The sequence below is a fragment of the Emydura macquarii genome, unplaced genomic scaffold (genome assembly GCF_026122565.2).
Source record: "Emydura macquarii macquarii isolate MOO-44397 ecotype Brisbane River unplaced genomic scaffold, CSIRO-AGI_Emac_v2 contig_3636, whole genome shotgun sequence".
In the NCBI taxonomy this organism is placed as follows: Eukaryota; Metazoa; Chordata; order Testudines; family Chelidae; genus Emydura; species Emydura macquarii.
In genome coordinates this window covers 52,333-124,421 of record NW_027133773.1, presented here as the reverse complement: position 1 = coordinate 124,421, position 72,089 = coordinate 52,333, and the positions used below count along the sequence as shown (strand labels likewise).

General features: G+C 42.2%; 1 long non-coding RNA gene across 1 annotated transcript; it reads right to left on the bottom strand.

Moving 5' to 3' along the window:
* Positions 1-24,301: 24,301 nt before the first annotated feature.
* LOC137145780 (uncharacterized) lies at positions 24,302-39,151 on the bottom strand. The gene is made up of 3 exons (XR_010917754.1): positions 39,060-39,151; positions 29,085-29,192; positions 24,302-24,394 (listed from the first exon to the last, which is right to left on the bottom strand). It is a non-coding gene; the product is annotated as an uncharacterized lncRNA (long non-coding RNA).
* Positions 39,152-72,089: the final 32,938 nt, after the last annotated feature.

The following is a 72,089-nucleotide window of genomic DNA, read 5'->3' as shown; positions in this document are numbered from 1 at the left end:
AACAGCATGTTATGGGATGTTTCTAGTTTGGTTGCTGTATTGACACGATTTCTTCATCCTGAGAGAAAACTGTTTTCTGTTACCTTCTTGATTGCGAGCCTTTCTCCATTCTGAAATCAGAGTGAGAAATAACAGACATTCAATTAGAAGAGGCCCCTGTTAAAGATTTTCCTGCCTCTGGCAGCAGGATGTTACAGGCTGAGGAAGCAATAAAGGGTTATTTAATTGTGCAGCAGAAAGTAATGTATATTCATATGCACAAAGAAGTCCCTTGATTGCACACGCAGACAGATGCAATACACCTTACCAAGAGATGGGCTTTTCTGAACTCCCGTGATTAGAAACCTGAGTGGGGGTTCTTGGTTTTCCTAAGAACTGCTTTGTCTTGCACCTCAAGCCAATGCCTCATCTCATTGTATAACCTGCTTTTTTTTTCTGAGCATTGTGTGATTTCAGCTTTTTCTTACAGAAACCAAACTCCTTCACACTTCCCTCTCATTCATGTACACACTGTGTCAGACCACCAGAGACTCTATAAACAACAATTCAGGCCCCACTATTGTTTATTTCAGTATTCTGGCCTTAGCAATGTGCCCCAGATGAGATAGGGACTTGGGTGTTATACGCAGCTTTGCAGCATGTTAATTTTAGGCACCGAGCCCCCAAGTGGAATTCACAAGGCCTGAGCTAGGTGCCCCGGCTCCCTATTCACCACGTGGTATAGCTTGTAATTAATAAATTAATCTATTATAAGAGCTGGATATGGGACACTAATATTTGACTGGCAATGAATTAAAATAATAGCTTAAGGTTTTAATGCTGAAATGCAAGAAACCTACAGGTTTAGGCCTGTAAAATATTTAGCTTAAGCAAATTAGGCTTTAGGACTTAGGATAAATTAACGATATTATAAAGCTAACTTACTTCTGCTACCTTACTAATGAATCTGCTGAGCTTGTGTCTATATTTGTATGCAGATGTTTTGAAAACTAGCTGCTGAGTAGATAAAAATGTCTATAATGAGTAGAAACTACAAGATGATCCCACTGGTTATCAGGATGAAATGTTAGAGTCTTCCTTAAGGTATCTGCATGTTACTCTGGTGATAAGGTGATGTAAATGCTAACCAATTAAAAGAAGGACTGTGCAAGTGGACTATCAGGTGAAGAGTTCCCCCGATAATATCGGGGTGCTCCCAGAGATGAACATGCATATCAATGAGCTTTGCTGGGCATATGCATAACTTATTATAGATAGGGCCTGACAGATGGCTGGAAGTCATTGCTTCCTGGATGTCACCATTTTTTGACCCTTAACAGGAGCCAAACATCTCCACTTGTCTTAAGGATTCCATATGGATATGCAAGTAGGAAAGAATTGGAAATACTGGTGCTGGACATTTTATTTTTCTAGCCATTGCAATTTATGCAACAGTTATATGAATTGGGGTTTTCTGTGTTAAAAGACATTTTAATAAAGGCACAGCTGATGTAATGTGATCTTGTTTCTCACATGGTCCTCAAGTCTCCAACAATGATGCTAGTCCCCATGGTGGAACGACAGGCATCTAACAGTGGGCTCCATAAAAGCCGAGCACACTAGGCAGCGTGCCATCTGATTGACCCAACGGGAGATGCTAAGCCATGCCACCTCAGGGAGTTCGGCACCTCAGTGTGAGCTGGAGGGAGGTGCCTAACTCTGCTTGGGATCCTCACCCATGAAGTGTCTCCTGGAGTCAGAGCCCTAAGTTGTATCTTACGTGAAAAGCAGCAGTGTGTGCCTAACTCCATGCCAAATGGATGGGGAGGAAGACAACCTCCTTTGTAACCATTAGCCCAGTGGTTACAGCACTCAACCAGGATGCGGAAGTTCCACTTTTCACCCTTTGTCTGAGGTGGGTCAAAGATTTCAACTTGGATTTCCTACCTCTCACCTGAACACCCTAATCACTGTGTTGAATGGTACAAAGGGGTCCGGAGCTGTGACTGAAGAACACTCAGTGGAGAAAGGGGTGGGGGTGGGGAGGTGGAGTACTAAAAGGTTCCGTTTTCATCATGTGCTCCAATTCCGAGCTAGCTCTGTAGTGGGACGTTCCCACTGTGCAGAATAAAACAGCCTGAAGGATGCTCTAAACTGTTCTTGTTACCAACAGATCCAATATCTATTGAAGGTAGGCAGTATGGATGCCAAAGCATGCTCCCTTATTGCTAGCCATGCCCTTGTGTTGGGCCAGAAGAAGGGTGATAAGGGATCATGCTTAGTGGCTGAGAATATGAAACGAAACATTTCTTTAAACTCAGAGTTACAGTTCCATAGCAGTGCACAACAACATGTAAAATAGATATTTTTATCTTCACGAAAGGATTTCCCCAAATACTAACACAAACCATACCGTAGAAGATATTGCATCATGAGAATGTAAACACCATAAATATCTTATGCTAACCTCCTGTGTCCATATAGGAAAAATGGACAGAGGAGGCACAGTATTATTGAATCTCTATACTGTAAAGTGACACTAAAAATCAGTCCTACAATTTCAGGCCACACAGAAAATAAATACAAATATTCTAAAGTAAGGAACCAACTTGCTGAAAGAGAAAGTCATCAACAGTTCTGTTACGGGATTTTAAAGAAAACTGGGTTCAATCGGTTAAATGCTAAACTGAAAAATCAAAATAAACCTACCATACTCTTCCGCAAGCTTCTCTGAAAAACAAATATAAAAATTATTTCAAAATAATGCAAGTCTCTCAATACGCAAAACAGTAGCCCAGTTAAAAGTTATAGACAAATTCCCTGCCCAGCTCCACTTCCTTTGGGACACTCAGGATATGTCTACCCAGAAGCTGGGAAACGTGATTCCCAGTTTGGGTGGATGTTCACTAAACAGCTCTCCTCGAGTTTGTGCCTGAAAATAGCAGTGTGTTGGCAGCAGTCAGTAGTGAGAGCTTTAGGCTGTCTGTCCAAGTGCCTACCCAGGGTGCAGGGCGAAGCTGGACTTGGGTGACTCAAGTCGCTGTCTTCACCACCGCATGCACACTGCTCCTTTTAGTTATGACTGGAAGGCAAATGCGCATGCCTGAAAGTTGGTGGTTGGGAGTGGAATAGAATCACATCCCCCTCCAGGAAGGTAACTGTAATAAATGAGTATACCTCAAGGTGACGGACAAATCTGGTAACACATTAGTGTTTCTCTGTTTTAGACAGAGCATGATTCTGTGTGAGTGAAATTGTTTCACAAACCAATGCTAATTTTCTCAATTTCTCCGCTGCAGCCCTATGAAATCCAACAGTAAGGCAAGTGTTTACAACTATCTAGCTATTTCAGCTACCTTCATCCTATATTTTCACAGATGCCTTAACGACAATGGCTTGAACCCTGAGTCTGCTGAAGGAACTATTGCGATACCAACAAAAGACAAGTAATTTGCACTCAGTCAGATTAACACTAAACTCAAAAATCACAGTAAACCTACCGTTCTCTTGTGCAAGTCTCTCTGAAAAACGTAAAAAAGAAAAATTATTTCAAAATTATACCGCTCATTCAATCAGCAAAACAAAAGCCAAATTTCATGGAAGGGAGAGATTTCCCTGCTCCGCCTCGCTCCACTTCCTTTGTGACACTCAGGGTATGTCCCCGCAGCAGCTGGGAAGTGCGATTCCCAGTTTCGGTGGATGTTCACTAAAGAGCTCTGCTCGAGTTTGTGCCTGAGAATACCAGTGTGTTGGCAGCGGTCAGTAGCAAGAGCTTAGGCTGTCTGCCCAAGTGCCTACCCAGGGCGTAGGGCGAAGTTGGTCTTGGGTGATTCAAATCGCTGTCTCTGCTGCTACATCCAAAAGCAGAGAGGTAGTTCATGCATGAACCAACCCTGCTCTTCCAGGAACAATGGATTAGCCTAAGCATCCATAAGGGGATATTCATTGATTCAACTAGAGGAAGCCATGCCGGACATTGTTACCTGACCCTGAAAGGGACAGAGTGGGGAGACACCAGAGGGGGTTGAAGGGACATGTTGAAAAGGGGGGACATTTTGCTGTTAGCTCTCTCTCTCCCATTCCAACTACGAACAACATCAAGCAACTGAAGCATTGACCACAGTGGAGGGCCTGGCTGGAGGCGGACAAGCCAACCTGTGATGACAAAATTATCTAAGACAAAAAGGTTGCTGAAAGTGTAAAGCTTAGCTCAGAAGGCGATTAACCTTTTACCTACTTTTAATCAAATTTGACCTGCTTTCCCTGGTTTATAATCACTTAAAAACTTTCTATACTTTATAAATGTATTTGTTTGTTTTATCTAAAGCAGTGCATGTGGTTTAGCATCTGTTAAAGAATTAATTTAAAGTGACAGCTGGTGCATATCAATTTCTTCGATAAATTGAGGAAACAATGTGCTTCCAGCGGGCAGTGGGCAGCACTGAACATTGAAAGATGGCAGTTCCTAAGGTTGCACCTAGGACTGGGGGTGTTTGCTGGGGTCATTCAATGTCATAATCCCATGACTGGCTGCCCTGAAGCACTCGCTCACTGAGTTGAAGCCTCTTTGCCTGCGCGAAGTTGTGCATTGGCTGACCCAGGAGTGGAGGTTCACACAGCAATGCAGGTGGAAGACAGGCTCCAGGAGTGTGGGACTGGGGTGACACAGGTCTACACCAGCCCAGATTGCAGGGGAGGAACGTCACATGAGGAAAGCCAGTGAAATGGAAAAACAGCAGTTTTTGTTTAAGAACGTTTATCTGACGAGTAGTAGCAGCTGAGAAAACAAAGAGAACTTACGGTTTTCCTTCTTGAATTGGTCTTCAAAAAGAAGAGTAGGATTTCAATTAGATATGGGTGAACACATCTAACCTTAAGTCATTCAAAGAGATCCCCTGGCAGTCCTTCCCAGTCAACAGCTGCCAGTTTTCTGATTATTCCCCTTTCCTACGCACCATACCTGATCTGTCACCCATATCTAGTACAAACTCAGAATCTTGCATTCCAGAACTAAACAAAGCAAAGGCCCTGGGCATGCACAAAACTGAAGATCCAGCTCACACCCCACTGACTCCTGGTTATAAATGTTCATCTCCCAGCCTTCCATTTCCACAGACATAGTCTGTTGAATGAACTACTGTGATACCAAACTAAATACAAGTAATTTGAGTTCGGTCCAGTTAACAGTACACTCAAAAATCACAGTAAACCTACAATACTTTTCCACTAGCTTCTCTGAAAAACGTAAAAATAATAATTTCAAAATGATACAAATCTTTCAGTCAGCAAAACAAAAACCAAATGTAATGGAAGAGTCAGATTTCCCCACTCCCCTTCACTCCTCTTCCTTTGTGACACCCAGGGTATGTCTTCACAGCAGTTGGGAGTGTGATTTCCAGCTTGGGTGGACGTACACTCAGCAGCTCTGCTTCCAGAACTCAACAAAGCAAAGGTATTGTGCTCGGGCAAAAGTGACTCTTGGATAGAAAGGTCCAACTCCAACCCACCCATTACCACAGATGCCTTCTCGACAATGGCTTGTACCCCAAAGTGTTCCTTGAAGGAACTATTGCGATACTAACCAAAGACAAATAGATCGCACTCAGTCAGATTAACACTGCACTCAAAAATCACAGTAAACAGTGCTTTGCTCCACTTCCTTTATGATATTCAATGTATGTGTACCCAGCAGCTGGAAAGTGTGATTCCAAGTTTGGGTGGATGCACACTCAGGAGCTGTCCTCGAGCTAGTGCCTAAAATTAGCAGTGTGTTGGCAGTGGTGAGTGAAGTGAGCTTAGGTTGTCTGCCCAAGTGCCTACCTAGGGTGTAGGGCGAAGATGGACTTGGGTGACTCGAGTCGCTGTCTCTGCCACCGCATGCACACTGCTCCTTTTAGTGCACTGTCTCAAGCAAGAAAAATAACTGTATCCATGAATCACGTGCCTGGCTTGTTTGAGCTGTCTGACTAAAGGCCGGATATTTTCAGGGATGTGAGATGAACACATTGGTGGCTCTCTGTTTCAGACAGAGCATGTTTCTGTGGGAGTGAAATTGTTTCACAAACTAATCCTAATTTTCTCAGTTTCTCCGCTGCAGCCCTATGAAATCCAACAGTAAGGCAAGTGTTTACAACTATCTAGCTATTTCAGCTACCTTCATCCTATATTTTCACAGATGCCTTAACGACAATGGCTTGAACCCTGAGTCTGCTGAAGGAACTATTGCGATACCAACAAAAGACAAGTAATTTGCACTCAGTCAGATTAACACTAAACTCAAAAATCACAGTAAACCTACCGTTCTCTTGTGCAAGTCTCTCTGAAAAACGTAAAAAAGAAAAATTATTTCAAAATTATACCGCTCTTTCAATCAGCAAAACAAAAGCCAAATTTCATGGAAGGGAGAGATTTCCCTGCTCCGCCTCGCTCCACTTCCTTTGTGACACTCAGGTATGTCCCCGCAGCAGCTGGGAAGTGCGATTCCCAGTTTGGGTGGATGTTCACTAAAGAGCTCTGCTCGAGTTTGTGCCTGAGAATACCAGTGTGTTGGCAGCGGTCAGTAGCAAGAGCTTAGGCTGTCTGCCCAAGTGCCTACCCAGGGCGTAGGGCGAAGTTGGTCTTGGGTGATTCAAATCGCTGTCTCTGCTGCTACATCCAAAAGCAGAGAGGTAGTTCATGCATGAACCAACCCTGCTCTTCCAGGAACAATGGATTAGCCTAAGCATCCATAAGGGGATATTCATTGATTCAACTAGAGGAAGCCATGCCGGACATTGTTACCTGACCCTGAAAGGGACAGAGTGGGGAGACACCAGAGGGGGTTGAAGGGACATGTTGAAAAGGGGGGACATTTTGCTGTTAGCTCTCTCTCTCCCATTCCAACTACGAACAACATCAAGCAACTGAAGCATTGACCACAGTGGAGGGCCTGGCTGGAGGCGGACAAGCCAACCTGTGATGACAAAATTATCTAAGACAAAAAGGTTGCTGAAAGTGTAAAGCTTAGCTCAGAAGGCGATTAACCTTTTACCTACTTTTAATCAAATTTGACCTGCTTTCCCTGGTTTATAATCACTTAAAAACTTTCTATACTTTATAAATGTATTTGTTTGTTTTATCTAAAGCAGTGCATGTGGTTTAGCATCTGTTAAAGAATTAATTTAAAGTGACAGCTGGTGCATATCAATTTCTTCGATAAATTGAGGAAACAATGTGCTTCCAGCGGGCAGTGGGCAGCACTGAACATTGAAAGATGGCAGTTCCTAAGGTTGCACCTAGGACTGGGGGTGTTTGCTGGGGTCATTCAATGTCATAATCCCATGACTGGCTGCCCTGAAGCACTCGCTCACTGAGTTGAAGCCTCTTTGCCTGCGCGAAGTTGTGCATTGGCTGACCCAGGAGTGGAGGTTCACACAGCAATGCAGGTGGAAGACAGGCTCCAGGAGTGTGGGACTGGGGTGACACAGGTCTACACCAGCCCAGATTGCAGGGGAGGAACGTCACATGAGGAAAGCCAGTGAAATGGAAAAACAGCAGTTTTTGTTTAAGAACGTTTATCTGACGAGTAGTAGCAGCTGAGAAAACAAAGAGAACTTACGGTTTTCCTTCTTGAATTGGTCTTCAAAAAGAAGAGTAGGATTTCAATTAGATATGGGTGAACACATCTAACCTTAAGTCATTCAAAGAGATCCCCTGGCAGTCCTTCCCAGTCAACAGCTGCCAGTTTTCTGATTATTCCCCTTTCCTACGCACCATACCTGATCTGTCACCCATATCTAGTACAAACTCAGAATCTTGCATTCCAGAACTAAACAAAGCAAAGGCCCTGGGCATGCACAAAACTGAAGATCCAGCTCACACCCCACTGACTCCTGGTTATAAATGTTCATCTCCCAGCCTTCCATTTCCACAGACATAGTCTGTTGAATGAACTACTGTGATACCAAACTAAATACAAGTAATTTGAGTTCGGTCCAGTTAACAGTACACTCAAAAATCACAGTAAACCTACAATACTTTTCCACTAGCTTCTCTGAAAAACGTAAAAATAATAATTTCAAAATGATACAAATCTTTCAGTCAGCAAAACAAAAACCAAATGTAATGGAAGAGTCAGATTTCCCCACTCCCCTTCACTCCTCTTCCTTTGTGACACCCAGGGTATGTCTTCACAGCAGTTGGGAGTGTGATTTCCAGCTTGGGTGGACGTACACTCAGCAGCTCTGCTTCCGGAACTCAACAAAGCAAAGGTATTGTGCTCGGGCAAAAGTGACTCTTGGATAGAAAGGTCCAACTCCAACCCACCCATTACCACAGATGCCTTCTCGACAATGGCTTGTACCCCAAAGTGTTCCTTGAAGGAACTATTGCGATACTAACCAAAGACAAATAGATCGCACTCAGTCAGATTAACACTGCACTCAAAAATCACAGTAAACAGTGCTTTGCTCCACTTCCTTTATGATATTCAATGTATGTGTACCCAGCAGCAGGGAAGTGTGATTCCCAGTTTGGGTGGATGCACACTCAGGAGCTGTCCTCGAGCTAGTGCCTAAAATTAGCAGTGTGTTGGCAGTGGTGAGTGAAGGGAGCTTAGGCTGTCTGCCCAAGTGCCTACCCAGGGCGTAGGGCGAAGATGGACTTGGGTGACTCGAGTCGCTGTCTCTGCCACCGCATGCACACTGCTCCTTTTAGTGCACTGTCTCAAGCAAGAAAAATAACTGTATCCATGAACCCCCGTGCCTGGCTTGTGTGAGCTGTCTGACTAAAGGCCGGATATTTTCAGGGCTGTGAGATGAACACATTGGTGGCTCTCTGTTTCAGACAGAGCATGTTTCTGTGGGAGTGAAATTGTTTCACAAACTAATCCTAATTTTCTCAGTTTCTCCGCTGCAGCCCTATGAAATCCAACAGTAAGGCAAGTGTTTACAACTATCTAGCTATTTCAGCTACATTCATCCTATATTTTCACAGATGCCTTAACGACAATGGCTTGAACCCTGAGTCTGCTAAAGGAACTATTGCGATACCAAGAAAAGACAAGTACTTTGGTGACGAGTCCGAGCCTCATCTGCCACTGTGTCCACAATGCTATTCTTGGTGCACTGATTCAAGCAAGAAAAGTAATTCGATACACGAATCCCCATACTGACCTGTGTGGGCTTTTCTTCAACATATTTTAATGAAGGTGAGTACTGAAATATCCTTGGATTAAGGGAAGCCAGTGAAATGGAGAAATAGCTGTTTCCATTTAAAAGCTTAGAAATCTGAGAAAACTTACCTTTGTCATTCCTGAGCTGGCCTGCAAAAAGAAGGGTAAGATTTCTATCAGAAATTGAATGAAGCCCTATTACCTTACCTCACTGAAGGAGAACTCTCTGCAGACCTTCCCAGACCTCACAGCTGCCACTTTTCTCATTCACCCCGTTTCTTACACACTACACCTGATCCATCACCCAGATCTAGTAACAATTCAGATCGTTTCATTTCACAATTTAACAAAACAAAGGCCCTTGGTGTGCAAAAAAACTAGCATCCAGCCCACATCCCACTGACTCCCGGCTATAAATGTCCATCTCTTAGAAACCCATAACAGACCCCTTATCAACAATGGTTTGAACCCTGAGCGTATTGAAGTAACTTCTGTGATAGGAACTCAATACAAATAATTGGCGCTCAGTCAGATTGACACTAAACTCAAAAATCACAGTAAACCTACCTTTCTCTTCCGCAAGTCTCTCTGAAAAACGTAAAAGAGAAAAATTATTTAAAAATGATGCAAGTCTTTCAATCAGCAAAACAGAAGCCAAATTTAATGGAAGGGAGAGATTTCCCTGCTCCCCCTCATTCCATTTCCTTTGTGACACTCCGGGTATGTCTGCACAGCAGTTGGGAAATACGATTTCCATCTTGGGTGGACGTACAGTTTCAGTAGTCATTGGCGGAGGCTTGGTGGAATACCTGCCCTAGTACATACGCAGGAGTCCGACGGCACTGTAATTGACTGGCTTGCCCGAGCCCCCAAATCTGCCACCTTGTCCACAATCCTATTCTTATCACACTGATTCAAGGAAGGAAAGTAATTCTATCCATGAATCCCCATACTTGGTTGTGTGGTGTTTCCTTCCAGACATTTAAAGTAAGGTGAGTAATGAACTGTCCTTGGATTGAGGTGTGACACACTGCACCCTATGTACACCTTTATGGTGTGACTGTGTATTGTTCATGTTCACCCTTGTGGAGTAATTGTGTATTGTTTAATGAAAAGTTGTCATGGAAGGTGTTGTTGAATGCTCATGACATACTGAACATTATTGTTATAGCAGAATGTTTGCGTTCAGGCAGATTAATACTAAATTCAGAAATCACAGTGAACCTACCATTCTCTTTCTCAAGCTTCTCTGAAAAATGTAAAAGAAAAAAATATTTCAAAATGATACAAGTCTATCAACCAACAAAAGAAGAGCCAAATTTAATGGAAGGGACATATTTCCCCATCCCCGATTCGCTCCACTTATTTGTGACAGGAAGGGTATGTCCAAACAGCAGCTGGAAGGTGTTTTTACCAATTGGTTCGATGTATGTTCAACAGCTCTGCTTGAGTTTGTGACTAAGATTAGCAGTAAGGTACAGCAGTCATTGGCAGAGGCTAGGTCTACTTCCCCAATTACCTACTTAGGGGTTGAGAAGCACTGTATTTGGGTGGCTAGCCAAGCCACAGCATCCGCCACTGTGCCCGCACTGCAATTCCTAGCGCACTGATTCAAGCAAGAAAAATAATTTGGTCCATGAATCCCCATACTGGATTTTGTGGGCTTTTCTTCCACACATTGACAATGAGGTGGGAAGTGAATTCTCCTAATAGTTAGGAAAGCTATTGAAATGGAGAAAGAGGTTTTTCATTTCAGAACATTTCTCTGAAGGGTAATTGCATCTGGGATGTCAAAGAGAACTTACTCTTTTCCTTCTTGAGTTCTTCTACAATAAGAAGGGTGTGATTTTAGTGAGAAATAGGTGAACACGTCTTACCATTCTTCATTCAAAGAGACCCTTCCTCTGTCCTCCCCAGGTGTCAGTTTACCAGTTTTCCCATTCATCCTCTTTCCAACAGACCACATCTGATCCATTCACCCAGATCAAGTAACAGCTCAGAATCTTGCTTCCTTTGTGACAGGCGGGGTATGTCTCCACAGCAGCTGGGAGGTTTGATTCTCTGCTTGGGTGCATGTACACGCTACAGCTCTCCTCGAGCAGGTGACTAAATATAGCAGTGTAGTTGCAGCAGTCACCGGCAGAGGCTGGGGCTACCTCCCCAAGTACATAATCCGGGGTTGGACAGCACTGTACTTTGGTGGCTAGTCCGATCCTCATCTGCCACTGTGTCCACACTGCTATTCTTACTGCACTGATTCAAGCAAGAAAAATCATTCCATATATGAATCCCCATACTGCCTTGTGTGGGCTTTGCTTCCACATATTTTAAGTAAGGTGAGTACTGAAATATCCTTGGATTGAGGAAAGCCAGTGAAATGGAGAAATAGCTGTTTCCGTTTTAAAACATTTTCTGAAGGACAGTAACAGCTTAGAAATATCAGAAAACTTACCTTTGTCATTCTTCAGCTGGCCTACAAAAGAAGGGTAAGATTTCTATCAGAAATTGGGTGAAGCCCTATTACCTTACCTCATCGAAGGAGATCTCCCTTCAGACCTCCCCAGACCTCACAGATGCCAATTTGATCATTCATCCCCTTTCCTACACACCACCCCTAGTAAATCACCAGATTTACTAACAATTCAGACCATTTCGTTCCACAGTTTAACAAGGCAAAGGCCCTGGGTGTGCACAAAAACTAGATATCCAGCCCACACCCCACTGACTCCTGGCTATACATGCCCATCTCTCAGAAACCCATTACCACAGACGCCTTATCAACAATACTCTGAGACTATTGAAGAAACTTCTGTGATACGAACTAAACACAAATACTTTGTGCTCAGGCAGATTAATACTAAATTCAGAAATCACAGTGAACCTACCATTCTCTTTCTCAAACTTCTCTGAAAAATGTAAAAGAAAAAAATATTTCAAAATGATACAGGTCTATCCATCAACAAAACAAGAGCCAAATTTAATGGAAGGGACATATTTCCCCGTCCCCGATTCGCTCCGCTTCCTTTGTGACAGGCAGGGTATGTCCCAACAGCAGCTGGAAGGTGTTTTTACCAATTGGTTGGATGTACGTGCAAGAGCTCTGCTTGAGTTTGTGACTAAGATTAGCAGTAAGTTACAGCAGTCACTGGCAGAGGCTAGGTCTACTTCCCCAATTACCTACTCAGGGGTTGAGAAGCACTGTATTTGGCTGGCTAGCTAAGCCACAGCATCCGCCACCGTGCCCACACTGCTATTTCTAGCACACAGATTCAAGCAAGGAAAAATAATTTGGTCCATGAATCCCCATACTGGATTTTTTGGGCTTTTCTTCCACACATTGACAATGAGGTGGGAAGTGAATTCTCCTAATAGTTAGGAAAGCCACTGAAATGGAGAAAGAGCTGTTTTCATTTCAGAACATTTCTCTGAAGAGTAGTTGCATCTGAGATGTCAAAGAGAACTTACCCTTTTCCTTCTTGAGTTCTTCTACAATAAGAAGGGTGTGATTTTAGTGAGAAATGGGTGAACACGTCTTACCTTTCTTCATTCAAAGAGACCCTCCCGCTTTCCTGTCAGCTAACCAGTTTTCCCATTCATCCTCTTTCCATCAGACCCCATCTGATCCATCACCCAGATCAAGTAACAGCTCAGAATCTTGCTTCCTTTGTGACAGGCGGGTATGTCTCCACAGCAGCTGGGAGGTTTGATTCTCTGCTTGGGTGCATGTACACGCTACAGCTCTCCTCGAGCAGGTGACTAAATATAGCAGTGTAGTTGCAGCAGTCACCGGCAGAGGCTGGGGCTACCTCCCCAAGTACATAATCCGGGGTTGGACAGCACTGTACTTTGGTGGCTAGTCCGATCCTCATCTGCCACTGTGTCCACACTGCTATTCTTACTGCACTGATTCAAGCAAGAAAAATCATTCCATATATGAATCCCCATACTGCCTTGTGTGGGCTTTGCTTCCACATATTTTAAGTAAGGTGAGTACTGAAATATCCTTGGATTGAGGAAAGCCAGTGAAATGGAGAAATAGCTGTTTCCGTTTTAAAACATTTTCTGAAGGACAGTAACAGCTTAGAAATATCAGAAAACTTACCTTTGTCATTCTTCAGCTGGCCTACAAAAGAAGGGTAAGATTTCTGTCAAAAATTGGGTGAAGCCCTATTACCTTACCTCATCGAAGGAGATCTCCCTTCAGACCTCCCCAGACCTCACAGATGCCAATTTGATCATTCATCGCCTTTCCTACACACCACCCCTAGTAAATCACCAGATTTACTAACAATTCAGACCATTTCGTTCCACAGTTTAACAAGGCAAAGGCCCTGGGTGTGCACAAAAACTAGATATCCAGCCCACACCCCACTGACTCCTGGCTATACATGCCCATCTCTCAGAAACCCATTACCACAGACGCCTTATCAACAATACTCTGAGACTATTGAAGAAACTTCTGTGATACGAACTAAACACAAATACTTTGCGCTCAGGCAGATTAATACAAAAATCAGAAATCACAGTGAACCTACCTTTCTCTTTCTCAAGCTTCTCTGAAAAATGTAAAAGAAATAAAATATTTCAAAATGATACAAGTCTATCCATCAACAAAGCAAGAGCCAAATTCAATGGAAGGGACATATTTCCCCGTCCCCGATTCGCTCCGCTTCCTTTGTGACAGGCAGGGAATGTCTCAACAGCAGCTGGGAGGTGTTTTTACCAATTGGTTCGATGTATGTTCAGCAGCTCTGCTTGAGTTTGTGACTAAGATTAGCAGTAAGGTACAGCAGTCACTGGCAGAGGCTAGGTCTACTTCCCCAATTACCTACTCAGCAGTTGAGAAGCACTGTATTTGGCTGGCTAGCTAAGCCACAGCATCCGCCACTGTGCCCACTGATTGAAGCAAGAAAAATAATTTGGTCCATGAATCCCCATACTGGATTTTTTGGGCTTTCCTTCCACACATTGACAATGAAGTGGGAAGTGAATTCTCCTAATATTGAGGAAAGCCACTGAAATGGAGAAAGAGCTGTTTTCATTTCAGAACATTTCTCTGAAGGGTAATTGCATCTGGGATGTCAAAGAGAACTTACCCTTTTCCTTCTTGAGTTCTTCTACAATAAGAAGGATGTGATTTTAGTGAGAAATGTGTGAACACGTCTTACCATTCTTCATTCAAAGAGACCCTCCCACTGTCCTCCCCAGGTGTCAGCTAACCAGTTTTCCCATTCATCCTCTTTCCAACAGACCACATCTGATCCATTCACCCAGATCAATTAACAGCGCAGAATCTTGCTTCCTTTGTGACAGGCGGGGTATGTCTCCACAGCAGCTGGGAGGTTTGATTCTCTGCTTGGGTGCATGTACACGCTACAGCTCTCCTCAAGCAGGTGACTAAATATAGCAGTGTAGTTGCAGCCGTCACCGGCAGAGGCTGGGGCTACCTCCCCAAATACATAATCCGGGGTTGGACAGCACTGTACTTCGGTGGCTAGTCCGAGCCTCATCTGCCACTGTGTCCATACTGCTATTCTTGCTGCACTGATTCAAACAAGAAAAATAATTCAATATATGAATCCCCATACTGCCTGTGTGGGCTTTTCTTGAGTTAGTGACTAAAATTGGCAGTGTAGTTGCAGCAATCACTGGCAGAGACTTGGGCTTTTTCCTCACTTACCTACTCATGGGTTGGGCAGAATTGTAGTTGGGTGGCTAGACAAGCAACAGCATCTGCCACCATGTCCATATTTCTATCCTTAGCGCATTTACACAAGGAAGAAAAATAATTTGATACATGAATCCCTATACTGGATTTTGTGTGGGTTTCTTCCACACATTGACAATGAGGTGGGAAGTGAATTCTCCTAATAGTTAGGAAAGCCATTGAAATGGAGAAAGAGCAGTTTTCATTTCAGAATATTTCTATGAAGGGTAGTTGCACCTGGGATATGAAAGAGAACTTACCTTTTTCTGTCTCAAGTTGATCAACTATAAGAAGAGTGAGATTTCAGTTAGCAATGCGTGAGCACATCTTACTTTTCTGCATTTGTCCACATCCTTTCTATAGTTGTGGCGCAAAACTGGACACAAAACTCCAAATGAGGCCTAACCAAGTGCTAAATAGAGGGGAATAATTACTTCCCTCAATTTGCTGGAAATCCTCCTACTAATACAGTGCAATATACCATTGGTCTTTTTGGTAATAAGAGCAAACTGTTGAATCATATCCAGCTCCTTGTCCAGTGTTACTCCCAGGTCCTTTTCTGCCAAACTGCTGCCTAGCCAGTCGCTCTCCAGTCTGTATAAGTGAATGGGATTCTTCCATCCTAAGAACAGGACTGTGCACTTGTCCTTGTTGAACCTCATCAGATTTTTTTTTAGCCCCATCCTCTAATTTGTCTAAATCACTCTGTATCCTATCACTGCCCCCAAGCGTATCTACCACTCCCCCCATCTTATTGTCATCTGCAAACTTGCTGAGTGTGCTATCCAGCCCATCCTCCAGATCATTACTGAAGATATTCAACAAAACCAGCCCCCGCACCAGCCTCCACTCCACTTGTGACCGGCTGCCAACTACACATGAAGCCATTGATCACTACCAGTTGAGCCCAATGATCTAGCCAGCTTTCTATCCATCTTATAGTCCATTCATCCAAACCATACTTCTTTAGCTTGCTGATAAGAATACTGTGGGAGATTGTGTCAAAAGCTTTACTAAAGTCAAGATATATCATGTCCACCGATTTCCCCACATCCACAGAGCCAGTCATCTCATCACAGAAGGCAATCAGGTTGGTCAGACAAGACTTGTCCTTGATGAATCTATGCTGACTGTTCCTGATCACCTTCCTCACTTACAAGTGCCTGAAAATGGATTCTTTGAGGATCTGCTCCATGATTTTTCCTGGGGTTGAGCTGAGTCTGCCCAGTCTCTAGTACCCCAGATCCTCCTCCTTCCCTTTTTTGAAGATGGGCACTATATTTGTCTTTTTCCAATCATCTGGGACCTCCCCCAATCGTCACGAGTTTTCAAAAATAATAGCCAATGGCTCTGCAATCACATCAGCCAACTCCCTCAGCATCCTTAGATGCATTGCATCCAGCCCCATGGACGTTTGCATGTTCAGCCTTTCTAAATGGTCCTGAACCTGTTCTTTCAGCACTCATGGCGGGGAAGGGGTTTAGGATATAGGGAGAAAGCCCCTGGCTCAACCTTTGCCTCACCTTCCAACCCACTCCCTGATGCTCTGGTGGACTTGCTGGGATCTGTTTTCCAGGAAAACACCAATAAGCTTTTTATGCATGCCCTCTGGGAGATGTTTGTCCCAGCCTTAAGATATGCAGATGCTGTAGATACACATCTAGTTAATTAGTCCTCTAGTGAACTTAGGTTTAGCTTTTGAAACTTTTCCCCCTTCTTTTTTAACATGTTTTTGTCTACTAGCAAGGATAATGGAGAGGGAGAGGCCTGGACTTTTTGGGATCTCTTTTTGAACACAGTTTCTGGATCTTCCTATGACAGCTGGAAGATCAGGCCTGTCAGTTAGCTGTCGTTGTTTCAACTCGAAAACCACCCCAAACTTTGGTAATTATTGAGGGTCGGAGTGTTTTACTAACCTGTTGCAGACATGTATAAGTACTGGAGCCTAAGTAAAGTATAGCTTTAAAATAAGAGCACTCTTGTGTTATACTGTTTCAATCAGTCCATCTATCCATTGAACAGCGGTGTCTTCATTTGGCTTAGTTCCTGACATCTCCTCGCACAAAGTAAAGATACCATGTGCTTTGGGTTGGCAAAACACTGGATAAAACATTCATTGGTGGTGGCTTGGGTTACCTCCAAAGTACATACTGTGATATATCAAGAGCAGAGGGCAGTAGGAGAGTGCAACTATTTGAGTGCCAGCCCACCGCTAAAGGCCCCACCCCCAGCCTAAGGGGAGGAGCCACCGAACTTCAATATTGGTTCTTGATTCAGGTGTTGTTTTAAAGCTTCCTATGATTCCTCCTGCAGACCTCAACACCATTCATTTTTGTCCTCTTGGAGTTATCTCAACAGCACTGCTTTGGCAGAAAGATTGGGTATGAATTTTCCAAGATAATTAACTATTATCAGGAATGGTTGGACATCTTTCTTTGACTGGGGACGGGGCATCATTTCAATGGCAGAAATCTTCCTTCTATCAGGTTTTACACCTTCATGGGAAATAGTGTCCCCTACAAAAGTCAGTTCTCTAACTCCCAAGACACATTTGTCCCTAGTTCGTTTGAGGTTTGCAGCTCTAGTTGCATCCAGGACTTGCCAAAGTTAATGTTCACGCTCCTCTTTTGTTGATCCTCAGATGATGATGTCATCCATGGAGGTGTCCACACCACTAATATATTCGTAGATCATGTGTATGGTTTTGTGGTACATCTCTGTTGCTGAAACTATACCGAAGGATTAGCATAAAAATCTGTATCTTCCAAATGGAGTATTAAATGTGCATAATTTTGAGTTTTCCACCATTAATTTTAGCTGACAAAACTCTGACGATGGATCCAATGGGTCCATATGGACCATGGACTTCAGAAAAGCAGACTTTGACTCCCTCAGGGAACTGATGGGTAGGATTCCCTGGGAGGCTAATATGAGGGGGAAAGGAACCCAAGAGAGCTGGCTGTTTTTTAAAGAGACCTTATTGAGGGCACAAGAGCAAACCATCCTGATGTGCAGAAAGAATAGCAAATATGGTAGGCGTCCAGCTTGGCTTAACAAAGATGTCCTTGGCGAACTTAAACGCAAAAAAGAAGCTTACAAGAAGTGGAAGCTTGGTCAGATGACTAGGGAGGATTATATAAACACTGCTCGAACATGCAGGAATGAAATAAGGAAGGCCAAAGCGCAACTGGAGTTGCAGCTAGCAAGGGACGTGAAGGGGAACAAGAAGGGTTTCTACAGGCATGTTGCCAACAAGAGGAAGATTAGAGAAAGTGTGGGCCCCTTAGAGAATGAGGGGGGCGACCTAGTGACGGAGGATATGGAGAAAGCTGAGGTACTCAATGCCTTTTTTGCCTCTGTCTTCACAGACAAGATCAGCTCTCAGACTGCTGCACTGGGTGGCACAGAATGGGAAGGAGGCGAACATCCCGCAGTGCTGAAGGAACGGGTCCAAGACTATTTAGAAAGATTGGACATTCACAAGTCCATGGGGCCGGATGCAATGCACCTGAGGGTGCTGAGGGAGTTGGCTGAGGTGATTTCAGAGCCATTGGCTATTATCTTTGAAAGCTCGTGGCAACAGGGGGAGATCCCTGAGGACTGGAAAAAAGCAAATATAGTGCCCATCTTCAAAAAAGGGAGGAAAGAGGATCCGGGGAACTACAGACCGGTCAGCCTCACCTCAATCCCTGGAAAAATCATGGAGCAGGTCCTTAAGGAATCCATTTTAAGGCACTTGGAAGAGAGGAAGGTGATCAGGAACAGTCAACACGGATTCCCAAGGGAAAGTCATGCCTGACCAACCTGATTGCTTTCTATGATGAGGTGACTGGCTCTGTGGATGTAGGGAAGGCGGTGGATGTGATATACCTTGACTTTAGCAAAGCTTTTGATACTGTCTCACACATTATTCTTATCAGCAAGTTAAAGAAGTATGGGTTGGATGAATGGACTATAAAATGGATAGAGAACTGGCTAGAGCATAGGGCTCAACGAGTAGTGATCAATGGCTCCGTGTCTAGCTGGCAACCAGTCACAAGCGGAGTTCCCCAGGGGTCGGTCCTGGGGCCGGTTTTGTTCAACATCTTTATTAATGATCTGGAGGATGGGGTAGATTGCACCCTCAGCAAGTTTGCGGATGACACTAAGCTGGGGGGAGTGGTAGATACCCTGGAGGGTAGGGATAGGATACAGAGTGACCTAGACAAACTGGAGGATTGGGCCAAAAGAAATCTAATGAGGTTCAACAAGGACAAGTGCAGAGTCCTCCACTTAGGAAGGAAGAATCCCATGCACAGCTATAGACTGGGGACCGACGAGCTGGGCAGCAGCTCTGCAGAAAAGGACCTGGGGGTAACGGTGGATAAAAAGCTGGATATGAGTCAGCAGTGTGCCCTGGTTGTCAAGAAGGCTAATGGCATATTGGGCTGCATTAGGAGGGGCATTGCCAGCAGGTCATGGGAAGTGATTATTCCCCTCTATTCGGCATTGGTGAGGCCACATTTAGAATATTGTGTCCAGTTTTGGGCCCCCCACTACAAAAAGGATGTGGAGAAGTTGGAGAGAGTGCAGCGGAAGGCAACCAAAATGATTAGGGGGCTGGAGCACAGGACTTACGAGGAGAGGCTGAGGGAACTGGGCTTGTTTAGTCTGCAAAAGAGAAGAGTGAGGGGGGATTTGATAGCGGCCTTTAACTACCTGAAAGGGGGTTCCAGGGAGGAGGGGGCTAGGCTGTTCTCGGTGGTGGCAGATGACAGAACAAGGAGCAACGGTCTCAAGTTGCAGGGCGGGAGGTCTAGGTTGGAAATTAGGAAAAAGTTTTTTACTAGGAGGGTGGTGAAGCACTGGAATGGGTTACCTAGGGAGGTGGTGGAATCTCCATCCTTAGAGGTTTTTAAGCTGAGGCTTGACAAAGCCCTAGTTGGGATGATATAGCTGAGGTTAGTCCTGCTTTGAGCAGGGGATTGGACTAGATGACCTCCTGAGGTCCCTTCCAACTCTAATATTCTATGATTCTATGATTCTAATTTACTGAAATAATGAGCATTTACAACTGAGCCGTAATCTCTTCTCTGATTGGTAGTTTGAAATGCTCTCTCTGTACAGCCTTGTGGAGCTCTGTCGAATTTAAGCATATGCGTAGCTGGCCAGGTGCTTTTTTCCACAATGAGTAGGGAGCTCATCCATTCTGTTGGCTCCTCTACTTTTTGTATTGCATAGCTTCCATCCTTGCAAGTGCGAACTTGAGTTTATCACAGAGTGCAAATGGCACCTTTCTTCACGGATGAATAACTGGAGGGACCTACTTGTTTATCCAGATTGTATGTTCACCCTGCAAGCAACCCAATCCCTGGAACAAATCCTGATGTTCCTGAAAGAGTGTCTCATGGTCAAGTTCAGTATAATCTTGTGGTGGGAGAACCCTTTTTACCAGATTGAGTTACTCACATGCAGCCAGGCCCAAAATTGGTGTCACCTCCCGTGGCACTACAATGAAAGAGAGTCTGTATATTGTGTTTTTATGGTTAACGCTAGTGAAGCATCACCCCTGCGCTCGTATATTTGTTCCAGAATACCCAATTACTTTTAGATTTGTTGGTCCCAGCTTGGGTTTTATTTTCAACATCTCATAATCTCATGAAGATAGAATATTAATCTGAGCTCCTGTGTTCAGTTTCAGTGGAATGATTGTTCCATTCACTGTCAGAGGCAGTATCCAGTCCTTCTCATTAGGCTTGCTTGATCCAAGTACAACTACAAAAACACTCCTCAGTCACATTGTCAGTAACTAAATGCACTTGACTTTGCTGCCTTTGGGATCTTCAGCAGTTTGCAAAATGATTAAGTTTCCCACAGTTATGACAGAGTTTCCCATAGGCAAGTCACTGGTTGGGGCCATGCCATGATCCACACTTGCCATATAACCATCTGGACTCAGTCTTCCCTTTTGCAGGGGTTGGTTCCACATTGTGATTTGAGCCACTGTGGTTCTATCCTGCTTTCCTTAGTGTGTGGAAGACTCTTCTGATGAATTCAGTTGCTTTACTTGTGTTTGTTCTGTTTCTGTGGCCCTGCATATGTGAAGAGCTTTGTTCAAAGATAATTCCTCCTCTCTCAGCAGTCTCTCTCTTAACACATTGTCTGCAATGCCACAAATGAGTCTGTCTGTGATCAGAGACTCTGTCAAACCACTAACGTTACAGGTTTTACTGAGTTTTCTTAATTCTGTGACATTGCTCTACGGTGTCATCTGGTTTTTGCATGCATGTAAAAAATCTATACCTTTCAAAAGTCACATTCTTTTTAGGCATGAAATATTCCTCAAATTTAGTCAGTATTATATTTAATTTTGTGCTTTCACCTTCCTCAAACTCAAAGTTATTATAAACATCCAGTGCCTCCTCCCCAGCAACACGTAAAAATATAGATAATTTTAGGATTTCATCTTTGTTCTTTGCCCCAATGGCAGACAAATACAACAGAAATCACTGCTTAAATTCTATCCAATTCTATGCAACATTGCCTGACATTTGCAGAGTGGAAGGAGGTTGTAAAATATCCATTCTTAGAGCTTTCACTTACTTGCTGAAGGCTTTCTTTGTCTTTGTTTTCAGAGATTCCCTGTGTTTGTCTGTGTTTTCAGTTGCAAACGCAGGAGTTTTCCTTCAAATCCTCAGAGTTTCTGAACTCATTCACCACTTCTGACATCATGTAAGGATGTTGAGGGTTCATTAAAGATCACATCATTGAATGAGTAAGGAATCGAACTTTAATAACACAGACAGAAGTAATTCCCAGGTGTGCAGCTGGGAGCAGCCTATCTGATGTAGGGCACATCTCCCAATTCACACAACACTGTCCCTTGCTAGGAATCATCTCTAAATCACAATCTTCTACAAGCATATCTCTACAGCTTTGTTTGAACTTCTGCCTAAAAATAGCAGTACAGCTATGGAGGCACAGGGGATGCTTTGGCTAGCTGCCCAAACATGTACCAAGGGAGTCGGGTGGCACTGAACCTTTGTGGATAATCAGAGCTGACGCCTCTGCCACTGTATTGACAATTATATTTTTAGCTCGTTAACTCAAGCAAAAAAAAAAAAAAACTGGATAAGTGAATCCGCATCCTGGACTATGAGAGTTTTTCTTCCATAAATTTAAAGAACACCATCAAAATAAAAGATGATTTTCTGAAGGACAATGAAATGAATATATTGATAGTTCTCAGTTTTAGCCCAGAGCCTGCTTCTTTGTGAGTGAAATTTTTCACAAGTCAACTCTAATTTACTCATTTTCTCCAAGGACCTATAGTGAAACCCAAAAACAACAGGTAATTTGTGCTCAATCTGATTAACACCGAACTCCTTGTTCCCACCAATTTTGAACTGACTCTTCAGTAAGATATTTCCATCTTGCCAGACACAGCAGGTTGAACAATGCTATAGACTGTTCCCATTACCATCAGATCCCATGGGTATTGCAGAAGACAGGTAGTATGAATGCTGAGTCGTTCTCCCTTCATCTTTTCCTGTAGTCTTCTCTCATTGTAAAACTTGCCATCAGTCTGGTATCTTATGTCAATTCCATTGTCACTGTCCCAAAAAGCATCTGTAAGCATGGCAGAAAACATCATACTGAAGAGGGCTGGGGCCACCATACAGCCCTGCTTGACTCCAGTGGTGATTAGGGATGGTTCAGATGACTCACTGTCATCCATAACGCGAGCAAACATGCCATCATTGAGTTGATACATTTCTCCATGTAACCAATTTTTGTCATGATCTTCCAAAGGCCCTTACGACTGACTGTATCAACTGCTTTTGTCAGTTCAATGACTCAATATACAGGTTGGAATTCTGTTCCAGATATTTCTCATAGGGTTGAAGAGTTACAAAGATCATGTTTATGGTTCTGTTCTGTAACATCCTAATTTCTAGTAATTTGGAAGACATAGCACATGTCCACTCAGGAGCTGGGAGTTCTGATTCCGAGCTTTGCTGGATGTACACGCAATAGCTCTATGCAAATTACTTCCTAAAATAGCAGCATAGCTATGGCAGCACAGGGGATGGATTCACTACCTGCCCAAATAACAAGCAACAAGCAATATGTACTGTAGCACCCCATTTTCCAAGCAGGGGTCAGCTAATGAAAATAATAGGCAGCAGCTTTAAAACAAACAAAAGGAAGTTTCTACACATAACAAAGTCAACCTGTGGAATTTGTTCCTAGAAGATATTGTGAAGGTCAAACTTGTAACATGGTTCAAAAAAGAACTATATAAATTCATGAGGTTAGGTCCATCAGTGGCTATTGGCAAACAAGGTCAGTGATTTAATGCCACGTTTGAGTGTCCCTAGCCTCTGTTTCCCAGAAGTAGGGAGTGGATGACAGAGGTTGGGTCACTTGATGACTGCCTGTTCTGTTCACTCCCTCTGAAGCACCGAGAATTAACCACTGTCAGAAGACAGGACACTGGGCTGGATGGACCATTGGTCTGACTCAGTATGGCTGTTCTTATGTTCCTTGTGTAATTAGCCCCATGCACCAGGCTGCAATACTACACATTCAGATTTAGCCTGGCAGGTGGAGGGGTGGCTGGGCCAACCCTGAGTGGTACTGTGATTCTGAGTGCCCAATAACAATGCCAATCAGTTTGGGGTCTCCTGTGAAATGGCCAGCTAAAGGCAAAATGCCTCTTTTGCTCTCCCCCCATTGGCCTTAACTGCTGGCCCCTATTATTACACTTTAGCTGGGGAAGCATTATACTATCTTTGTGAGAAAAACACAGGATGCAGTGACACGCAGTTGTGTTTCAGGCCTGTCTGCTATATGGACACTGTGTAATGTGTGTGTGAGAGGTTCCTTTTAGGTGAGTCATACCTTTGATTCTGCTGTGATTTGGTAGCTATGCACACACACTTTGCACAAGTGTACATGTCAACACAAGGTTTCGGGCAATGGAGAATCAGCTCTACAATGCCGACCTCCGAAACATCTTTGCCAGTCCTGTCACTGGCTACATGGCTGGCTGATATGTCTAACTGATGTTACCTGCTCTCCCCTCCTGTGCCCGCTCATCCCCGCTGCTGGTCTTTGGAAGTCTTGGAGGGAATATTAATATAATAAATGTCTGCACTGAAACACACAGCAAGATACTCAATAAATTTCAGCCATTGTTCTTGTGAAGAAACCTGACTCTGTCCCCTGCACAAAATGGCCATGGACCCCAGATTGCGAAGAGCTGAGGGTTTGTTTTTCTGTAGTGAGGAGATGCTACAATATACACTCCCATCACCACTTTTGTTCACTGATGTCTTCTTGTCCTATATCTATGGCTTTGCACCATTTTCTGCCTTAAAGTGGGACAGAGCACAAGGACCCAATTCTCTATTTATTTAAATTTCACATTAAATCAGTCAATGGAACAGTAATAAAATACAGATGAACTTTGAACCTCTTACCTTTTGCATTCAAACAATAATAAAGCAGAGGGAGGCCAAAGGTGTCAATGGCAACGTCAGCGAATATATCCATCCAGGGTTGATTTACAAAATCTGTAAATGTTTGAAATGTTCAGTTATATTTACTCTTCCTTTAGAAAATGACTTCCATTTTCAATAAAGAATATAAGTCTAGATGCTTCTTCTGCTTAAAAAAATAAGATTGTTTTTGCTTTCTTGATACTGGGGGACTGAACTGGGGAGGGAACATTACAATTGGTTTAGATATTGTACTTTGGGGGAGGGATGTACAATAAAAGAACATGTGGAAATGGCAGAAGTGTTAAATTACTTTTTTGTTTCAGTTTTCACTGAAAAGGTTAGTAGTGATTGGGCGTCTAACAGAGTGAATACCAGTGAAAATGAGGAAGGATATGAGGCTAAAATAGGGAAAGAAGAAGTTAAAAATTACTTAGACAAGTTAAATATCTTCAAGTCACCAGCACCTGATGATATACACCCTACAGTACTCAAGGAGCTGATTTAGGAGATGTATGAACCTTTAGTGATTATCTTTGAAAAGTAATGGAAGACGAGAGATTCCAGAGGACTGGAAAAGGGCAAATATAAAACGGGGAATAAGGACAACCCGGGGAATTACAGACAAGTCAGTTTAACTTCAGTACCCAGAAAGATAATGGAGCAAATAGTGAAGCAATCAATTTGCAAACACGTAGAAGATAATGAGGTGATAAGTAATAGTCAGCAGGGATTTGTCCAGAACAAATCTTATCAATCCTGTCAAAACAACATAATAGCTTTCTTTGACAGAGTAACAAGCCTTGTGGATAGAAGGAAGCGGTAGATGTGGTATACCTTGATTTAGTAAGGTTTTTGATACTGCCTCGCATGACCTTCTTATTAACAAACTAGGGAAATACAATCTAGATGGAGCTACTATAAGGTGGGTGCATAACCGGTTGGAAAACCATTCCCAGAGAGTAGTTATCAGTGATTCAGAGTCAAGCTGGAAGGGCATATTGTGGGGTCCTGCAGTGACCAATTCTGGGTCCGGTTCTGTTCAATATCTTCATCAATGATTTAGATAATGGCATAGAGAGTACACTTATGAAGTTTGCAGATAACACCAAGCTGGGAGGGGTTGCAAGTGCGTGGAGGATAGGATTGAAATTCAAAATGATCTGGACAAACTGGAGAAATGGTCTGAAGAAAATAAAATGAAATTCAATCAGGAGAAATGAAAAGCACTACACTTAGAAAGGGAGAATCAGTTGCACACAGAGAAAATGGGAAGTGAAAGCCTAGGAAGGAGTACTGCAGAAAGCAGTAACAGTAAACATAGACCACGGCTTCTGAAACAGCAGCACCAAAACTGTTGGCAGGAGGCACACGTGTGTCTGCAACACTGTTGCCTGAAAGCACAGCTGTGAATAAGCTGGCATTAGGGGCTTTAACCCTGGAACTAACAGCTCTCAGTTGCATCGAAGCTGAAGGAGATGGATCTGAGGAGAACACTGATGCTGCTGAGGGAAGCCCTCTGCTTTGTGACAGAATTGAACACCAGCAACCTCAAGATTTTACGGGATCTCTCACTGTGAGACTGAGAGAGACCTGAGGTAACAGAGGAGCAGATATCTTTGAAGAGCAAGAAAGGGGTGGCATCTCCATCTTCCTTTTTGGATCTGTTATTGTAGGAGACCAATCCCTATGCTCCTTCTGGGAACTGCTTTTACTGTCATTTGCCTAAGCAGAGGCTGAGGTAACAGGGACCCCTGAGACTGAGGAGACAGAAGGGTAGCTTGGATGACAGTTCTCCTGCACTGGGAGGATATCTCCTCCTTCCTGATCTGAAGCAGGCATCATTGATATCTCTGACAGAGAAAGATTTAGCCTTTTCCACCTCAATCTAGCAGCCATTCTGGCATGTGACTTACAATGCTTAGCTTTTTCCCTAACATGTCCCTCACCCAGGCTATAAAGACACATAGAGTTAGAGTCATTAAGGGGCATAGCAACCCCACATGACTAACAACATATGAAACTTGAGGTGCTTGTAGCAGCCATGAGAAAATGTCCCTACACTGGAAAAAACAGTAAAAACAACCAAACAAAACCCCACTATTAAAATAAAAATGTATCAGATAAATTACAATATCCCCTAACTGCCACAAATTGAACTATTTACAGACAATCTAACATGGGTGTGGATGAGATGGGTACTTCCAGTTGGCCTCGCCTCACAGCCTCACAGCCAGGAACTGAGGGTCAATTGGTCATTCTCACCCCTTTTATATGCTAAAGATGGGAAGGCTTGAGGCTATAGAGGGGATATGCAACACGTTGGCCAAAGTGCCAAGTGCCACCCCACAGAGAAGAGAACTTCAAGGGCATGCTCCTTTGCATCCTTCAGTTGGTGCCTTGCTGGTCCTACTCAGCAATGATAGGACGTGTGGGGCCTGGACAAGATATTGTGGTGTACACCTGGGGTTGCATGGGAGCAGGAATCAGGAAGGATCCCATTGTTTCAGTGTGTGGCAACAGGCAGAAGGAGCCACTGGCTGTAGCAAGGGACTCTTGGGGATCCCCAGAACCTCTGGATGCGGCCTCTTCAAGTGGGACCAGAGGGCACTGTTCCCAGACTCCCTTTCCCTATGAACATGTAGGGCATGCCTTTCACAGTGGGGGCTGGCAAGCACATTTGGGTGCCCAGCCACCACTGAATAGTGCTTCCAAAAGTTGAAGCAGCAGCAGCACCTAGAGTGGCAAGAAGAAATTTTTTCTGAAACCTCAACATTTTCCTCAGGATGGAAATTCCATTTTCCAGCCAGCTGTGATGATTATCTCATGTGACCTCCTGCAAAACAAGGTCACTAAATCCAACCCAAACACCTCACCCAACATGTGACATCAAAGCTTTAGTTAAATGTCGAGTCAGAACAGGGCATTCCCCTTCCAAAGTCACTGGCATCACTCAACAATGCTTGTTTAGGTCATCTTTATGCAAATGAAAAACCTCCCCATTCCAGCAATTTCTGAGTTGAAAGTCAATGGAATTAGATATATTTCTCTATAGTCAGTAGTGTGACATAGTGGCATATGTCTATATCAGACTGTGAATTCCAGTTTGTATTCTAGGGAGGGCCTATCCAGAAAACATGCCTGACAGTCCTTCAGTGGGGCATCATTGAAAGCCACAGGATAGCTATTAGAGCCTCTCAACTTTGATATCTAGATGACATCCCAATTTCTAGTAATTTGTGAGACTTAGCACATGTCCACTCAGGAGCTGGGTGGTCTGATTCTGAGGTTCACTGGATGTACACGCAATAACACTGTACAAATTTCTTCCTGAAATAGCAGCATGGCTGCGGCAGCACAGGGGATGGATTCACTCTCTGCCCAAATAACAAGCAATAAGCAATATGTACTGTTGCACCCCATTTTCCAAGCAGGGGTCAGCTAATGAAAATAATGGGCAGCAGCTTTCAAACAAACAAAAGGAAGTTTCTTCACATAACACAGTCAACCTGTGGAATTCGTTCCTTAAAGATATTGTGAAGGCCAAACCTGTAACAGGGTTCACAAAAAAAACTAGATAAATTCGTGGAGGTTAGCTCCATCAATGGCTATATACCAGCAAGGTCAGGGATTTAATGCCATGCTTTGAGTGTCCCTAGCCTCTGTTTGTCAGAAGCAGGGACTGTACAACAGGGGTGGGTTTACTTGATGACTGCCTGTTCTGTTCACTCCCTCTGAAGCACCGGGAAATAGCCACTGTCAGAAGACAGTCCATTGGGGTGGATGGACCAATAGTCTGACCGAGTATGACAGCTCTTATGTTCCTTGTGTAATTTAACCCCATGCACCTGGTTGCAATGCTATGCATTCAGATTTGGCCTGGCGGATGGAGGGGTGGCTGGGCCAAACCTGAGTGGTACTGTGATCCCGGGTGAAAAGTTACAATTTCACTCAGTTTGGGGTCACCTCTCAAACAGCTAGCAAGGGGCAAAATGCCCCAAATGCCCTCCCCCAGGTGGCTCTGACTGCTGGCCCCTGTTGTAGCACTTCAGCTGGGGAAGCATTAAACTATCTTTGTGAGAAAAAACACAAGATGCAGTGATACGCAGTTGTGTTTCAGGCCTGTCTGTCATATGGACACTGTGTAGTGTGTGTGTGAGAGGTTCCTTTTAGGTGACTCAAACCTTTGATTCTGCTGTGATTTGGTAGCTATGCACACACACTTTGCACAAGTGTACACAACAATACAAGGTGTCAGGGAATGGAGAATCAACTCCACAATGCCGACCTTCCACACCTCTCTGCCAGTCCTGTCACTGACCACATGTCTGGCTGATATGTCCAAGTGATGTTACCTGCTCTCACCTCTTGTGCCTGCCAATCCCCACTGCTGGTATTTGGAATTTTTGGAGGGAATATTAATATAATAAATATCTGCACTTAAATACACAGCAAGCTACTCAATAAATCTCATCCATCGTTCTTGTGAAGAAGCCTGACTCTGTTCCCTGCATGAGATGGTCATGTGCCCCAGATTACAGAGAGCTGAGGGTTTGTTTTTCTGTAGTGAGGAGATGCTACAACATAGACTCCCACCATCACTTTTAATCTCGAATGTCTTCTTGTCCTAAATCTATGCCTTTGTGCCATTCTCTGCCTACAGAGGGACAGAGCACAAGGCCCCAATTCATTATTTTTTTCAAATTTCACATTAAATCAATCAATCGATCAATAATGAAATACCATTGAACTTTGAACCTCTTACCTTTTGATTTCAAACTCCGACAATGCAGAAGGAAAAAGGTGTCATTGCCAATGCCAATGCTAATGCCAATGTCAGTGAATATTTCCCTCCAGGGTTGATTTACAGAACCTGTAAATGTTTGAAATGTTCAGTTATATTTACTTTTCCTACAGAAAATTATTTCCATTTTCAACAAAGGATATAAATCTAAATGCTTCTTCTGCTTAAAATATACCCATGTCTGCAACACTGTTGCCCAAAAGCACAGCTCTGAATGAGCTGGCACCAGGGGCTTTAACCCTGGAACTAACAGCTCTCAGTTGCATTGAAAGTGAAGGCGATGGAGCTGAGGAGAACACTGATGCTGGTGAGGGAACCTCCCCCCCCCCCCCCCCCCCCCGCTGACAGAGAATTGGACACCAGCAGCCTTGATATTTTACGGGACCTTTCATTATGAGACTGAGCAAGATCTGAGGTAATGTGAGGAGCTGATATCTTTGAAGAGCAAGAAAGTGGTGGCATCAATATCTTCCTTTTTGAACAGTTATGGTAAGGGAAAAATCCCTATGCTTCTATTGGGAACTGCTTTTCTTGCCGTCTGCCTAAGCAGAGGCTGAGGTAACAAGTACTCCTGAGACTGAGGAGACAGAAGGGTAGCTTGGATGACAGTTCTCCTGCACTGGGAGGATATCTCCTCCTTCCTGGTCTGAAGCAGGCATCATTGATATCTCTGACAGAGAAAGATTTAGCCTTTTCCACCTCAATCTAACAGCCATTCTGGCATGTGACCTCCAATGCTTAGCTTTTTCCCTAACATGTCCCTCACCCAGGCTATAAAGACACATAGAGTTAGTGTCATTAAGGGGTATAGTGGCCCCACATGACAAACAACATATGAAACTTGAGGTGCTTGAAGCAGCCATGAGAAATGTCCCTACACTGGAAAAAACAGTAAAAACAACCAAACAAAACCCTACTATTAAAATAAAAACGTATCAGATAAACTACAATATCCCCTAACTGCCACAAATTGAACTATTTACAGACAATCTAACATGGGTGTGGATGACATGGGCACTGCCAGTAGTCCCCGCCTCACAGAATAAAGAAGTGAAAGGAACTGAGGGTCAGTTGGTCACTCTAATCCCTTTTATATACTCAAGGGGGAGGATCTGAGGCTATAGTAGGGATATGCTACACCCTGGCCCAAGTGTTGAGTGCCACCCCACAGAGAAGAGCACTTCAAGGGCTTGCTCCTCTGCATCCTTCAAGTGGCGCCTTGCTAGTCCTACTTAGCAATGATTGGACATGTGGGACCTGGACAGATATTGTGGTGTGCGCCTGGGATTATCTAGGTACTCCCTGTGCTTGCAGCTTTTATCCTAACAGGGGTTTATGTATATTATTATACTGGCAGAGGGATTTACTAAAACTTAGTATATTTTTAGCTTAGTAACAGTTTATTTTTTAATTAGGTGAAATATTTTTATGTAGTAATAGTTCAAATTGGTTTTCTTATAAATTAGACCGATTTTGACACTATAACAGTATGTTACTTTGGGGTTTTTTTAATTTAATTTGTGTAAATAAATTAAATGATTTGGACCGGCTTTTTATGGGGGGGATACTTATTTTGGTGACATTAATTGTGAGTTGCCCCTCAAAACTGCAGAAAGCTATTATTTTAAGCTTTAAAGCATTTTTTTTTAGCTACACAGTAGTGGGCAAGGGTACTATTTTGCAACATATGTTTTTTTATATTAGCATAGCACAGCAAATACACAAAGTAAAACTAACAGCAAGAACATTATAAAACATTTTTTATATTGCATGTTTTGATTTTCTGCTTCTATGTGCTGATATGGTTTTGTGTGATAACTATTTATAAAAAAACACAAAATAAAAGCGGGGTTTATAGACTTTATTAGTATTAATTATTTACAATATATATTTAAAATTTATATTTGTTGGTATTTGTTAGTATTTAGCGGCCTGCAAAATTAATAGTGTGACGGGGCTAGCCCTGACGGCTACAGGAGGGTGCTGGAAGGCATATATATCAGCCCCAGGCTTAGCAAATCTTTGTTCCCTGGGTGATCCAGCTGTGGCCACTCCAGGGCAATTAGGCCAATTAGGCCAATCAGGCCAGTTGGGGCCAATCAAGGAACTTGCCCCAGCAGTTAAAAGCCTCCCAGTCAGGCAGATGGGGGCAGCTGAGAGGGAGTTGAGTAGAGCTGCTACAAGGTGTGGAGCGGAGTGGCTGTAACGTGTGGAAACCGGAGGAGAGCCTGAAGGAGAGCCACAAGCTGGGGGGCTACAGAAGAGTGACCCAGGGAAGGTAGTGGCCCCTTGGATTAAGCTGTTTGAGTCTACTCCTCGCAGGGTCCCTGGGTCGGGGCCTGGGGTAGAGGGTGGGACTGGGCCCCCCCCCCCCCCCGCTCCCACCCAGCTGCACCACCGGCATAGCTGTAAGGAGCGCAGACCCACGGGGCAAAACAGGCCCACCTTGCCACAATAGGCATGATGGAGGAATTGTACTGTGGTATTTTGTCATTTTTTTGCTTATAAATTTTATTGGTTTTGCTGAGGACTATGTAAATTGGCCATTATTACATTTAATTTGCTATTTAGATATACAGCAGTCACTTCGCAAGTGGTTAAATCGAAGTGGGCTGCCAAAAGGTTTGGTATGTTAAAATAATGGGTTTCTTAAATTTAGGGTGATTGTTTATGGCATGACTAACAACATGATTGAAAAGTGTCAATAACAGGTGCTTTAAGCAATGCATTATGGGGCATGGGCTTTGTTATTTTTGCATATAGTTTAGGTTTTTAAGCTTTGAATTGTGAAGAATGAAACTAATATAATGGTTTGGGTTTTTTAAAATTTTTACTGATATACAGTGATGCTGGCTTTATTTACTATGAACATGGGTTTTATTTATTGTGGGTGTAAAGCATGTGCAAGATTTTTTGTGATTTTGTACACCTCTTGATTTTTAATTTGCTATTTTTGGGGTTTTAAGTATGGGGCCAAAATGCTGATTTTTTTTTTAAAAAAATATTTGAATTAAGTGCATTGGCTATTTGCTGATGTATGCACGTAATGTTTTGTAGCAGCTGCAACACATACTGATTAACTAACAATTTGGGGTGGAGCTTATTTGGAGGACTATTTGTTTAGCACTGCTTCAGGGATTTTATTTTGCATTTTGTTGCATTTTTAGGTTACAGTTTGTTATAACTTTAAAGGGGGAGTAGTCATGGGCTGCTTTTGTTATTTTTAGAGCTATGAGTATTAAGGGCAATTTAGTATTAATTTTTGTTTTGAGCATTGATTATTTTTTAAAGCTAATTTTAAAGTTCAATTAATGCGTTTTACTGCTTTTGAACTTTGAGGATGATATGGTATATGCCATTTTATGCTTAAGGCTTTACCGGTGTATTTTAAAATTTTACTAATAAAGTGAGGACTATTATTACTGTTATTTTTTGGGGGGGTGCTTTTATTGGAGAAGACATAATTTACTAGTATTTTAGCTATGGTATGAACAGTTGTTTTGAGTGGGAAAGCCTGGACTTATTTGATAAACTGATTAATAATTAATTACTAAATAGTAATGATGGCCTTTTATACTGGTGGGTAACTTAAGGTAATTTATTTGGAGGTGATTTTAGGGTATTAAGCTTTTGGTGGCCTAATGGGCTTTTTTTTTTTATAGAAACATTTGAGTTGTTTATTGCAAGGGCTAGGTAATTTTTTACTTAGCATTTTACATTTTGTTTTATTTTGGGCAATTATTTTATTGTTTTTAGTTGGTTTAGAGTGTTTTTATATTAAAATGGCCATTTTTATGTACTGCTTATATTAAATTAGTTGTTTTGTTGGAACAATTTATACTGGTATTTTTTATTTTTTTTGGTTTGGTTATAAGCAAACTATTTGAAACTGTTTAATATAGATATATATTTGCAGCTGTTCTATGCTAGCATTACTTTTTTGCAAGGCTGCTAAATTTGTAATGGATACAGATTTTTGCAGGGGGTTTTGAGCCGCTGCTATTGGGATGATTGGCGCCTGCCATTTTGGACTTGTTTGTGCTTTTTTTTTGGTTGCTTTGTTTGCTTTGTTTTATGATGTTACTATTTTTAATTTTTTTTATGGGAGGGTACTTTTAGCAGCCAGATTGGAGCTTGGTGTTGCAGTTCAGCTTTTTATAGTGTCTTAAATTTTTAACACAAATAGGTTTGCTATTTAAGCTATGCATGTTTGGTTTTTTTTAATATGGGCACTTAATTTAAGCATGCTTGTATAGCCCAGTCTGAGGCTATAACTACGGGAGTATTAGTCCTGGCACCCATTAATGCTCATGCACAACAACAAGCTTGGCCACTGTTGCGGAGTGTGGGGTGCAGCTTTTTGCAGTAAGGGTTTTATCTGGGTAGCAAATTTCTGCATCCCCTGATTTGGGAGATTGTTGTATTATGTAGGAGGATTTATTTACAAACTAAACTTTTGGCTTTTTAGGTTGGGTTTTTATGGCTTTTCATCCACTTACAGGCTGAAAACGATTAGGAAGGGCTGGCTCTATCAGAGGGAGAGGGCAATTATGCTTAGCACCCTTGATTATTAGGGCATATGGGGGCTGGTTGGAATCCATAGGTGTTTGGACTTTTACATTTTTATTTATTAAAGCTATGGTTTATTTAGCTAATTTAGGGCTGGACACATGCCTTTTTTGATTTCTTTGGACACTGTGTACTTAAGCAGGGGATGGGCCATTCGCAAAATAATTGGGGCAGAACCAGTAAGGTATTATTGCCAGTGCTCCAAGGCCCATACCAATGCCAACACTTTTCTGTAGGGGGTAAAGGTAGTTTTTGGCCCTGTTAGTACTTGGGAAGCAAACGCTACTGACCTTTGACCAGAGGGCCCCTTTTGGCTTAAAATCACTCCTATTTTTGGTGGGGAGTGAGCTACCTGAAACACGAATGGTTTAGTGTTATTTGGATATACTAGTGCAGGATCGGAGGTTTGTTTTAATAGGGCCTGATCCTGTTCATGGCGCCACTTTTAGGGTTTGTTTTTTTCAGTAGCTGGTACAGTGGCTGTGCCTTTAAGGCAAAATTTTATACATAGTTGCCGAGCTATTCTGTGAGTCCTAAAAAGAATTGCAATGCAGAGACATCAGTGGGTGCCGGCAGTTTACAAATTAGTTCCAATTTTTTGCTGATCATGGGTAATTTTTTCTTGTTTTAACATTGAACCCAGGTATCGGACCTCTTGCTGACACAACTGGGCTTTTTAAAAATTAATTCGGAAGCCTGCTGGCTCCATCAGGGAAATTACTTTATTGAGCAAAATCAGCTGGGCTTTTTGGGTTACAGTTTAAATAAGAAGGTCATTTCCATAAGAGATAATATTTATTGGTGCTGTGCATCTATTTTATAATTTAATACCACAAGTGTGGCAAATTATGGGGATCAGTGTAACTCCTGTGGAATCTGTGAAAATGTGAGTTGATGGTCCCTGTAGGTAAAAGCAAATTTATACCAGCAGACAGGATGCAGTGGAATAGCAAAGAATGCATTTGATCATTTTTATACTGAAAACTATTTAGCTCCTATACTTATTGCAGCCATTACTTCTGGTAACTTGGCCACTACAGGGGCTATTTTAGATGTACATTTATTTAAAGCCCTGTAATTTACTGTAGGTCACTTGGGTTTTTTTTATGGGGGAATTGTTTATGCTGTTGATTTCTACTAACACTTTCTACTAACACTTTTACTAACACCTTTTGCTGTAAGAAAGCAGTAATTGTGAGTAACAATTCTTTCTTAGCTTTTTTGGGGTATCTATACTTCTTTTGGGGTGGGGGATCAGGTCCTACAATGAGAACACAGGCATCCACCTGACCACAATTTAATTTATTTTTGGCTTGTGGGTGTGACTGTACTATGTTGGCAATGTTCATGGGACACCACTCTGATGTAACTGAGAGTAGCTCAGATGCTTTAAGAGCTGCCACCCTGTGCGCAATTGCAACAACTCTAGGAATTCCCAATTTAATTTACAACACCTAATTAGCTAAATTAACAACAGCCTGCATTTTAAGCATAGAACTTATGCCCCAAATAGCTGCTTTTCCAGCACGTGCCAAACTAAAAATTCCTGTCCAGGTTTTTTTACAATTGTGTGAGTAAGGGGCTGAGAGAGAGGCATATCTACACTGGAACTTTTAAACCCCTCTAATCTCTGCCAGAGATTTTCTTTTAACAAAACTGTTGCAGGTACTAAGGAGTTATTAATTAATGATGTAGTGGCACCAGTATCTACAAGCATATGCTGTCTGAAACCCCCCTGTTTAAAATCCACCCAGATAGTGAGTTGTCCCAATTTATTAGATGTTTAAGGTGCCGCATGGATTAGGGGACTCCGGGATGCCCGGCTCCCCTATGCCTCCGAGGGCTTCCCCTCAGGAGATGGGGTTGGCCACTGACCTGCATTAGCACATTTCTCTGGAGTGTGGGACTTTTTTTTTTTTTTTTTTTTTTTTTTTGACAAATTAGGTTAGCCAGCTGCTTATTTGATTTGCTATTAATTAGAGCTTTAGGGGCATATTGGAGGGCTTGATTTCACAGTACCCAGCACAGGGGATTGATTCTCCCATGGCTTTGCCCTCGGCCGCGTCCTTTGTTAATTCCCTCAGGGATACAATTAATTTTCTTACCTTTTTGATTTTGAAAGGTGATTTGAGCCGCCACTCTTTTTTTTCATTTGTGCAGCATTTTTCCTTTGTGTGTATTAGGGAACTCTTGGCTCACTAGTAAATGAGCTTGCCAAACTCTCTGTAACAGTGCTCCCACGTCATAGTGGGTACATTCAGAGTACCCAAAGCAACTTTTACTTGCAGATGCAGCCCAGTTGGAAAGTCTGTGTCCATAAGGTCTTGACCTTTCTTCTTATGCCCCATAGCTTGCCATAGGATTTTTTTACATTGTAAATAAACATCAGGGCATTCCCCTAGGACTTGCTGCTCCAGATGAGAGTGCACCTTAATGTGCTTACCAGGATCTACTACCTCAAAGACATCCCTCATAAGGGTATCCCTTTATGCTTTTTTCTTTTTTTTTGTATATTTACAGGAAGTTTTAAGAAGGTGTCTAATGGGTGAAATTCCCTTACAAGCAAAGCATAATTACAATAATTTAACTGAGGCACTGTGATAAGCTGTGCAACCAGGCAACCACATTATCAAGGGTAATATTCCCTAAAGCCTTTTTCAGTGCCTGCACTTGCTCAGGTCTCAATATTTTGTTCACTGCAGTGGTAGTGTGAGTCGTGCGTTCCTCCTCCCCCTCTTCAACAGTCTTTGTCTTTGGCTCCACAAGCACAGAAACCATGGGTGCAGTATCTCGCTGCGTAAGCTCCCCGCCATCTGCTTCACTATTTGCCAGAGGGGAGCATAGGGAGAAGGACATCCCACATCCTGATCTGACTGGTTTTTATCTCATATAGCCTCTGCACAACAGTGAGCTGACAGATCAAAGTCCTGCATACAAACACTCTCTGCACCATCACAACCTCAGTCTGCCTGCATGGCAGCAATAATTCCCTGAGCAGCAGCCAATTGCTTTGTACAATAAGACAACTGTCGCCAACAAACTGCATGGGATTGGCCCTCACTTTCACTAAGGTCCGCAGCTTGTACATCCTTACATTTCGCTTCCCAGATATGAGCTGCCTCCTCCCACTGTCTAACTTTCTCTTTGTACCCCTTTGCATCATGCTGAAAGTTAGAGAGCAACATAGCCTGAGTGAGACATTGGAGATTCATACTCTGTTTTTAGTTTCTGTATTTGACCTTGGCATGCTATTAATTGTACATGTAGTTCCTTGTTCTCTTTGGCTAGCTTTCTTAATTTCTTATTAAGGGTTTTAGACACTAATAGGAGCCCATGTAAAGTGGCTAAGCATTTTTTCTTACGATTGGGCTTTGTCTCTATAAATTGCTGCCACTGGAGCATCAAGTCTGCACATACTGTTTTACCTTTAAAAGCTTCTCCAGACCATGGGTTTTTTCCAGGTCATTCCCAAAAGCTTCCATATCTGAGATTGGTTCTAGCAAAAGGAGAGATGGAGTGGCAACCCCTCAACCGCCTGACTCACAACACATTCCTGTAGAAGACATAATACCCTCCTCCTGAAGCCAAATACAAATACAACTTTACGGAGAACTGTGCCAGGTAGGTTGCTACCCTGATGATATGCAGTGAGATAAACCCTTGCACTGCACACCTCAAAGATCATTTCACCCACAGCTGAACAGGGATGCCAGATGTTGATACTGGACACTTAGTGATCAGTGTGAATACCAGTGAGACATGGTACGCCCAATTTGCAGATCAATAAGGTTTAATGTGCAAGGTTTTTTATAGATATACTAGTTAAATACAAAGACTAAAATTAACTACAATATATTATACTCATTAAGCCTGGAGAGCTAAGCAGTCACTTAGAAGGCTGCATACAGGAACTGCTTTCTTCAGGGGCCCTGCCAGGGAGTCAGTGGTCTCTGGTCCAACTAGCATCACCTTCTGCGGAATCAGGCATTGATGGAGTGCTCCCCTTTGTTTGCTGGTGAATTCTTATACTTTTTTATATGCAGCCTTTACCTAATTGCTTTTTTACTAATTATTATATATGCTAATTACTTATATTGGGTTTTTACCCTTGACTAAATTTTATTTTTACTATAATAATTGGGGTCGTTAAAACAATATCTGGTGATAGGAGGGGCAGTGGGAAAATATGCCCCTTGGCAGTGAGAAAGTGTACACCCAGATGTTCAAGGATAATTTGTTGTTCCCACCACTGTTATTTAAGTGCAGCTGCAAGCATACAAGTTGTGCATTCCATTTTGTTATGTGCCATAGTATGCAAAAACTGACATCTGCAAGGTTACTTAATAGTCCTATTTATTTCTGCCAACCAAAAAATGTCATGCTACAGGGGTCAAAATAGCCAAGCAAGTGACTGAAGTTTTGCTAGAACAGTGGTCAGGCAACACAAGTTGCACTGGGCCTCCAACATTGGCCAATGTAGTAAGACAGGATATTGGGCTGGATGGACCAAACCTGAGTCGTACTGTGATCTTGGGTGCCAAGTCACAATGCCATTCAGTTTGGGGCCACCTCTGAAACAGGGAGTGAGGGGCAAAATGCCTTTTTCCACCTCTCCCCAGCTGACCCTGACTACCGGCCCCTATTATAGCACTTTACCTGGGAGAGCATTATATTATCTTTTTGAGGAAGACACACGATGAAGTGAAACTCAGATGGGTTTTAGGTCTGTCTGTCATATGAACACTGTGTAATCTGTGTGTGAGAGGCTCCTTTTAGATGAGTCAAACCTTTGATTCTAGTCTGATTTGGTTGCTATCCAAACACACTTTGAAACAGTGTACATGACAACACCAGGTGTCAGGCAGTGGAGAATCAGCTCCACAGTGCTCACCTCCCACACCTCTCTGCCTTTCCGTCACTGGCCACATGAGTGTCTGATACGTCCAAGTGAATTTACTTGCTCTCACCTATTGTGCCCGCCCATCCCCTCTGCTCGTCTTTGGAAGTCTTGGAGGGAACATTAACATAGTAAATGCATACAGTGAAATACACAGCAAGCTATTCAATCAACATCATCCATTGTTTTTGTGAAGAAGTTGGACTCTCTCCCCTGCATAAGACAGCCATGGGCCCCAGATGGCAGAGAGCTGAGGGTTTGTTTTTCCATAGTGAGGAGATGCTGCAATATACACTCCCACCATCACTTTTGTTCTCTAATGTCTCCTTGTCACATATCTACACCTTTGCTCCATTCTCTGCTCTACAGTGGGACAGAGCACAAGACCCCAGTTCATTATTTCTTCAAATTTCACACTAAATCAGTCAATGGAACACTAATGAAATACCATTGAACTTTGAACCTCTTACCTTTCGCTTTCCATCTACGATAATTCAGGAGGAAGCCAAGAGTGACAATGCCAATGTGAATGGAAATGGAAATGGCAATGCCATTGTCAGTGTCAGTGAATGTATCCATCCAGAGTTGATTTACAGAACCTGTGAATGTATACAATTTTCAGTTATATTTACTCTTCTTACCTTTTTCCCTAACATATCCCTCATCCTGGCAATAAAGACAAATAGAGTGAGTCTCATTAAGGAGCATAACAGCCCTACATGACTAACAACAAATGAAACCTGAGGCATTTGGAGCAGCCATGAGGAAATATCCCTACACTGGAAAAAACAGTAAAAACAACCAAACAAAACCCCACTATTAAACTAAAAACATGTCAGATAAACTACAGTACCCCCAACTGCCACTGACTGAACTATTTGCAGACAAACTAACATGGGTGTGGATGACATGGACACTACCAGCAGGCCCCACCTCACAGCCAAAAACGGTGACAAGAACTGAGGGTCAGTTGGTCACTCTGACTCCTTTTATATGCTCAAGGGGGGAGGGCTTGAGGCTATAGAGGTGATATGCAACACCCTGGCCCAAGTGTTGCGTGCCACCCCACAGAGAAGAGAACTTCAAGGGCTTGCTCCCTTGCATCCTTCAGGTGGTGCCTTGCTAGTCCTACTTAGCAACGATGGGATGTGTGGGAGCTGAACAAGATGTTGCAGTTTTCGCTTGGGGTTGCATGGGAGCAGGGATTGAGGAAGCAGCCTGTCATTGCAGTGTGTGGCAACAGGCAGAAGGAGCCACTGGCTGTAGCAAGGGGCTCTTGGGGATCCCCAGAACCTCTGGATGTGGCCTCTTCAGGTGGGACCAGAGGGCACTGTTCCCAGACTCCCTTTCCCTATGAACATGTAGGGCACGCCCTTCACAGTGGGGGCTGGCAAGCACATTTGGGTGCCCAGCCACCACTGAATAGTGCTTCCGAATGTTGAAGCAGCAGCAGCACCTACAGTGGCAAGAAGAAATTTTTTCTGAAACCTCAACATTTTCCTCAGGATGGAAATTCCATTTTCCAGCCAGCTGTGATGTTTATCTCATGTGATCTCCTGCAAAACAAGGTCACTAAATCCAACCCAAACACCTCACCCAACATGTGACATCACAACTTTAGTTAAATGTCGAATCAGAATAGGGCATCCCCCTTCTGAAGTCACTGGCATCACTCAAAAATGTTTGTTTAGGTCACATATAAGAAAATGAAAAACCTCCCCATTCCAGCAATTTCTGAGTTGAAAGTCCATGGAATTAGATATATCTCTCTATAGTAAGTAGTGTGACATAGTGGGATATGTCTGTATCAGACTGTGAATTCCATTTTGTATTCTAGAGAAGGTCTATCCAGAAAACATGCCTGAAAGGCCTTTAGTGGGGCATCATTGAAAGCCACAGGATAGCTATTAGAGCCTCTCAACTTTGATATCTAGTTGACATCCCAATTTCTAGTAATTTGTGAGACTTAGCACATGTCCACTCCTGAGCTGGGAGGTCTGATTCTGAGGTTCTGTGGAGCTACACACAGTAGTTCTCTGGTTGCAATGCTATGCATTCAGATTTGAACCGGCGGATGGAGGGGTGGCTGGGCCAAACCTGAGTGGTACTGTGATCCCGGGTGAAAAGTTACAATTTCACTCAGTTTGGGGTCACCTCTCAAACAGCTAGCAAGGGGCAAAATGCCCCAAATGCCCTCCCCCAGGTGACTCTGACTGCTGGCCCCTATTGTTGCACTTCAGCTGGGGAAGCATTAAACTATTTTTGTGAGAAAAACACAAGATGCAGTGATACGCAGTTGTGTTTCAGGCCTGTCTGTCATATGGACACTGTAATGTGTGTGTGAGAGGTTCCTTTTAGGTGAGTCAAACCTTTGATTCTGCTGTGATTTGGTAGCTATGCACACACACTTTGCACAAGTGTACACAACAGTACAAGGTGTCAGGGAATGGAGAATCAGCTCCACAATGCCGACCTCCCACACCTCTCTGCCAGTCCTGTCACTGACCACATGGCTGGCTGATATGTCCAAGTGATGTTACCTGCTCTCACCTCCTGTGCCTGCCCATCCCCACTGCTGCTATTTGTAATTTTTGAAGGGAATATTAATATAATAAGTATCTGCACTTAAATACACAGCAAGCTACTCAATAAATCTCATCCATCGTTCTTGTGAAGAAGCCTGACTCTGTTCCCTGCATGAGATGGTCATGTGCCCCAGATTACAGAGAGCTGAGGATCTCTTTTCCCGTAGTGAGGAGATGCTACAATATACACTCCCACCGCCGCTTTAGTTAATTAATGTCTTCTTGTCCTACATCTATGCCTTTGCTCCATTCTATGCCCTACAGTGGGACAGAGCACAAAGCCCCAATTCATTATTTATTCATATTTCACTTTAAATTAGTCAATGGATCACTAATGAAATACCATTAAACTTTGAACCTCTTACCTTTTACGCTCAAACTATGATACAGAAGGAAGCCATAGGTTCCAATGCCAATGCCGTTGAGTATATTCGTATAGTGTTGATATAAAAAATCTGTAAACATTTGAAATTTTCGGTTATATTTACTGTTCCTTAAGAAAATTACTTCCATTTTAAACAAAGAAGATAAATCTAGATGCTCTTCTGCTTAAAAAATAAAATTGTTTTTACTTTCTAAATATAGGGAGACAGAACTGGGGAGGGAACATTACAATTGGTTTAGATACTGTACTTTGGGGCGGAGGGATGTACAATAAAAGAACATGTGGAAATGGCAGAAGTGTTAAATGACTTTTTTGTTTCAGTTTTCACTGGAAAGGTTAGTAGTGATTGGGCGTCTAACATAGGGAAGTCAGTGAAAATGAGGTTGGTTCTGAGGCTAAAACAGGGAAAGAACAAGATAAAAACTACTTAGACAAGTTAGATATCTTCTAGTCACCAGCAGCTGATGGTATACACCCTACAGTACTCAAGGAGCTGACTTAGGAGATGTATGAGCCTTTAGTGATTATCTTTGAAAAGTAATGGAAGAGAAGAGAGATTCCAGAGCACTGGAAAAGGGCAAATATAAAAAGGGGAATAAGGACAATCCGGGGAATTACAGAAAAGTCAGTTTAACTTCTGTACCCGGAAAGATAAAGGAGTAAATTATTAAGCAATCAATTTGCAAACACCTAGAAGATAATAAAGTGATAAGTAACAGTCGGCATGGATTTGTCAAGAACAAATCTTTTACAATCTTGTCAAAACAACCTTATAGCTTTCTCTGACAGGGTAACATGCCTTGTGGATAGGGGGAAGTGGTAGATGTTGTAATGTGTTCTTGTCCTATATCTATTCTCTGTTCTACAACGGACAGAGCACAAGGGTCTAGTTCATTATTTATTCAGATTTCACATTAAATCTGTCAATGAATTGCTAATGTAATGCCGTTGAACTTTGAACCACTTACCTTGTGTTTTCAAACTACAACAAATCAGAAGGAAGACAAAGGTGCGAATGGAAATAACAATGACAAGGCCAGTGTCAATGTCAGTGAATATATCCATCCAGGATTGATTTACAGAACCTGTAAATGTTTGAAATGTTCAGTTATATTTACGCTTCTTTTAGAAAATTACTTCCATTTTAAACAAAGAAGATAAATCTAGATGCTTCTTCTGCTTAAAAAATAAGATTGTTTTTGCTTTCTAGATATTGTGGGACAGAACAGGGGAGGGAACATTACAATAGGTGTATATATTGTATTCAATGAGGGGGAGGAGTGGACAATAAAAGAATGTGGAAATGGCAGAAGTGTTAAATGACTTTTTTGTTTCAGTTTTCACTGGAAAGGTTAGTAGTGATTGGGCATCTGACATAGGGAAGCCAGTGAAAATGAGGTTGAATATGAGGCTAAAATAGGGAAAGAACAAGGTAAAAATTACTTAGACAAGTTAGATATCTTCAAGTCACCAGCACCTGATGAAATACACCCTAGAGTACGCAAGGAGCTGATTTAGGAGATGTCTGAGACTTTACTGATTATCTTTGAAAAGTAATGGAAGAGAAGAGAGATTTCAAAGGACTGGAAAAGGGCAAATATAAAAACGGGCAAAAAGGACAACCCGGGAGTTACAGACAAGTCAGTTTAACTTCAGTACCCAGAAATATAATGGAGCAAATAATGAAGCCATCAATTTGCAAACACCTAGAAGATGATGAGGTGATAAGTAACAGTCGGCAGGGATTTGTCCAGAACAAATCTTATCAATCCTGTCAAAACAACCTAATAGCTTTCTTTGACAGTGTAACAAGCCTTGTGGATAGAAGGAAGCGGTAGATGTGGTATACCTTGATTTAGTAAGGCTTTTGATACTGCCTCACATGATCTTCTTATTAACAAACTAGAGAAATACAATCTAGACGGAGCTACTATAAGGTGGGTGCATAACTGGTTGGAAAACCATTCCCAGAGAGCAGTTATCAGTGGTTCACAGTCAAGCTGGAAGGGCATATTTTGGGGTCCTGCAGTGACCAATTCTGGGTCCGGTTCAGTTCAATATCTTCATCAATGATTAGATAATAGCATAGAGAGTACACTCATGAAATTTGCAGATAACACCAAGCTGGGAGAGGTTGCAAGTACGTGGAGGATAGGATTGAAATTCAAAATGATCTGAACAAACTGGAGAAATGGTCTGAAGAAAATAGGATGAAATTAAATCAGGAGAAAAGAAAAGTACTCCACTTAGGAAGGAACAATCAGTGGCACACATACAAAATGGGAAATGACTGCTTAGGAAGGCGTACCACAGAAAGGGATCTGAGGATCACAAGAAACCTAGACCACAACTTCTGAAACTCCAGCACCAAAGCTTTTGGCACCAAGGACACTAATTTGTGCAACACTGTTGTCTGAAAGCACAGCTATGAATGAGCTGGCACCAGGGGCTTTAACCCTGGAACTAACAGCTCTCAGTTGCATTGATGCCACTGAGGGAAGTCCTCTATTTGGTGACAGAGAATTGGACACCAGCAGCCCCAAGATTTTACGGAATCTCTCATTGTGAGACAGAGAGACCCAAGGTAACCTGGGGAGCAAATCCTGGGGTGGCATCTCCATTTTCCTTTTTGGAGATGTTTTAGTAGGAGACCTATCCGTATGCTCCTTCTGGGAACTGCATTTACTGCCATCTGCCCGAGCAGAGGCTGAGGTAACAGGTACCCCAGAGGCTGAGGACACAGAAGGGTCATTTCTGGCTGACAGTTCTCCTGGACTGGGAGGACCCTATGTCTTTTCAAGGTGTGAAGCAGGCCTCATTGATATCTCTAACAGAGAAAGTTGTAGCCTTTTCCCCCTTGATCTAGCAGCCATTCTGACAAGGGACTTACAATACTTACGTTTTCCCCTAACATGTCCCTCACCCTGGCAATAAAGGCAAATAGAGTAAGTGTCATTCAGTGGCATAGCGGCCCCACATGACAAACAAAATATAAAATTTGAGGCTTTTTGAGCCACCATGAGGAAATGTCCCTATACTGGAAAAAAGAAAATAAAAAAACAAACAAAACCCCAGTATTAAAATAAAAACTTGTTAGGTAAACTATAATACCCCCTAACTGCCACTAACTGAACTATTTACAGACAATCTAACATGGGTGTGGATGACATGGGCACTACCAGCAGGCCCCGCCTCACAGCCAAGAATGGTGACAGGAACTGAAGGTCAGTTGGTCACTCTGACCCCTTTTATATGCTCAAGGGGGGAGGGCTTGAGGCTATAGAGGGGATATGCAACACCCTGGCCCAAGTGTCGAGTGCCAGCCCACAGAGAAGAGAACTTCAAGGGCTTGTTCCTTTGCATCCTTCAGGTGAGGCCTTGCTGGACCTACTTAGCAATGATGGGACGTCTGGGGCCTGGATAAGATATTGCGGTATGTACCTGGGGTTGCATGGGAGCAGGGATTGAGGAAGCAGCCCATTGTTTCAGTGTGTGGCAACTGGTAGAAGGTGCCACTGGCTATGGCAGGGGGCTCTTTCGGATCCCCAGAACTTCTGTATGCTGCTTCCTCAGGCACTGTTCCCAGACATGTAGGGCACGCCTTTCACAGTGGGGGCTGGCAAGCACATTTGGGTGCCCAGCCACCACTGAATAGTGCTTCTGAATGTTGAAGCAGCAGCAGAAGCACCTGGAGTGGCGAGGAACAATTTTCTCTAGCTTTTCCTCTCTAATTCCCTTCTGATTTTTCTCCCTCTAGTCACTCGTCGTCAGCAGGTTTTTGGGTTTTTTGAAAGTACATCAGAGTTTCCTTCACCCAGCAACACTCCAACCTTCCTCTCCCTTTTCTCTCCTCTAACTAAAGGATGCACTGAGAAAGTCACACCAATTTGTAAAATTGACAAGGGTCTTATGAAAATGCAATTGTCAAGAGCCTCCTGGGTGGTAGCCACCTCGCTGAAAATTTGGTTATCCCCAAAACAGAATTTTTTAAGAATTTCTGCTGCACACAATTTTGTTAGGTTTTTAACTTTTTGTCCTGAATGCAGGACAATTTTTTCTGAAACCTCAAAATTTTCCTCAGAATATAAATTCCTTTTTCCAGCTAGCTGTAATGATTATCTCATCTGACCTCCTCCAAAACAAAGACCATTAAATCCAACCCAAAAACCTCACCCAATATATGACCTTACACCTTCAGTTAAATGGTGAATCAGAATAGGGCATTCCCCTTCTGAAGTCACTGGCGTCACTCAAAGATGCTTGTTTAGGTCATCTTTATGAAAATGAAAACCCTCCCCGTTCCAGAAATTTTTAAGTTGAAAGTCCATGGAATTAGATATATCTCTCTATAGTCAGCAGTATGACATAGTGGGATATATCTATATCAGATTGTGAATTCCATTTTGTATTCTAGAGAGGGCCTATCCGGAAAGATGCCTGACAGTCCTTCAGCGGGGCATTATTGAGAGCTACAGGATAGATATCAGGGCCTATCAACTTTGATATCGCTCAACTGCTGGCCCAGCTCCATGAGACAATGTTTTTTCTACAGAAAGTTTCTGCATTGGACAAGTCTGACGGGGGAGGAGACTGGATCCTTCAGCTGAGCACATGGCTAAAGGAGACAGAGACTGTACATAAGAAGGGGTGCTGATCTAAGCAGGGGAACCGTCCATCACCACGTTAGGTGGACTTGCAAGGGAGTGAGGGTACAGACTGACAACACTGACAGACAGACTCAGAAGGGGTGAGATCATACCTCAGGAGAGTGCATCTCAGGGGTTCTACTATTTCTCAAAGATCTGTAACTCTTGAGTCCTTTTCCTGGTAAAGCAACTGTGGTTAAGGAATTCCCTTCCTAAGCCTGTGTTTCTTGCTTTCCAGCCACAATGTCTCTGAAAGGGTTAAAGATGAAATCCAGAGTGCCCACAGTATCAGTGGAATTCTGGAGGAGTGAGTGTAAGTGACTGGGGAGCTTGAGAGGTCCAAGGCTTTAATTTCAGGGTCTAGTACTTCTGGATTTCAGGGTCCCAAATCCCTAGGAAGAATGAAATTCAATTGGAGCCTTGGAATAAAATTCACATGTGAACTTTGAACACGCTAAAATTTGAGAGTGTCTGTACCTAGAGATTTAGCGGTTCCCATTACAGAAATAGGAGTGAAACCATAGAATCATAGAAATGTCAGGCTGGAATGTACCAAGTAATCAAGTCCAACCCCCTGTGCTGAGACAGGCTCAAGTAAACCTAGACTATCCCTGACTAGAGTTTGTCCAACATCTTAAAAACCTCCAGTGATGGGGATAGAAAGTTTTTCCTACTGTCTAACCTAAATATCCCTTGTTGCAGATTAAGCCAATAGCTTCTTGACCTACCTTCAGTGGATTTGAACAACAATTGATCACAGTCCTCATTATAATATCCCTTAACATAGTTACAGATTGTTATCAAGTTCCCGCTCAGTCATCTTTTCTTAAGAGTAAACAGCCACAGTTTTTTTAACCTTTCCTCAAAGGCCAGGTTTTCTAAACCTTTTCTCATTTTTGTTGCTCTCCTCTGGACTATCTCCAATTCATGCAGATCTTTCCTGAAGTGAGACACCCAGAATTGGACACAGTACTCCAGTTGAAGCCTCACCAGTGACAAGTAGAGTGGGACAATTACATCCCTTTTCTTACATGCAGCAGTCCTGTTAATGCACCCAAGAATGATATTTCCCTTTTTTCACCTGCATCACATTGTTGACTCATGCTCAGTTTGTGATCCACTATAACCCCCAGATCCTTCTAAAGCAGCACTACCACCTAGGTCATTTTGTAGTTGTGCATTTGATTTTTCCTTCCTAAGTGAATTAATTTGCACTAATTGAATCCAGACCAATTCTCCAATTTGTCAAGATCATTTTGAATTCTAACCCTGTCTTCCAAAGTGCTTGCAACCCCTCCCAGCTTAGTGTTATCTGAAAATTTTATAAACATTCTCTCCACTCTATTATCCAAGTCATTAATGAATATATTGAATAATTACAGGCCCAGGACTATCTAAACCCTCCCAGTTTGACAGTAAACCATTGATAACTACTTTTTGAATTTGGTCTTTCAACCCTTTGTGCACACACCTTACAGTAATTTCATCTAGTCCACATTTCCCTGTTTTGATTATGAGAATGTCACGTGACACCGTCTCAAAAACCTTACTAAAATCAAGATATATCATGTCTACTGCTTTCCTTCATCCATTAGGTCAATAACCCTGTCAAAGAAGGAAATGCAAGATGTAGATCTGGATCGGAGTTCAGATTTTCAGAAGTTTCAATAAAAAATTGTAAGAATTTGTCTGAAACATTTTTCATAAAGAATTTTTGCATTGTTCAACCAGCCCTAGTTTTATGTAAAAAGCTCCCATTTTACAAGACCTATGTGCTTGCTTAATTATACACTGTACATAATCTCGTTCACTTCAGCGGGATTATTTCAACTATAATTAAAACGGTTAATTTTAATATACTTTAATTGACTTCAGTGGAACGACTTGTGTATAAAATTGATGGGTAGATGGAGTCTAGGGTTTTTTATGCATTGTTGTTTCTCACATTTTAGGGTTTTTTTTATTATTATAAGAGGGGAATCAACATGTTTTAGTACAGTATTTTGGAAATGTTCATTTTTAAATTGTGGGGAAATGACCACCCTCGCTCAATTTTTGAAATTTTTTTCTCCAAAAAAAAAAAAAAAAGGTGGGGGAGGGAAATAAGAAATAATTTAAACTGAGAGAAAATAACACTTTCATATTTTAAAGCATTACTTTTTTTTGAGTAACATTTTCTGATGTTTAAAAACGAAAATGTTATTTTTTTCTCTGATACTTTTAAGACTGATATTTATTTTCAAAGAGAAAGTAACACTTTCACGTTTTAAAAGTAAGGGCTAGATTCACAACAGGAACGTTATGAGGCTAGATTAACAAGGGTTTTGGACAGATTAGTGTTTCACTTTTATGTGTGTAATGATTCCAGAGGGCATGCTCATTGGAGTATTATGAAAAAGCACATAATAAAATAAGTCTTCGTTATAGCACTGATGCCCTGCTATGCTCTAGTGTAACACTTCTCACTCAATGAGCAAAGATACTGTCCGTTTTGAATTTTTCCAAACCGAATGCATCTGTTTGACAATCAAATGCAGATAAACTCTTATGTAACATATATTGAACTCTTTGAGAGAACTTACCTAGTGAATCCATGTTTTTGTATTATGCAGTCTGATCTGAAAAACATGGGATAAAACTATGGTCAGAAAATTCTTTATGCATAATTTAGTAACTCTTCATGGTCACAGTTGAATGAAGATATATTACTGCAATATTAAGGTTAAGAACAGAATGGAATCAAAGGCAAGAGATACAGAGTTGAGGTTCCTATAACATTTTAATGTGGTGCCTTTGTTCTTATGTATTAAGAAATATTTCATGACCACTTCACTCAACATAGACAAAAGAATATGTAATGCTGTATATGTGAATCTGAAGTTATAGAAAAAGGTGCACTTTTAAATAAATTAAGGGCATGGAAGAATCTAGCTATAACACAGGATGCGGTGGGGACTAAGGATTCAGACCTGCAAGTGACTTGGTGAGGATGGACCTCTGAGTCAGCAAGGGATCAGAGCTCTGCCCTTATTGAGTCAATTGCATGATCAGGATTTGAACATTTTTCCCTACTCTCATCCCCAGCTCCAAAAGCTGGGAGGAGGAGGGCAAGATAGTTAGCCCCTGAACAAAGGGACTTCTTCTGAGGATGCACACGGTGCCTATGCGTGGGTTAGGAAAGTCAGAGAGCAGTCAGAGCCATGGGGAGGAGTGTATTGCACCCATTAAACCTAAACTTTTACCAGGCACTAGAGAGCTCTGGGCAAGAGTGTTGTGCTCTACCACCCCTTACCATAGGTACCCTTTATGCTATCAGCTCTATGTGTTGTACTTGAATGTATGGAGAAAAACTGTAATTTACAATCTGTATCCCCTGTAACACAAACGGATACTTGTTGATTTGGACTGCAGTAAAAAATTTGCCTCACAAAATAATCTTTTCTGGCAGAATTGCTGCACTGGCAGCAGCTTACTGTTGAGTATGTTTTGTCAGAGTTTTCTGCCAAATTCAGACTCTGTGTCTGCAGCTGGAGTTATTATCTATCTGCCTAATTCAGTTTCACTTATTTTCCGTATATACTTTTTCACTTGGGAGGATTTTGGGAAGGTTCCATGTTCAGTTCTTCAGTGTTCTGTGCTCTGTTTATGCAGAAAATTGTGTTTTAACATTCCTAGATTTTTTTTATATTTTGATATGTTAAAATTATCACAAAGACCTTTGCTAATTTTATGTATTTATTCTTACATCTTGGGTAAGTATGCTAACCCCCGGACTTAACACAGCACAAGCGTCTCCAGCCAGCTCTTGTCAATTAGGAATTCTCAGCATACATCAACCGGACTGGGCCCCACAGATGAGCTAGCCTGGGACACGTCTAGTTTGTGAATCCTGCCAGAATTTAGGCATGAGCTAGGCACTGAACAGCTCAATTTAGGTGACAGTGTGCATGTCCATCAGCAGATTTTTAGGTGTCTGTAGCCAGTGGTTACGATACTCACCTGGGATATGGGAGATCCCCAGTTCAAGTTCCCTTTGCCTCAGGAGGAGAAAGGGTTTGGACAAAGCTCTATTATGGTTTAAATGTCTTGGGGGTCATGTTGTAGCATATAATCCACAGCCTCTTCACATAGAGTTCTACAGTGCTGTTGCACTTTACTTAATCACACAAGAAATACACAAATTCATTCAAAAGAAAAAAATAACTACGTGCACACTAGGACTGCTGTATACCAACAACATATATTATTTCATCATTTCAGGATTCAAGTTTAAGACCTACTGTCCATCTTTGTAGGGCTAAAGTCACTTAACTCTTGTATTTTATGTAAGGTACATGTCTAAAAGCTATCTATCTTGTGGTTCAATCAGCATTAGAAATTCAGTTTCTGCTGTTTTCTTGTTTAATTAAAAAACCGTTGGGTTTTATTGCTTTAATCTGCAAGACCTTTAGATTAGCAAACAGTTAAAGTTGGGAGCCTGCACACCTAGTCATACCCTTATGGAAAATGCTACGTGTTTTTTTCTTTTATTGCTTCCTGTAAATGTGTATATACACAGGTACACACACACACACACACACATATATATATTCCAAAATGATGGAGACATTTTAATAAACAGCTATTGAGTATTTAAAAAATGTATTTCCAAAATACATTTCACTGGAACACAATGGTGAGTGCCATAGAACCTGTATTTTAAATTCTAGTTGTCGGATATATTAGAGTTTTGCCATGTCTGTGTGTTGCCAACTAGGTTTTCAAAAGTGACTAGTGACTTTTGGTGCTTCAGTTTTTGGGCACCCAATCTGAGACACTAAAAAGAGGCATGAGCTTGAGAAAGTGTTGATCACTCACCATCTGAAAACTAAGCACCTCTACAGCGTCTCATATTAGACACTGAAAATCACTAGTAACTTCTAGAAATTTAAGCCTTTATATCAATGAAGGAATTAGATGTTCCCTAACTGAATCTGTTACAATGGTCACAAAAAAATCTTTGAGTTTGAATGACTAAGTTGTCTTTTCAGAAGGAAAAAATTAATAAATATGTTAATAAAATGGTAGATGTCACTTTTTAACTTTTAAATGCCTCCTTAAATCTATCTGCCCAGCAGGGTTATACTGTAAAAAGTTTCAGGTTAGCAACTATCAAGCCATCTAGATGGACATGGACAGGACATGTATAAGTTAATGACAGCTTAATATAATAATAAGTAACAAGTACTGTAAAAAACTGGGACATTCATGTAACAAGGATCTTTAAAAATGACCTTCTACATAATTCAGAAATACCAAGAAGAGGGAAGCCTTTGCTAGGATGAATGTACCGCAGACAGAAAATGGTCAGACCAAAAGGCAGAAATGAAAGTAAAACCCTTGTAAAATATTTCTTAAGAGTTAATGCGATTCTCAGGTAGAAAATACATAGAACATTAAAATGAAAAAATAATATTTTTGTTGAGACTTACGTTTGCAGTTAGGATGTTTTAGGATCCCACGTTGTGTTTTGGAATCAACGAACCTTCTCTACCTTGACTGTCTTTCTTTCACAGAAAATTGCTTTCAGGTTTCCTACCATGCCTAGTGAATAATTAACTATGGGCTGGATAAGAGAAACTAGGTGGATGGGGTAATAGCAGAGTTGTGAATTAGCATGGGTCGAAGCAGCAGAGGCATGACTGAGCAGTGCTGACTACATAACCAAGGGTTTCAGGCAAGTTTGTACCGGGCATGGCTGAACCATGCCTTCACTGTCGCTACCTGTGCAGCTACATTGCTATTTATGCTTGTGCTAACTTCATAGTCAAAGAAAAGTGCAAAATGGGTAATTTCTTAACTCTTCACTTTTCTCTCTGCATTTTTCATCAAACCTCTATAACAAATTCAAACAGTGCTGCTAAAAGTTTATATTCTGTTGCTTTTTGCCAGTTCTATGTGATTTTTACAAAATTGAGGTTTAAAACTCCTGTTAAACTGAAAATGTCTGACTTGCTTAACTCTGGAGTTGTGATCAGCATGCCCTACTACTGGAAATGAAGGTACACATTTCACTACCAACAAAAGATGTAAGTAAATGGTCATCAGAGCCATAATCCAGGTATAGATAATAATAGGTTATTTATTGGATCCTGCTTTTCAAGTAAAAATTCACATTTGAGCTAAAAACCGATAAAAACCTCATCATATTTGGACTGATGTTTAGATGAACGCTGGTTAAGTAGTCTGGTGATGGCAGGCCCTGATTTATTTCTGAAATTAAAATTAGACTCTTCCAAGTACAAATACATAACCAATGCATTACTGCTATTCTCTGGGAAAGTGATATTTCTTTGAACAGTTTATGCAGTAGGACAGGGAGCGGCAGTGGAGGTATGTTTCAGCCATGGTGAGTACAAACCTCCCTAAAACTGGTGGGTAGGTAGTCAGCATGGCTCAGCCATGCCTCCACTGCCACTACCCATGTTATCGCAGCTACACAGCTATTTACACTAGCATTAGCTCAATAAGATGTTAGCAAGAGTATGTGTACACAAGCAGAGGAATCAACCCCTAGTTCATAAGTGTAGACATAGGCTTTGTGACCCTAGGCAGGAAAATTTGCCTTATTCAAGCCTCAGGAATAAGGCACTATTCCTTGCTTGCCTCCTTTTTACTCCTGGGGGTAGCAATTGGCTACTCACCTCCTCACTCCACCGCACCTGTGCTTGCCAGGACCCACTCTCCACCCACGTGCTCTAAGGAGAGTAGTAGGTGCACAACACCGAATAATCCCAGTTTACCTGACCTGGGGATCAGAGAATCTATGCAAGAGCATAAGGTGGAGAGTCTCATTCCCTGAAATGTCTCTGCAAAGGAAGACAGACAAAGTCCAACATACAATCTCTAGCCCATAGGTTTTAGGCAGTTTTATTGCAGTCATCAGCCCCAGGATATTAGAGAAACAAGGTGGATGACAAAATACCTTTTATTTTAATAACTTTTGTTAGTGAAAGAGACAAGCTTTCGAGCTTACACAGAGCCAGCTCATCTTCAGGTCTGGGAAACAGTGTGTCATAGCTAAATACAAGGTGGAACAGACTGTTTAGCATAAGTAGCTAACACATATTTCAAGAGACCATGCAAGGCAAAGTGGCCTGTTAACACCACCCCAGTCATAGAAGAGAAAAGGAAGGCAGCTGGGGGTCATAGATTGTTATGAGCCAGTATCTCTGTTCAGTCCATGATTTTTAGGGTCTAGCAAAAGTTATGCATTTAAGCTCCCAGGATCATCTTTTGAAAGTGTTGTACAGGTTTCCTTTGAGGATGAGGTCAATTTTCACCCACAGGTGACAGGATGCTTTTGTCTTTTACCATTTTCCTTTGTGAGTTAATTTGAGAGCAGAGTGCTTGTCTGGTTTCACCCACATAATTGTTATTAGGGCATTTTCCTGCTTTGAGCAGGGGGTTGGATTAGGTGACCTTCTGAGGTCCCTACCAACCCTAATCTTCTATGACTCTGTTATTTAGTGCACTGGGTGAGGTACATCACATGTTGTGATAGGCATGTGTAAGACCCATGGATCTTGAATGGTGTGTTGTGGGGGCTGTTGATCATTGTAGCAGTGGAGATATATCTGCAGGTTTTGCATATGTTGTTCTGGCAGTGTCTGGTGCCACATTGGTTTGGTGTATCCTGGTCTGTGGAGATTTTTTTTTTTTTACTATTATAATGGCTTTCTTACTTTGTGTCTTTTTCAACGCCACCACCCCATTTTATCTAAAAACACATGTTCTATTACTAATATTTAGTGTCTGTATTTTTAAAAAAATGTGTCAAACACATTTTTCAGACTTTATTTCAAAACATCACAAATACATACTATTATTTATCTAAAAATCTGTCATTCAGAATTTATTCTAAAAAGGTATAATTTTTTCTCTTGAAAGGCCTAATAATATATTTATGTGTTTAAACTTTATTGCTCTATTTTTTTAACTTTATCTGAAAGGCCCTGACTGTGTAAAAAGGCTATTTGTTTCTGAAAAAAAAAAAGTTTTTACTTCTATTCTTAAGACATTTCAAATGGCTTTAAAATGTTGGGGGGGAAACCCACACAAGCAGTCTGAATGTTACCCATTAAAAAAATGGCCACTATGCCAGAAGTCTACACGTCCAAAAAATGAGACTGGAGGGCGGGACATAAAGCAAAAAGAGAGCATGGAAAATCCAAAGAGGTTCGATTTGACTGTCTGTGTGTTGGGCTCTGAAGGATTCTCCTCTGGAAAGCACTACTGGGAGGTGGATGTTCAGTACAGCACTGACTGGGACCTGGGAGTGGCCAGAAAATCCATAGAGAGAAAAGGAAAACTTTCTCTGTCCCCTAAAGAGGGATTCTGGGTTCTGGGTCTGAGTGGGAGTGATTATTGGGCAAGAACAGATCCATGGACCCGGGTTATGGTGAAGAAGATGCCCAAGAAAATTGGAGTTTACCTTAGTTACAATGACAGGCAGGTAACCTTTTACAATGTAACTGACATGTCTGTGTTGTTCACATTTAACGATTGTTCATTCCCAGGAGAGGTTTATCCATTCTTTAAGAATTCCCACAAAGAAATATCAATGAGAATTTGTTCCATAAGAGAAGATGAATGAGCTTAAAGTGGCACTGCCACTCATTGATTGCACTGTATCTTTGAAATCAAATTTCTCACCAATGAATTAGAATTTCATTTGTCTGCATGTCACCGTTGGGGCCATCTCTAACACAGCACTGTTACTCGTTTTATGGCTATGAACCTATGTAGTTTTTACTGTGTACTTTGTGCACTGCCATCTTAATTACATGCCTTCATCAATTAACGATGTTGTTCATTACTGCTGACAAACACTGTTACTGGACTGGGCTTATTTTCAAGAGAAATCAGCTCCTACAATTAGGCTTTCAAGATTTCAAGATTGTCAAGAGCTCAGCTGCCATTTACCCAGCATGAAGTGCTCTTTAGAAAATCTGACAGGAACTGTCACAGTGGAAGCTGCTGGTGGATATTAATGGGGAAAATTAAATCCTTCCAACCCACCACAAGTTCATTTTTATCTTAGAGACACAACACCACCAAACTGATAACTAAGTTAGGGCTTTTGACTTGCCTGTGTAGACACATCCCCCACCCCCACATCCTTCTACACAGCCACGCAAGTTTTACTGCCATAGTTACCAGGCAGCTGCACCTCTGACCCCTTTCTAGTCCCTCTGAGAGCATCCATCTTGAGGCCTCTTGACCTTACCTGTCTCAGGGTGGAATCTTACAAGTCTTCAGCTCTTAGACAGGATCTGACTATAGTAACCCAGTGATACCATCCACTTATCAACCTGCCTGATCCCCCTTTCAGGAAACTGTGACCAGTGATACTGACCAAAAGCCTTTTAAAACAACAGGTGCTAAACTCTGTGTTATGAAGGGAGAGTGTCTGTATTATTGGTGAAGAACAAGAGAGAGATTCAGCTGGACTGGCAAAGAATAAAATACCTGCAGGTTAAGATAGATTCTGGCACAGAACTCACATGAGCTGAACTTTTGGAGAAGCAGGAGCACGGGCCCCTCCAATAACCATCTCCACCACCTCCCCAAGCTTCCACCCTGGCCCTCTGCCCTTGGATTCCATCCCCCGAGCCCGTCTTCCCCAGTTTCTGCCAGGCTGGCAGTAGGGCTGAGTGCGCTCCCGCTGAGCTCCACTAGATGGTGCCTGAAGCAGGGAAGCTGGGATGGCAGCACAGCTCTCTGCCAGAGGGGAGCGGGGAACGCTGTTTAGTCACATCCCTTCCTGACCTGCCACCTCCAGTAACTGTGTGGAGCCTGCCTGGGTGTGTAGAAGGGAGCTCAGGACAATGGGGGACGGAGGCAGCTGGGGCCAAATGGTGGTGCAGGCAGGAGGCCTAAGGGCACTAGGTGTGGGGGGCCGGCGTTTAAAGTGCTCCCCCCAAAATATTCACATTTAAATCCCTGCACATGGCCCTGTGGGAATCCACTCAGACCCTTGGTAAATTGTGCCAATGTTAATTACTCTCACTGCTAAGAATTGATGCTTTATTTCCACTCTACATTTTTTAGCTTCCAGCCATTGACTTGTCTTACACCTTTCTCTGCCAGACTGAATAGCCCAGCATTAAATATTTCCTCACGTCGATATTTATAGACTGTAATTAACTCACCCCATAACCGTCTCTTTGTTAAGCTGAATAAATTGATCTCCTGGAGTCTTTTCACTCCTTTATTCATTTCCATGGCTCTTCTCTGAACCCGCTTCAATTTATCAATATCCTCAAAGAGAATTAGAAGCCTCAGTATGCCCTGGAAGGAGGCACCTCCCTCCACTCAGGATTATCTGCCATGTACTGTCTCTTGGAGTTAGGCACCTATGAGGACAGTTCTCGGGGTACCCAGGGCTGTGAATCACTGTTACCCTTGCCTCCAGCATGAAGGAATCTTTCCTGTGCCTGGCTGGTTGTCAGCTTCCTGATGCCACTATCCTTTCAGTCACTCATTCACTTCTCCTCCGAGTTATGCCAGACCTGTCTTTGCCTTGCAGGTTAACAATGGATGCACCCCAGGCCCCCAATTCCTTTGAAGTGCTCCCCTGAGGTATTCAGACCTAATACTGGCTACTAAAAGAAATCAAAGATCCTCTGCTCCCAAAGGAGCTGTGTGTCATGCGGGCTGGCTTCAGTGGGGGGGCATTTAGTATATTGTGTGACATCAGCATGGCAGAATCATAATAATCCATGTGGGACAGGCCATGTCAGGTACTGTTGTGAAGGTTATAATGTGCTAAGTAAGGTAATAATACTTCTGTTCATGTGTAATATGTGAAATGGAAATTATAGATATATTTGAGATATCTGTGTTTCAAATTGTTCTGCCTGGGCAACACCCCAGATAGGATGGCAGTAGAACAATGGCCTGCATAATGGCCCATTGAGGCATTCCCAGGTGCAAGGGGCCCAGAGGGAGAAGCCAGCATCACCAATGAGTCACCAGAACCTGCTTATGTGACTTTGGACTCCATTGCAGGCAGCACACCTGAAGAGGCACCAGGATTGGCCCATGTGACTATGGACTCCATTTTGGGTCTTGTGACTGTCCACAGGCCACATGGCCGGGGGAGGGGGTTTATAAGATCAAACCACAGGATCCATTTTGTCTTTGCTCCTGTCCAGTCTGCAGACACACACCGACCTCTGGATCAATTCATCTTGCAACTGAACTGAAGGACCTAGACCCATCCAGGTACTGGATGTGAACCAGAGGGGACTATACAAGCCTGCAAATTCACATTTATTCCAGAAACCTGATGTGTATGGACTTTTAATCATTTGTATATCTGTGATTGATCTAATCCTCTAACATTTCTCTCATGGTTTATTACTTTCTTTTCACAACAAACTTTTAGTTTTAGATACTAAAGGATTGGCTGGCAGCGTGGTAGTTTAGGTAAGATCCAAGCTTATATTGCTCTGGTGCTGTGGCTGACTTCTTGGGGTCAGAGGGAACCTTTTAGTAAAGAGCAGGGAGTTCTAGTAACTGGTCTCTTTACTGGACCTAGTGCTGATTTGGGAGCCTGGAGCTGAAATGCAGTAAAGGGGGCTGTGGGCATTTGTGGACTGGCTTCTTGACGCCCAGTGTGGGGAAATCAGAAGCAGTTCGTGGCTGGTTGGGAAGCCGGGCTTCAGTGTCACCCACCAGCATGGGGAGAATCTGCTCTCCTTTTGCAGCCTGCCCTGACCTTGGCATTACCAGTTGGCTGCCCTGGGCATGGACTGGTCACACCGTGTACCCCAGTTTTATCTTTAAACCCCCACTCCTGTACAACCCACAGCACTGGATGCTCTGATGATGGTAGTGATTGGTGCTCATAATTCTGGTGGTGCTGATTGTGGTGATGGTGGATATGATTAAATGGATGCTGGAGACGATGGTGACTACAGGCACGATAAAGGACACAGTGGTACTGACAGTGATATGAAAGCCATAAGCTGGAACAGTATTGGGTCAAAGGTAACAGGCCAGCCAGACCTGCAGCTCCCCCTGCACTCTAGACCTTCAATCCAAGGCACTCTGAGGTCTCCATGCTGCTTAAGCATATCTAAGCACAACCCTCCAGCCTCCTTCCCTGGAGAGGTCCCACCAAGTCCCTGCTTTCCTGAAAGAGGCTGCCACACTTGGAACAGCACTGGGGTGGAAACTGGGATCAGACCTTGAGAGAGTGGTTTCTGTTTTAGAGAAAGAAAGAAGAGAGGGAGTTCCGATCGATGCTCGTACTCAAAGGGATATTTCAGGAGTCACTCACAGAGACTGTGATTATCTTCAAAGTGAAAAGGTGAGCCGATATTAATACTTTTTTCTAAATAAGGCTTTGTTCCATTGCTGCAAATTTGTAAGGTTTGTTGTTGAAGTTTCTGAGTTATAAGGTTATTCTGTCAGCCTATTGATCAGCAATGTGTAGTATCTGCAAAAAACTGGAGTGATATCAAAGAGACAATTCAATCTAATAAAACTGTAATAATCGATAACTACCCACAAACCAGCCAAATTTAAAAAGGGACAAGGTTTAGAGTACCTAAGAGGATAGGCAATTCTTGTACCACACAAAGTAACACACATACAACAAAGATAGCAGGTAGACAAGGAGTAAAATAGTATGGTGAAATGGCAAGGTTCACAAGGGTAATTGACCAGAACTGATGTCCTTCAGAAAACAGAAATTAAGCTCAAGCAAAGACAATATAGTAGAAGAACATAAAATATGTCAGGTAAAATTTCCTGTATGTGCAGATTATTCAGTAATAGCTATTACAGGGTTTTTGCATCTTGTCTGAGCCAAGATAGCCATTACTTTCTTCTGTCTCCTTGAGAGTTTTTTGTTTTTCCCTTGTCCTGATACATAAATAACAACATAAAACTATTTTACCAGGAGTATCTCAAGCATTCCTTCCATCACAACCACAGAGGTTTAGGTGTATTTAAAACAACTTAGGTAACAAATATCACTTGCTGCCTTTTTCTTCATATCTTATTACAAACAGGTGGATTTTCAAAATATAATTTCCTTTTGGATTATTTTTTTATCCAATTAAATGTCTGTGAGTCACATCAACAAGAGTTGTGAGCCTGTCAACAAGAGCTAGGTGATTTTTTTTTCAGGTCAACTGAAACTATTGGCAAATTCAGACTGAATTTAGTGAATTGTTTTTGCTCAAAAAAAGGTATACAATTTTCTGAAAAAGTTTAAATGTTTTGTTTTGACTTTTAAAAATTGAAACATTTTAGCCTTTCACTTCAAAATGATGTTTCGTCTAAAAATTAGGTAGGTTTAACTAAAACAAAACAGAAAAGGGTAAAACACCCCAAAACTAAATGAAACATTTTGTTTAACTCGAATATTTTTTGGGCGGAGGGTGTTTTCAGGCACCAAATTGAAAAATAAACTATTCACCCAGTTCTACTATCAATACTAATTGCAGATATTAAAAACACAAGAATATCTGTGCAGTGACCAGTTGAAGAAAGAGCTAATGATTTTTATTTATATAAATATGAAACATGCAAAACATAGTATTTTCCTATTAAAATTTCACCTTAAAACTCATCTCTATTGTGATGTCTTCAAAAAACTCAGTGGTGGTTCTGCATCCCGGAAGCTGAAAGCACTACTTACAGCACTGGTCACAATCATCTAATTGTTTCCCTACCCAAATGTTTGTTTTATTCACTTGTTGTCTCTTGGATCATACTAAGAGTGTAAACTTCTTTGGACAGGTATTTTATTTTATTTAATATGTGTATACATTGCCTAGTCCTAGGGGGCTAAGGCTAGGTTACACACAGGACAAATAAATAATAATAATGTAACAGATAAAAAGTGGGGATTGTGGTATCCCTACTTTATTAAATAAGAATAATATTAATAAATTATTAAGAGATGTTAGTTTTATAGATTCATAGATTCCAAGGCCAGAAGGGACCACTGTGTTCATCTAGTGTGACCTCGTGTGTAAACAGGACAGAGAATTCCACCTAAGATTTCCAGCATTGACCCTGACATGGTTGACCTGGAGCAGATCTTTTAGAAAGAGACATTCAGACTTGATTTAAAGAATTCAAGGGATGGAATCCAAGTGATTGGGTCAGCTCCCTGTACCTTCTAGGCGGTGTCCCAGTGGTTAATTACACTCATTGTTTAAAATTTGCATCTTATTTCCAGCCTGAATATTTCTGGCTTGAACTGGATATTTTTATGCCTCTGACTGACAGATTCAAGAGCCACTGACTGTTAGATATCTTCAGTTTCTGTGGGTATTTGTAGTCCAAGAACAAATTATTTATTTAGTTATATCTGTATATTACGGTAGGGCATCGGAGCCCCAGTCGTGGCCAAGGACCCCATTGTGCGAGGGGCTATATATTATTTATAGGTGTATTACAGTAGGGCCTAGGAGTCCCAGTCATGGATGAGGACCCCATTGTGCAAGGCACTGTACAAACACAGAACAAAAAGATGGTCCCTGCCCTGAAGAGGTCATATTCTAAATAGACAAGATAGACAAGGAGGGGCAAGGAAAGGAACACTCAAGGAGAGCGAACAAAGAGATAGCAGCAAACAGCATGTTAATGCTATGAATTTTATGGGGGGTGGGTTTAGTTAGGTGGAGGATCAGCTAACAGTCAGAGACAGGGGACACTGAAGTGAAGAGTGGTGATGGGGACAGGGCAAGGGTGAAGAGGGTAAGAGGAGTAATGCTGATAAATTAGGACACTTTGATAAACTACATAGATGGTGCTGCTTTATTCTCTCACTGTAAGATAAGTTTTCCGGATGTCAAATCATTCTTGTCACTCTCCTCTTGAATCCTTCCCAATTTTTCAACGTCCTTTACGAAGTGTGGACCCCAGAACTGTGTCCAGTAGTAGTCTCACCAGTGCCATATATGAAGGTTATGTTAGTGTTTATTATATTTATGGAATATGTAAAGATTCCATAGGTACTTAGCAAAATATTCTGCATAAAGCACTTCCTATTACAGGAAAAAAGGTACGTGTAGATTTATATCCACTGTTATTGAAGCTATGGTGTACAAGTTCCTGTTCCGTTTTTATGTCTGGCCATCTAAAGATCAGACCAACCTTTGAGTTGTGTAGGCAATAAAACAGGGTATTCCTAAGGCTAAATGATAAAATGTCAGGCAAAATATTTGTAGCTGGTAAGAACCAGAGTAGTTCTAAAATCCAGCTCTGACCACACAAAACACAGCATAGCCCTTTGTGGGCAAAGTCTGCTCTGCTGTGCAGTAACTTAGGAAACTCACTGCACTGGAACCAGTGATATTACACTGGGTCTGTGAACGAGTGAGAGGAGAAGGGAAAGTAGAAGCCACTCCTCTTCCTTTTGCCCCGTGTAGCAGTGGGGCAAAATGTCCCTTTGTAAACAACTGTTTAGAAATGAATTAACACTTAATGTCTTTCTCCTGGGACATCTCCCTACCTGTCTATCAAGTTACCTGGATGGCTTCCACAACTGTAGCATGTGATCACTTCCCAAATATTTAAACCGAGAAATAGAAATTCTCTTTCTTCTTTCCCAGCCTGTAGCATGACTAGATTTTAGGGATATTTATTTTTTATGCACATGTGTTTGTGTGCAAGTGGATTCGTTGTGTGTGTCTCTATGAGCGTGAGGAATTTAGGGTCAAAAATCAATGGCAAAGAAAGGAGTTTTACATTGAGAGAGGCATGTGCTCATTCTTCTCTCCTGTCTGAATGAGTTCCATACCCTAGATCTGGCTCCCATGGAAATTCTCTCTCTGATCCCATGAGGCTTCCTCGGTCAGCTGATAGTTTCATGGTTCCAGCAGAGCACAGAAGTATCATTTGGTCATGGTGATAGAAAGAAGCAGGGCTGGATTTCCAGTTAGGCACAGTAGGCATGTTCCTAGGGATGCTGCCATTCTAGGGGCACCTAAACAGTGGTGGATTACTGCACAGACCAATGGGGCCCGTGCCCAAGGACCCTGGCCAATTTGGGGGCCCCTCACGAGCACTGGAACTATGACATTACCCCTGCTCCTCTTCTTCCCCCTTAGGCCCCGCCCCTTGGTGAGGCCAGAAAACGGATTCCAGGTATGAGCATATTCCCCCCATCTGGAGCTCGCCAAGCTGAACATGCCAGTCCCTCTCTCCCCAGCCTCTCTCCTACACAGAAGAGGCCTTCTGCTCCAGGTCATTGTGTTCCATAATGGAAGTCCTGACACTCAGTCTGTATTTAGTCAACAAAGGAAAAGCTCATGCTATGATGAATATGCATGTCAGATTGCTTTCCACCAAAAGCAGCTATAAGAATGGATCCAGGGAACCATTATGTATCTCTGGATTATTGGATTCTAGCAGGCTGGAATACTGAATGAATGGACGGAGATCCCCAAAGTTATTTTAGGTAACCTGAAAGACTTATGGAAAACTAGCAGATTACTACATCTCTATTATCATCTTGGACTTACAAATTTAGATTCACCTTTTAATGTTTTTTACTTGCTTTAACCTCTCAATAACCCTCATTTCTTTTTCTTAGCTAATAAATCTTTAGTTAGTTTACTAGAGAAATTGGCTGCCAGCGTTGTCTTTGGTAAGATCCAGACTACCAGCTGGGCTGGACTGACCCTTTGTGGTTGAGAGTAAGTTAATGTGATGTGAGATTTGGTGCAAGGGATCATTATCACAAAGTCCAATTTGTCTGGGTGCTTAGAGGGGCTGGACAACCTAAGGGGACTTCCTGTTACTCCATGGTAAAACTAATCTGGTGACCCAGGAGTTCACATTTATCACTGGTTTGGTGAAATCTAATTATAGAATATACCACCAATTTGGGGTGTCTCCTGTATTTCTTGACGGTTTTACCTGAGATTGGCACTCACAGTTGTGAGCCACTTCAGACAGCATGACAGCGTTCAGCCCATCTATTCAGAATTTGTTCACGATCAGTCAGCTGCGGTGATTCATCAACATTCTAGATGGGGTGATACTATTGGCTTGTGGTGCATTCGGTCTTCAAGCCATCAACAAAAAATTGACATCTTTTTGATCTGCTGCTGAATTGAGCAGTTCAGTTTTCATTTCCCACCAGCTGTAGTTATTATGTTTGTGATGACTATCTGGTTCTCCATGCATTTTGTAAAGAGTAGTGTGCTATCTGAGTTCTCTTTCACTACACCTTCTTTGCAGATTACCTTAAGCCAACCATCAGCATTGCAACTAACTCTGGTGTTAAACTTGCCTAAGATGATTAGTTTGTCATGCTGGTGAACTGAATTTCAGTGGTCAAGGTCTTCAACGAAATTTTATATGACATTGTCAGAACACATCATCATTGGTGTATATGGATTAATGACTATTGCACAATGTGCAGATGTCAAATCAAGGCGTTGGACCATCAGGTGATCAGTTATTCCTTGAGTATACAGCCATGCAAGAGGAGCATGGAAGATTGGCAGCTGTTGACCAAAAGAGGACATAGGCACACTATAATCATATGCATGTCATGAATCCACAAAGCTTGAGCACAGGCCAAAGGTGTAAGCATTGTACAAAGTCAGTCAATCTCTGTCTGCTTGATAGCGTACTTCTGTAGGTTCACAGCCTTGTGACCACAGGCAAAACAACAATTGGAGCATAAAAGAAGCAACGCGGGTTATTATGTTAGTGAAAGGCAAGTGGACAGGAGGGAAGAGGGAAGCTTTGCTCATTTGGGAGAGGTTAATAAGAGTGGGAAAAGGTGGAATGAGGAAAGAGGAATGAAGTGGCCACAGTTTCACCCTGACCCAACAAGTGACTGTGGCAACCTGGAGCTGCTCTGTAATATATTGTGACTACTTTCTGTTTGCTGGATGGGGTATTTACTGTATGAATATTTTGGTTTTGTTTAATAGCAGGCTGTTGGTATAAACAAGCAGGAAGGTAGCTGGGTTGTCAAAAGAAGTTAAGTCTTCCTCATCTCCATCCACAGGCTGGAAGGGCTTATTCAAGACAGACTTTCTGTTGCTCTGCAGGCATTTTAGTGCCTGGGTGAGCAAGCGTATTTGTGCCCCCTACCCATTTTTCATCATTTTTCCACCCCCACAACTTTGTGCCCTGCACGGCTGCTCTGCTTATACCCTGTTTATGGCCCTGCTCTTTTGAAAACTCTTTTTATCTGATACTCAACTTTGTTCCTGCTGTTAAGCTCAACCAATACTTTGTTATCAGAAGGCTGTTTTGAGTCACTGTCTTCACCTCTGATCACAGACTTCCAAAGGAAAGAACCATAGATATTGTACCCAACCAGACTTGCTGGGCAAACTGAGCTGATCCACAGAGTATTGTAGCTTGATCTCAGAGTGGGAGAATTGTGGGATTTCACCCCAGAGAAGGTAAAGGCCTGAGGCCTGAGACGAAGGAATGGTCAGAGTTGCAGGTAGCTCTGTAACCATGACAGACTTCACCCTGAGATGTAAGTAATAAGGGAAAGAGCAACGTCACCAGCAATACCTGAACAGGCCACTCCTTGGCGCTGCGCAGAGGATTTCCAGATGATGCCTGGAGTAGTGATGGTGCTTTTTAACCAGAGCTGAGAACTATGATACATTAAGTCATTTACTGGTTGCTCCCTAGACAAGATCAGTAAATGGGAGTTGCCAAATTTCGGTCTTTGTAGATTAGGACCAATGGCCTGCAACACTTGCGAAAAGCATTTTCATATAAAGTGTTGTGCAGAAGGTGTGTATATGTACAGTACCCTCTGCCATCAGAGCATTCTCTAGGGGTCAACATTGACTGCAATGTACACAATTTACAGTGAATTTATTTACTTTGTACACTGTATCGTGCCGATGGAGGTGTGTGTCGTGTGTAAGTATATGCTAAAAGCAGTGTCGAATGCCTCATTAAAAGTAGTTCAGTCTCTTTTCTGCAATATAAACTGAATACCTGTGTTTCTTCTGTTGTTGTTTTTTTAAAACCTCAGAAACAGTAAAACAATGCCCAGTTGAATTTCCTTTGGCATCTCACGCCCTCTCCTCGGAAAGAAGTTTCATGTTGATGTTCCCGTTAATGGGTAACTTTGGAAAAAGAAAGTAAAAAAGGGAACAGTAAGTAATAAGTGAAAAGGTACAAAAGTGCAAGGTTCATTATATATTGGGTAACTGGTGTCAAATTATGCATTCAGATATCAAAGCACCTATTAAAAAACATTTTTATTTGTAGTGGTACTTAGAGAGGTTTTAGATCGCCTTAGCCCAAGCAAGTAGAGTTCTCAGAATGATGACAGTGGTGCAAGCTCAGCGAACAAGACACAAATAGACATTTATTCCTGACAGAGGATACAAAGGCAACTCCCTTCGTGCTATTGGTACATACATGTTTTGCTTTTTCCCTCAGGCAGGAATCACACTCCCATTGTGAGCTTCCTCTCAGAGTTACTTCCTGACAGATGGCTCTTTCCTCTTGGAGAAATCATTGCGTTTACAGACTGTCAGTGGATGTGCCACCCCCACAAACCCAGCCAGCAAAGTAACTTTGTTATAACTGAGTTATAAGGGGATCAGAGGAATGACTAAATTAGGAAAGTATTTTTTGTAGTAAAACTAAATAGAGGTTATTGTATTTTTATTTTCAGGTAAATTTAGTCTCCCTTGAACACTGCTGTATGTACATTCCACTCGCTTGAAAAGCCTGTTTTAAAAAGCAAAATGTTTTAGGCATTATGAAAGATGGCAAAAAATAGGTGGATTCTAGGTTGCAGAAATTTTTTTCACAGAACCTTGTAAAAAGCAGCCTGCATACACTATCCTCTTTGTATTGACACTCATTTGCTGTTTTTAGGGGAGGTGGAGGGACGGCTTCTTTTGGGGGAGGGGCTTGTTTTGTTTTTCTTTACAATCCTTCAAACATATAAGAATAATCTTCTGGTCTTTTCCTTTAAATATGTAGAAATATGAGCCCAGATAGGGTTCTCTCCAAGTGTGGGTCTTAAGTGCAAAAACTGTATTGATGTTATCCTTTCATGAACCTTCTTCACTTCCTGGGACCTCATGAACAGCTGTCTGTGAGGCTGGATCTGTAAAGGCACTTAGGATGCCATCTGGTTGGAATGTGAACCGAAAGAAGGCTGACTGGGAGCTACACTGTCCCCCTGTGATATTCCTCTGCAATCTGGACTGGTTTATTGCTGTCTCACCCCAATCCTTCACTCTTGGAGCCCGATCTACACTTGCTCTGCTGTGTGAACCTCCATTTCTGGGTCAGTCCACACACAACCTACATCAAGCAAGCTGATCCTAACTCAGTGAGTGAGTGCATCTAGCCAGCCACTCATGGAATTATGGTATCCTGGAAGCAGGAGACACTTCTGGATTGGAGACTAGGAAAGAGCTCTGGGCTGTGGACAGATGCAGATAGACTTTGCTGTTCTCTATGCTAATCACATACTTTCTACACTGTGTTGCAGACATCTAATACACCCTTCAGCTTTTACAACGCTGGCTGAGTCACTCCAGAGTCAGGAAGTTGGGGGTGCATTGTTCCCTTTGGGTGTGGATGTCTTCCTAGTCACTGGAAGCTTAGCAGCCATCCATCACTGGTATCAGGCCTTTTAGTTTTGCTCAGTAAAGCAACAGGGTACAACTGAGCAACTTTCATTGGAAAAGCAATGGGCAATTGATTTAGGGCGAAATGGGGCCTGGTTGCTCTGCACAGTGAGACAGGCATAGAGGGGCTAAAGTTCAATGAGACTCTCCACTACACCATCCACCTCTACTCATGTGGGGAAGCAAGGATCAGACACAGTCCTGTGCTCTCTGAAGTGCAAGCCTCCATCTGGCTCTGAGGTGTAGGGGACATGAGGAGACAGGTCCATGGCCCTGTTGTTTTCTCTTTGCACTGGCCTGCAGAACAGGCCTAACACACAGCAGGGTGAGGGAGAGGGGACGATGAGCATTCTGTGCCCCTGATGGGACACAGAAAGGGCTCACTCCGTCTGTGAGGCAGGGAGCTCTGCATTGTCCCCTAGTGAATGGCCGTGCCTTGGAAGCACAGATGAGTCCTTATTAGTATTGTTTCCAGTAACCTGAGTAAAGTCCACAGATACCACACACTGGCTGTATAATTTATTGTGGGAAAGTGAAACATACCATTCTGCAGGAGAACTACCGTAGAGAGAAGATAACTATTAAGGTAGGATTGTTGGTCTCTCTTTCAGCATTTTCGTGTTTTTTTGTTGCTCTATGAAATATTTGAGCCTATGTAGCTTCTTTGATGCATTTATTTAAAATAATATGACCCAGTGATTGCTTTCTGAACTGTTTGGAATCTACGAGAAGGTTGATTTGAAGTCTTTTCCTTAGGAGTTAGATGACTGAATTCAGTGAATTTTGACACGGATTTGTTGCCATGCCAGCATGGAATGAAAATAGAAATTTCTGAGCTTCTGAGGATGTTCTAAGTTACCCACAGCTGGGGAGTGGCTGTAAGGTAATACATAAGATTTTATTGCAAACATTGTCCATTGCTTGTGAAATACCTAGATTAGAAAAAATGAAAACTATGACCCTGACGTGACACATTCTTGCCATAAATCAATATAGCAATGCACAAAGCAAGCTATTAAAATGCATGTTTTGTCAAGTCTGAATGGGGTTTCTATTTAATGTACATGATATAAACATACATTATCTCAAACCCAGTATGTCTTTTTTTCCCATGTATTCTAGTTCCCTTAGCTAGGAGGAACCCCTTTTAGTGTGTCACCCCCCTTAGGGTTTTACGATCTCTCTGGGGTAAGCCCCTTGGCTTTACCTCCAATAAATACAAAATATCAAAACCTCTGAAAACCAGGAAATGAAGAATTCAGATATTTCAACATTAAGATTCTGAAAACCAGTCAATATAGCATGAAGGTATTCTGTCCTTTTCGAGTGATGCCCATATATGCCCATGACACATACCCACACTCTGCCTTTGCAAATAATGGAAATAGGTAATATGACCTACACTTGTCCTACAGACATACACTTAGTCTACTCCACACAAATAACACACCTGCTAAATTTTACAGCCCATTCACCCTTATGCACAGGAAGCCATTTAACATTATATTTTCACTTTTCCATCATTAAAGGTTATTCTCATATCCTACCTCACTTCTTACAATAAGTTCTCGGTACACTGTTACTGACACAAGTTTCAGAGCTCATCACTGAAATGAGGCATACCAGATATCTTCAGATAGACATGTACTCTTTCCTTTCTTCACACACAGAAGGAAGGTGACCGGGAGAGGGGCTCAAAGCCTGTCTGCAGGGCAGGGTCCCCCAGATCACATCACAATCACAGCTCTTCCAAGATGCTCTGGCTAATCCCTCCACTATTCAATACATCTATACTTAACGTAATGAAGGCAGCTAGAGCATATGTAGCAAATTCCCAGTGGGTACTGTCAGCACGAGAGAGGGAGAGTCCAATGTTGTTGATTTGTACCTTACATTTGTATTTTCTGGTTTTCAATGAGTTTGAGCGTCACTGAATTCAATGCTCTGGAATGGCATGAGACACCACAGGTCAGCCTAATCTCTGTGTTAATGAAGTTTTTTTGTTAGTGAGTTGCTGTGTATTATTGCCTTTGTTTATGCTGCCTCATTGAAAACTATCTCATTTTTGGATGATTCAGGTTATGGAACTTCAGTTAAGATGGCCTTAGTTGACATTAAATACTTTAATGCCACCTTAAATAATGATGCCTCAATTAAGGTAACCTTTGTTAACATTTTGTCAGTCATGTTTGGATTATTCATGGATGGCTCAGTTAACATTGCTTCAGTTAAAGTTGCTTAGAATATTGTGACTTAATTTCGGGGAAAATCTCATATTGCCCCATCCTTTAGGTATGGCTCGGTTAAGGCAACACCAGTTACAGGATGTCAAGTTAGAAACTCTTGGGTGGATACCATCTGGTCTTGACTTATTACTGCTTAATTAATCAGTTTGTTCCAAAATCTCCTCTACTGTTACCTCAATCTGGGACAGTTCCTCAGATTTGTTACCTAAAAAGAATGGCTCATGTATGCAAATCTCCCTCACATCCTCTGCTGTGAAGACTGATGCAAAGAATTCATTTAGCTTCTCTGAAATGGGCTTCTCTTCCTTGAATGCTCCTTTAGCACCTTGATCATCCAGTGTCTCCACTCATTGTTTGCCAGGCTTCCTGATTCTGATATACTTCCACCCACCTCCCCCTTACAGACATAGACTCAAGAAGTTCAGTTTATTTAGTTTAACAAAGAGAAGGTTAAGGGTGAACTGATTACAGTCTATAGGTTTCATCTTGGGTAATAAATATTTAATAATGGGCTCTTCAGTCTAGCAGAGAGACTAACATGATCCAATGCTGGAAGTTGAAGCTAGACAAACTCAGAGTTGGATTAAGGCATCAATGTTTTGTTGTGAAAGTAATTAATCAGTGGAACAATTTACCAAAGGTTGGGTGGATTCTCTGTCACTGACTGTTTTTAAATCAAGATTTGTTGGGGTTTTTTTGTTGTTTTTTTAATGGAAGACCTGCTCTTGGAATTATTTGAGGGAAGTTCTCTGCCTTGTGTTCCACAGGAGGTCAGAGTAGATAATCACAAGGATCCCTTCTGGCCTTGGAATGTCTGAATCTATGAATCAAGCATTTCCTCTTACTTCTGTGTGGATCAGCAATTGTTTTTCTCTTCCTTTCTATTCTTTACTGGGAAATCTGGGATATTAACCTTTGTTTCAGCACTTCCCCTTCTCCCCTCCCCACATCTCACTTAAAGTTCTTTCTTTACCCCGCTTGTCCATGCTGACTTGTGTGTTGCATCCCCACAAATCAGTGCTGGAGTATTTACCACATCCATTCCTGTCTGGCAGCAATGGGGCATATCCTCCTTTTACTGAAACTGTGGTGGTGTGGCCCTCCTTCTTGATGATTAGTTGGGACAACTCCTGTTGGGTTTATACCCAAGAAATTATTCTAAATCCCTACTGTGTATTACAGCAATAAAAGTAAGAAGAGAGCAAGCAAAATCAGAAGAGAGAAGGCAGACCTCTCAAAGGCCTGGCAAGTGCAGGGGATTTTCCCCAAAAAGTGAGATGAGAGGGAAATTTAGAACATAGAGGGCAATTTAATGTACAGTGTGGACAAGAGGGAAGTGCCCCTCATGCAGGTGGGAAGCAGAGAACCCACGGAAGATGGGGAGAGCAAAGACTCAGAGATGGGAGGTGATGGACCGTAATGAGTTGTTATGGGAGCACTGTGCAGTTCCCCTCATGTCTGACCCAAGTGTTCAGTGCTAGTGATAGTTATGACCTTCCAGGGTGCAATCCAGACCAGTGAGGGGCTGTGTCCCCTCCTGCCTTACTGCCTGGGGTGCTCCACTATGCCTTGCTTCTGTAGTTTCCAACGTGGTTTGCTCACAATCAGCATGCCAGCATGCAGGTCACACCCAGATGTGTCTGTGTAAAGTCACAGCCCTGGTCCAGCAATGCTCAATTCAATAGCCTGTCAGCAAGCTCCATCCACACTCTGGCTTCCACCAGCTGTGGTTATTACTTCAAGGTGACCCAAACACACTCCAATTCCCAGTTTTCCGCGCAAAACTGAATTCTGCACTGTCCAGCCCTCTTCTGGACAGTCCAGATATATTTGATCTGTTGCCCCTCTAACAGGATAACAGCTTGCCACCCCAAATGGAATTATCCTGAACAATTCACAATACTTGATTTGTTTTTATTAAAGAATAAAAAGTTGATTTAAGTACAAAGAGATGGACTTTAAGTGAGTACAAATAAGGAGGCATTAAAGTCAGACATGGTTACAAAAGAAATACAGATAAAACAATTCCTAATACTAAACTTAGCAGACTAGACTTTGTTAAAGGTAACATCTCACCACGTACTTTCATCAGCATTACCGACCAAGCTTCAAGTCAGGATCTGCTTTCAAGACCCAACAGTTGATTCCTTTTGTTCTCCTGGGAGAAAGAGTGAAATGGAGGACCAGGAGAGAGAACTTGGGGTATTTTTGCCCAAAACTTTTGTAGTTCAGTCCTCCTTTGAAATGCATTCTCTTGAGAGTGCATTCCTAGATAAAGATCTTTCCAGTTGAGAGCAAGGAGAAATGGTATTTGCCGAGATGCAGATCTCTTTGTTTCTGCTTCCCTTCTTTGACAAATGATGTCCGCTTTATAGGTGATAGCCATCAGATTTGATGGCACCTAGCTAGAGGGCATGAACTTGTCCTTTACCTTTGAGAAACAGGTTTACCCATTCCCCAAACTTCAGTCATGATTTCAGCTTATCTTCATCACTTTACATATAATGTTGCTACATACAATTCACCATGATATTATTGAACAGCAAGTTATTGGATTTCAAATGATACCTTAGAAGGCATATTTTGTACCAAGATTATTACAATAGTGTGTTCGGGGGTGCATTCCATCACAATAAAATCCCCATTACTGTTTTCAATGATCAGCATGGGACTTCTCTACCATCCCAGACAGCAGCACTGGAGCTTCTTCCCACCATCTCAGGTAGTAAGCTACAAAGCATCTCCCCATGTGTCCTCCAGGTTGGTGCTGGGGTATCTATTGCCTCAATCCATACAACTGAGGATGGGGCGTCTCCAACTTCAACATCCCCTTCCCTTGGTCATATCCCTTTTTCTCCCTGCTGACCTCTGCTGGGACATTTCATTCTCCCCTTTTAGTGTGTCAGTGATTGGTAGTTGTGTAATATTTGGTGGGCTAGAGTTTACTTCGTTGTCCTTCTCCAAGTGCTAAAAGACCCCATCTCCTA